This window comes from Pristiophorus japonicus, chromosome 19 (assembly GCF_044704955.1).
Source record: "Pristiophorus japonicus isolate sPriJap1 chromosome 19, sPriJap1.hap1, whole genome shotgun sequence".
Taxonomy (NCBI): Eukaryota; Metazoa; Chordata; class Chondrichthyes; family Pristiophoridae; genus Pristiophorus; species Pristiophorus japonicus.
This window is the reverse complement of record NC_091995.1, coordinates 74,217,964-74,279,866: the sequence shown is the minus strand read 5'-3', so window position 1 is coordinate 74,279,866 and position 61,903 is coordinate 74,217,964. Positions and strand designations below refer to the sequence as shown.

Sequence of the window (61,903 nt, the reverse complement as noted above, 5' to 3'; positions counted from 1 at the left end):
TTCTCTCTCTCTCCATCCTCTATTTTCTCATTTTCTCCATTCTCTCCTCTCTCTTTCTCCTTTCTCGCTATTCTTTCTCTTTCTCTCCTTTCTCTCTTTCTCCCCTTTTGCTCTCTCTGCTTTCTCTCTCTCGCTCCTTTCTTTCTCTCTCTCTCTCTTCTTTCTCCCACTCTCCCTCTCTCCTTTCTCTCTATTGCTCCTTTCTCTCTATCTCTCCTTTCTCTCCTTTTCTCTCCTTTCTAACTCTCTCTTACCTTTCTCTCTCTCCTTTCTCGCTCTCTTCCCTCTCTCCTTTCTCTATCTCTCCTTTATCAGTCTCTCCTTTCTCTCTCTCTCTTCTTTCTATCTCTCCTTTCTCTTTTCTCTCTTTCTTCTCCTTTCTCTCTCTCCTTCTCTTCTCTCTCTCTTTCGCACGCTCTCCTTTCTCGCTCTCTCCTTTTTCTCCATTATCTCCCCTTTCTCTCTCGTTCTACTTTCCCTTACCTCTATTTTCTCTCCTTTCTCTCTCTCTCTTTATTCTATCACTTTCTACTTTCTCTTTCTCTCCTTTCTCTATCCCACTCTCCCTTTTCTCATTCTCTCTCTCCTTTCTCTCTCTCTTGTTTCTCTTTCTCGCTCTCTCCTTTTTGTCTCTCACACTCTCTCTCCTTTCATTCCTTTCTTGCTCTCTTCCCTCTCTCCTTTCTCTGTCTCTCTTTTCTCTCTCCTTTTCTCTCCTTTCCCTTTTCTATATTTTCTCTTATTTCTCTCTCTTCTTTCTATCTCTCTTCTTTCTATCTTTCTCCATTCTCTCTCCTTTCCCTATCTTCCTCTTTTTTCTCATTTTCTCCGTTCTTTCCTCTCTTTCCCTCTCTCCTCTCTCTCTATTGCTCCTTTCTCTCTATCTCTCCCCTTCTCTCCTTTTTCTCTCCTTTCTATCTCTCTCTCTCCTTTCTCCCTCTCACTCTCTTTCTCTTGTTTGTCTTTCACACTCCTTCCTCTTGCTCTCTCTCCCATTCTCTCTCTCCGTTCTCTCTCCCTCCCTTTCTCCCTCCTTTTTCTCTCTTTCTTTCTCGCTCTCTTTTCTCATTCTCTCCTTTCTCTCTCTCTCTCTCTTCCTTTCTCTCTCCCTCCATCCTCTATTTTCTCATTTTCTCCTTTCTTTCCTCTCTCTTTATTGTTTCTCTCTCTCTCCTTTTTCTCTCTCTCTCCTTTCTCTCTCTCTCTTCTTTTGCTGTCTCTGCTTTCTCTCTCTCTACCTCCTTTCTCTTTCTCTCCCTCTTTCCTTTCTCTTTCCTTTCACTCTCTCCATTCTCACTCTCCTTTCTCTCTCCCATCTATCCTTTCTCTCCCTCACCTCTCTTTCTCCATTCATTCTCTTGCTCTCTCTCCTTTCCCTCTCCTTTCTCTCTCTCCTTTCTCTCTTTCTCTCCTTTCTCTATCTCTCCTTTATCTGTTTCTCCTTTCTCTCTCTCCTTTCTCTCTCTCACTCTCTTCTTTCTATCTCCTGTTTCTCTTCTCTCTCTCCTTTCTCTCTCTTCTTTCTCATGCTCTCCTTCCTTGCTCTCTCCTTTCTCTCCATTATCTCCCCTTTCTCTCTCGCTCTCCTTTCCCTTACCTCTATTTTCTCTCCTTTCTCTCTCTCTTTATTCTATCACTTTCTACTTTCTATTTCTCTCCTTTCTCTATCTCACTCTTGCTTTTCTCTTTCTCTCTCTCCTTTCTCTCTGTCTCTTGCTTCTCTTTCTCGCGCTCTCCTTTTGGTCTCTCACGCTCTCTCTCTCCTTCCTTTCACTCCTTTCTTGCTCTCTTCCCTCTCTCCTTTCTCTGTCTCTCTTTTCTCTCTCCTTTTCTCTCCTTTCCCTTATCTGTATTTTTTCTTATTTCTCTCTTCTTTCTATCTCTCTTCTTTCTATCTTTCTCCATTCTCTCTCCTTTCCCTATCTTCCTCTTTTTTCTCATTTTCTCCGTTCTTTCCTCTCTTTCCCTCTCTCCTCTCTCTCTATTGCTCCTTTCTCTCTATCTCTCCCTTCTCTTCTTTTTCTCTCCTTTCTATCTATCTCTCTCCTTTCTCCCTCTCACTCTCTTTCTCTTGTTTGTCTTTCACATTCCTTCCTCTTGTTCTCTCTCCCGTTCTCTCTCTCCGTTCTCTCTCCCTCCTATCTCCCTCCTTTTTCTCACTTTTCTTTCTCGCTCTCTTTTCTCATTCTCTCCTTTCTCTCTCTCTCTCTCTCCTTTCTCTCTTTCTCTCCTTTTGCTCTGTCTCCTTTCTCTCGTTTCTCTCTCTCTCTCCTCTCTCTCTCTCTCCATTCTGTCCTTTCTCTCCCTCATATCTGTCTCTCTCCTTTCTCTATCTCACTCTTTCTCTCCTTTTCCCTTATCTGTGTTTTCTCTTATTTCTCTTTCTCCTTTCTCTCTCACTCTCTCTCCTTTCTCTTTCCATTTTCTCTCTCTCTCACCTGTCTCTTTCTCCTTTATCTGTCTCCTTTCTCCCTCTCCTTTCTCTCTCTCTATTCTCCGTCACTTTTCTCTCTATCTCCTTTCTTTCCTTCCTTTCTCTCTCTTCTTTTTCTCACTTTCTCTGCATTCTTTCCATTCTCTCCCTCATATCTGTCTCTCTCCATTCTCTATATCACTTTTTCTCTCCTTTTTCCTTTCCCTGTCTCTCCTTTTTCTCTCTCTCCTTTCCCTTATCTGTATTTTCTCTTATTTCTCTTTCTCCTTTCTCCCGCACTCTCTCTCCTTTCTCTTTCCCTTTTCTCTCTCTCCTTTCTCTTTCTCCTTTCTCTCTCTCCTCTCTCTCTCTATTCTCTATCACTTTTCTCTCTATCTCCTTTCTTTCCTTTCTCTCTCTCTTCTTTTTCTCTCTTTCTCAGCAATCTTTACTTTCTCTCCCTCCTAACTGTCTCTCGCCTTTCTCTATCTCACTCCGTTCTCTTTCTCTCGTTGTTCTGTCCCTCCTCTCGTTCCTTCCTCCTCTCTCTCTCTCTATTATCTCTTTTCTCTTTTCACTCTCTCTCTCTCCTTTCACTCTCTCCTTTCTCTCTCTCTCTTGCTTCTCTTTCTCGCTCCTAAATCTTGCTCGCGCTCTCTTTTTTCTATCTCGCTCTCTCCGTTCACTCTCTCTCCTTTCTCTCTCTCATTTTTTACCTCTCATTTCTCTCTATACTTTCTCTCCGTTCTCTCCTTTCTCTCCTTTCAATCTCTCCATCCTCTCAACTTTCTCTCCTGCCCTTCTCTCTCTCTCTCTCCTTCCTTTCTCTCTCTCTTTTCTCTCCTTTGTCGCTCTCATCCCTCTCTCCTTTCCCCATCTCTCCTTTCTCACTCATTTTTCTCTCTCTCTATTTCCCTTATATATATTTTCTCTTATTTCTCTCTCCATCTCTCTTCTTTCTATCTTTCTCCTTTCTCTCTCCCTCCAACCTCTATTTTCTCATTTTCTCCATTCTCTCCTCTCTCTTTATCCTTTCTCTCTCTCTCTCCTTTCTCTCTCTCTCTCCTTTTGCTCTCTCTGCTTTCTCTCTCTCTACCTCCTTTCTCTCTCTCTCCCTCTCTCCTTTCTCTTTCCTTTCAGTCTCTCCATTCTCACTCTCCTTTCTCTCTCCCTTCTATCCTTTCTCTCTCGATCTCTCTCTCCTTTCATCTCTTCTTGCTCTCTCTCCTTTCCCTCTCTTTTCTCTCTCTCCTTTCTCTCTTTCTCTTCTTTCTCTATCTCTCCTTTATCTGTTTCTCCTTTATCTCTCTCCTTTCTCTCTCTCTTTCTAACTCTCCTTTCTCTTTTTTCTCTCTCTCCTTTCTCTCTCTCCTTTCTCTCTCTCCGTTCTCTCTCTCCTTTCTCATGCTCTCCTTTCTTGCTCTCACCTTTCTCTCCATTATCTCCCCTTTCTCTCTCTCTCTCCTTTCCCATACCTCTATTTTCTCTCCTTTCTCTCTCTCTTTATTCTATCACTTTCTACTTTCTCTTTCTCTCCTTTCTCTATCTCACTCTCGCTTTTCTTGTTCTCTCTCTCCTTTCTCTCTCTCTCTCTCTTGTTTCTCTTCCTCACGCTCTTCTTTTGGTCTCTCTCGCTCTCTCCTTTCTTTCACTCCTTTCTTGCTCTCTTCCCTCTCTCCTTTCTCTGTCTCTCCTTTCTCTCTCCTTTCCCTTATCTGTATTTTCTCTTATTTCTCTTTCTTCTTTCTATCTCTCTTCTTTCTATCTTTCTCCATTCTCTCTCCTTTCCCTATCTTTCTCTTTTTTCTCATTTGCTCCATTCTTTCCTCTCTCTCACTCTCTCCTTTCTATCTCTCTCTCCCTCGCTCCTTTCTCTCTATTGCGCCTTTCTCTCTATCTCTCCCTTCTCTCCTTTTTCTTTCCTTTCTATCTCTCTCTCTCCTTTCCCTCTCTCTCTCTCACTCTCTTTCTCTTGTTTGTCTTTCACGCTCCTTCCTCTTGCTCTCTCCCATTCTAATCGCTCCGTTCTCTCTCCCTCCTTTCTCCCTCCTTTTTCTCTCTTTACTATCTCTCTCTCTTTTCTCAATTTCTCCTTTCTCTCTCTCTCCTTTCTCTCTTTCTCTCCTTTTGCTCTGTCTCCTTTCTCTCGTTTCTATCTCTCTCCTCTCTCTCTCCATTCTGTCCTTTCTCTCCCTCATATCTGTCTTTCTCCTTTCTCTATCTCACTCTTTCTCTCCATTTTCCTTTCCTTGTCTCTCCTTTTTCCCTCTCTCCTTTCCCTTATCTGTATATTCTCTTATTTCTCTTTCTCCTTTCTCTCTCATTCTCTCTCCTTTCTTTTTCCCTTTTCTCTCTTTCCTTTCTCTTTCTCCTTTCTATCTCTCCTTTCTCTCTCTCTCCTCTCTCTCTCTCTCTATTCTCTATCACTTTTCTCTCTATCTCCTTTCTTTCCTTTCTCTCTCTCTTCTTTTTCTCTCTTTCTCAGCAATCTTTACTTTCTCTCCCTCCTAACTGTCTCTCGCCTTACTCTATCTTACTCCGTTCTCTTTCTCTCATTGTTCTGTCCCTCCTCTCGTTCCTTCCTCCTTTCTCTCTCTCTATTATCTCTTTTCTCTTTTCACTCTCTCTCTCTCTCCTTTCACTCTCTCCTTTCTCCCTCTCTTGCTTCTCTTTCTCGCTCCTAGATTTTGCTCGCTCTCTCCTTTTTCTATCTCGTTCTCTCCGTTCACTCTCTCTCCTTTCTCTCTCTCCTTTTCTACCTCTCATTTCTCTCTCTCCTTTCTCTCCTTTCTCTCCTTTCAATCTCTCCATCCTCTCAACTTTCTCTCCCACCTTTCTCTCTCTCTCCCTCCTTTCTCTCTCTCCTTTCTCTCCTTTCTAGCTCTCGTCCCTCTCTCCTTTTTCCGTCTCTCATTTCTCACTCATTTTTCTCTCTCTCTTCTTTCCCTTATATTTATTTTCTCTTATTTCTCTCTCCATCTCTCTTCTTTCTATCTTTCTCCTTTCTCTCTCCCTCCATTCTCTATTTTCTCATTTTCTCCATTCTCTCCTCTCTATATCCTTTCTCTCTCTCCTTTCTCTCACTCTACTTTCACTCTCTCCTTTTGCTCTCTCTGCTTTCTGTCTCTCTACCTCCTTTTTCTCTCTCTCCCTCTCTCCTTTCTTTTTCCTTTCACTCTCTCCATTCTCACTCTCCTTTCTCTCTCCCTTCTATTCTTTCTCTCTCTCTCTCTCTCTCTCTCCTTTCATTCTCTTTTTGCTATCTCTCTCCTTTCCCTCTCTTTTCTCTCTCTCCTTTCTCTCTTTCTCTCCTTTCTCTATCTTTGCTTTATCTGTTTCTCCTTTCTCTCTCTCCTTTCGCTCTCTCTCTTCTTTCTATCTCTCCTTTCTCTCCTTTCTCTCTCTCCTTTCTCTCTCTCCTTTCTCACGCTCTCCTTTCTTGCTTTCTCCTTTCTCTCCATTATCTCCCCTTTCTCTCTCGCTCTCCTTTCCCTTACCTCTATTTTCTCTCCTTTTTCTCTCTCTTTATTCTATCACTTTCTACTTTCTCTTTCTCTCCTTTCTCTATCTCACTCTCGCTTTTCTCATTCTCTCTCTCCTTTCTCTCTCTCTCTCTTGTTTCTCTTTCTCACGCTCTCCTTTTGGTCTCTCTCGCTCACTATCTCCTTTCTTTCACTCCTTTCTTGCTCTCTTCCCTCTCTCCTTTATTTCACTCCTTTCTTGCTCTCTTCCCTCTCTCCTTTCTGTGTCTCTCTTTTCTCTCTCCTTTTCTCTCATTTCCCTTATCTGTATTTTCTCTTATTTCTCTCTCTTCTTTCAACTCTTTTCTTTCTATCTTTCTCCATTCTCTCTCCTTTCCCTATCTTTCTCTTTTTTCTCATTTTCTCCATTCTCTCCTCTCTCTCTCTCTCCTTTCTCCCTCTCTCTCCCTCTCTCCTTTATCTCTTTTGCTCCTTTCTCTCCTTTTCTCTCCTTTGTATCTCTCTCTCTCCTTTCTCTCTCTCTCTCACTCTCTTTCTCTTGTTTGTCTTTCACACTTCTTCATCTTGCTCTCTCTCCTGTTCTCTCTGTACATTCTCTCTCCCTCCTTTCTCCCTCATTTTTCTCTCTTTTCTTTCTCTCTCTCTTTTGTCATTCTCTCCTTTCTCTCTCTCCCTTCTCTCCTTTCTTTCTCTCTCTCTCATGCTCTTCATCTCTCTCTCTCTTACTCTCTCTCTCCTTTCCCTTTCTCCTTTATCTCTGTCTCCTTTCTCTCTCTCCTTTCTCTCTGTCTCCTTTCTCTCGTTTCTCTCGCTCTCCTCTCTCTCTCCATTCTGTCCTTTCTCTCCCTCATATCTGTCTCTCTCCTTTCTCTATCTCACTCTTTCTCTCCTTTTTCCTTTTCCTGTCTCTCCTTTTTCTCTCTCTCCTTTCCCGTATCTGTATTTTCTCTTATTTCTCTCTCTCCTTTCTCTCTCTCTCTCCTTTCTCTCTCTCCTTTCTCTCTCTCATTTCTCTCTCTCCTTTCTCTCTCTCTCTCCTTTCTCTCTCTCCTTTCTCTCTCTCATTTCTCTCTCTCCTTTCTCTCTCTCTATTCTCTATCCTCCTCTCTTACCTCCTCTCTCCCTCTCTCTCTTTTCTCTCTTTTCTCTTTTCACTCTCTCTCTCCTTTCTCTCTCTCCTTTCTCTCTCTCTTGTTTCTCTTTCTCGCTCCTAAATCATGCTCGCTCTCTCCTTTCTCTCTCTCGCTCTCTCCGTTCACTCTCCTTTCTCTCTCTCCTTTTCTGCCTCTCAATTCTCTCTCGCCTTTCTCTCCTTTCAATCTCTCCATTCTCTCAACTTTCTCTCCCGCCTTTCTCGCTCTCTCTCCCTCCTCTCTCTCTCCTTTCTCTCCTTTCTCGCTCTCTTCCCTCTCTCCTTTCTCCGTCTCTCCTTTCTCACTCATTTTTCTCTCTCCTTTCCCTTATCTGTATTTTCTCTTATTTCTCTTTCTCCTTTCTCTCTCACTCTCTCTCCTTTCTCTTTCCCTTTTCTCTCTCTCCTTTCTCTTTCTCCTTTCTCTCTCTCCTCTCTCTCTCTATTCTCTATCACTTTTCTCTCTATCTCCTTTCTTTCCTTTCTCTCTCTCTTCTTTTTCTCTCTTTCTCAGCAATCTTTACTTTCTCTCCCTCCTAACTGTCTCTCGCCTTTCTCTATCTCACTCCGTTCTCTTTCTCTCGTTGTTCTGTCCCTCCTCTCGTTCCTTCCTCCTCTCTCTCTCTCTATTATCTCTTTTCTCTTTTCACTCTCTCTCTCTCCTTTCACTCTCTCCTTTCTCTCTCTCTCTTGCTTCTCTTTCTCGCTCCTAAATCTTGCTCGCGCTCTCTTTTTTCTATCTCGCTCTCTCCGTTCACTCTCTCTCCTTTCTCTCTCTCATTTTTTACCTCTCATTTCTCTCTATACTTTCTCTCCGTTCTCTCCTTTCTCTCCTTTCAATCTCTCCATCCTCTCAACTTTCTCTCCACCTTTCTCTCTCTCTCTCCTTCCTTTCTCTCTCTCTCTTTTCTCTCCTTTGTCGCTCTCATCCCTCTCTCCTTTCACCATCTCTCCTTTCTCACTCATTTTTCTCTCTCTCTCCTTTCCCTTATATATATTTTCTCTTATTTCTCTCTCCATCTCTCTTCTTTCTATATTTCTCCTTTCTCTCTCCCTCCAACCTCTATTTTCTCATTTTCTCCATTCTCTCCTCTCTCTTTATCCTTTCTCTCTCTCTCTCTCCTTTCTCTCTCTCTCTCCTTTTGCTCTCTCTGCTTTCTCTCTCTCTACCTCCTTTCTCTCTCTCTCCCTCTCTCCTTTCTCTTTCCTTTCAGTCTCTCCATTCTCACTCTCCTTTCTCTCTCCCTTCTATCCTTTCTCTCTCGATCTCTCTCTCCTTTCATTCTCTTCTTGCTCTCTCTCCTTTCCCTCTCTTTTCTCTCTCTCCTTTCTCTCTTTCTCTTCTTTCTCTATCTCTCCTTTATCTGTTTCTCCTTTATCTCTCTCCTTTCTCTCTCTCTCTCTAACTCTCCTTTCTCTTTTTTCTCTCTCTCCTTTCTCTCTCTCCTTTCTCTCTCTCTGTTCTCTCTCTCCTTTCTCATGCTCTCCTTTCTTGCTCTCACCTTTCTCTCCATTATCTCCCCTTTGACTCTCTCTCTCCTTTCCCATACCTCTATTTTCTCTCCTTTCTCTCTCTCTTTATTCTATCACTTTCTACTTTCTCTTTCTCTCCTTTCTCTATCTCACTCTCGCTTTTCTCGTTCTCTCTCTCCTTTCTCTCTCTCTCTCTCTCTTGTTTCTCTTCCTCACGCTCTCCTTTTGGTCTCTCTCGCTCTCTCCTTTCTTTCACTCCTTTCTTGCCTCTCTTCCCTCTCTCCTTTCTCTGTCTCTCCTTTCTCTCTCCTTTCCCTTATCTGTATTTTCTCTTATTTCTCTTTCTTCTTTCTATCTCTCTTCTTTCTATCTTTCTCCATTCTCTCTCCTTTCCCTATCTTTCTCTTTTTTCTCATTTGCTCCATTCTTTCCTCTCTCTCACTCTCTCCTTTCTCTCTCTCTCTCCCTCGCTCCTTTCTCTCTATTGCGCCTTTCTCTCTATCTCTCCCTTCTCTCCTTTTTCTCTCCTTTCTATCTCTCTCTCCTTTCCCTCTCTCTCTCTCACTCTCTTTCTCTTGTTTGTCTTTCACGCTCCTTCCTCTTGCTCTCTCCCATTCTAATCGCTCCGTTCTCTCTCCCTCCTTTCTCCCTCCTTTTTCTCTCTTTTCTTTCTCTCTCTCTTTTCTCAATGTCTCCTTTCTCTCTCTCTCCTTTCTCTCTTTCTCTCCTTTTGCTCTGTCTCCTTTCTCTCGTTTCTATCTCTCTCCTCTCTCTCTCCATTCTGTCCTTTCTCTCCCTCATATCTGTCTTTCTCCTTTCTCTATCTCACTCTTTCTCTCCATTTTCCTTTCCTTGTCTCTCCTTTTTCCCTCTCTCCTTTCCCTTATCAGTATATTCTCTTATTTCTCTTTCTCCTTTCTCTCTCATTCTCTCTCCTTTCTTTTTCCCTTTTCTCTCTTTCCTTTCTCTTTCTCCTTTCTATCTCTCCTTTCTCTCTCTCTCCTCTCTCTCTCTCTCTCTATTCTCTATCACTTTTCTCTCTATCTCCTTTCTTTCCTTTCTCTCTCTCTTCTTTTTCTCTCTTTCTCAGCAATCTTTACTTTCTCTCCCTCCTAACTGTCTCTCGCCTTACTCTATCTTACTCCATTCTCTTTCTCTCATTGTTCTGTCCCTCCTCTCGTTCCTTCCTCCTCTCTCTCTCTCTCTATTATCTCTTTTCTCTTTTCACTCTCTCTCTCTCTTCTTTCTCTCTCTCCTTTCTCACGCTCTCCTTTCTTGCTTTCTCCTTTCTCTCCATTATCTCCCCTTTCTCTCTCGCTCTCCTTTCCCTTACCTCTATTTTCTCTCCTTTTTCTCTCTCTTTATTCTATCACTTTCTCTCCTTTCTCTATCTCACTCTCGCTTTTCTCATTCTCTCTCTCCTTTCTCTCTCTCTCTCTTGTTTCTCATTCTCACGCTCTCCTTTTGGTCTCTCTCGCTCACTATTTCCTTTCTTTCACTCCTTTCTTGCTCTCTTCCCTCTCTCCTTTATTTCACTCCTATCTTGCTCTCTTCCCTCTCTCCTTTCTGTGTCTCTCTTTTCTCTCTCCTTTTCTCTCCTTTCCCTTATCTGTATTTTCTCTTATTTCTCTCTCTTCTTTCAACTCTCTTCTTTCTATCTTTCTCCATTCTCTCTCCTTTCCCTATCTTTCTCTTTTTTCTCATTTTTTCCGTTCTCTCCTCTCTCTCTCTCTCCTTTCTCCCTCTCTCTCCCTCTCTCCTTTATCTCTTTTGCTCCTTTCTCTCCTTTTCTCTCCTTTGTATCTCTCTCTCTCTCCTTTCTCTCTCTCTCTCACTCTCTTTCTCTTGTTTGTCTTTCACACTTCTTCATCTTGCTCTCTCTCCTGTTCTCTCTGTACATTCTCTCTCCCTCCTTTCTCCCTCATTTTTCTCTCTTTTCTTTCTCTCTCTCTTTTGTCATTCTCTCCTTTCTCTCTCTCCCTTCTCTCCTTTCTTTCTCTCTCTCTCATGCTCTTCATCTCTCTCTCTCTTACTCTCTCTCTCCTTTCCCTTTCTCCTTTATCTCTGTCTCCTTTCTCTCTCTCCTTTCTCTCTGTCTCCTTTCTCTCGTTTCTCTCGCTCTCCTCTCTCTCTCCATTCTGTCCTTTCTCTCCCTCATATCTGTCTCTCTCCTTTCTCTATCTCACTCTTTCTCTCCTTTTTCCTTTTCCTGTCTCTCCTTTTTCTCTCTCTCCTTTCCTGTATCTGTATTTTCTCTTATTTCTCTCTCTCCTTTCTCTCTCTCTCTCCTTTCTCTTTCTCCTTTCTCTCTCTCATTTCTCTCTCTCCTTTCTCTCTCTCTCTTCTCTATCCTCCTCTCTTTCCTCCTCTCTCCCTCTCTCTCTTTTCTCTCTTTTCTCTTTTCACTCTCTCTCTCCTTTCTCTCTCTCTTGTTTCTCTTTCTTGCTCCTAAATCATGCTCGCTCTCTCCTTTCTCTCTCTCGCTCTCTCCGTTCACTCTCTCTCCTTTCTCTCTCTCCTTTTCTACCTCTCAATTCTCTCTCGCCTTTCTCTCCTTTCAATCTCTCCATTCTCTCAACTTTCTCTCCCGCCTTTCTCGCTCTCTCTCCCTCCTCTCTCTCTCCTTTCTCTCCTTTCTCGCTCTCTTCCCTCTCTCCTTTCTCCGTCTCTCCTTTCTCACTCATTTTTCTCTCTCCTTTCCCTTATCTGTTTTTTCTCTTATTTCTCTTTCTCCTTTCTCTCTCACTCTCTCTCCTTTCTCTTTCCCTTTTCTCTCTCTCCTTTCTCTTTCTCCTTTCTCTCTCTCCTCTCTCTCTCTATTCTCTATCACTTTTCTCTCTATCTCCTTTCTTTCCTTTCTCTCTCTCTTCTTTTTTTCTCTTTCTCAGCAATCTTTACTTTCTCTCCCTCCTAACTGTCTCTCGCCTTTCTCTATCTCACTCCGTTCTCTTTCTCTCGTTGTTCTGTCCCTCCTCTCGTTCTTTCCTCCTCTCTCTCTCTCGATTATCTCTTTTCTCTTTTCACTCTCTCTCTCTCCTTTCACTCTCTCCTTTCTCTCTCTCTCTTGCTTCTCTTTCTCGCTCCTAAATCTTGCTCGCGCTCTCTTTTTTCTATCTCGCTCTCTCCGTTCACTCTCTATCCTTTCTCTCTCTCCTTTTTTACCTCTCATTTCTCTCTCTACTTTCTCTCCGTTCTCTCCTTTCTCTCCTTTCAATCTCTCCATCCTCCCAACTTTCTCTCCCGCCTTTCTCTCTCTCTCTCCTTCCTTTCTCTCTCTCTTTTCTCTCCTTTCTCGCTCTCATCCCTCTCTCCTTTCTCCATCTCTCCTTTCTCACTCATTTTTCTCTCTCTCTCCTTTCCCTTATATATATTTTCTCTTATTTCTCTCTCCATCTCTCTTCTTTCTATCTTTCTCCTTTCTCTCTCCCTCCAACCTCTATTTTCTCATTTTCTCCATTCTCTCCTCTCTCTTTATCCTTTCTCTCTCTCTCTCCTTTCTCTCTCTCTCTCCATTTGCTCTCTCTGCTTTCTCTCTCTCTACCTCCTTTCTCTCTCTCTCCCTCTCTCCTTTCTCTTTCCTTTCAGTCTCTCCATTCTCACTCTCCTTTCTCTCTCCCTTCTATCCTTTCTCTCTCGATCTCTCTCTCCTTTCATTCTCTTCTTGCTCTCTCTCCTTTCCCTCTCTTTTATCTCTCTCCTTTCTCTCTCTCTTTCTAACTCTCCTTTCTCTTTTTTCTCTCTCTCCTTTCTCTCTCTCCTTTCTCTCTCTCCATTCTCTCTCTCCTTTCTCATGCTCTCCTTTCTTGCTCTCACCTTTCTCTCCATTATCTCCCCTTTCTCTCTCTCTCTCTCCTTTCCCATACCTCTATTTTCTCTCCTTTCTCTCTCTCTTTATTCTATCACTTTCTACTTTCTCTTTCTCTCCTTTCTCTATCTCACTCTCGCTTTTCTCGTTCTCTCTCTCCTTTCTCTCTCTCTCTCTCTCTTGTTTCTCTTCCTCACGCTCTCCTTTTGGTCTCTCTCGCTCTCTCCTTTCTTTCACTCCTTTCTTGCTCTCTTCCCTCTCTCCTTTCTCTGTCTCTCCTTTCTCTCTCCTTTCCCTTATCTGTATTTTCTCTTATTTCTCTTTCTTCTTTCTATCTCTCTTCTTTCTATCTTTCTCCATTCTCTCTCCTTTCCCTATCTTTCTCTTTTTTCTCATTTTCTCCATCCTTTCCTCTCTCTCACTCTCTCCTTTCTCTCTCTCTCTCTCCCTCGCTCCTTTCTCTCTATTGCGCCTTTCTCTCTATCTCTCCCTTCTCTCCTTTTTCTCTCCTTTCTATCTCTCTCTCTCCTTTCCCTCTCTCTCTCTCACTCTCTTTCTCTTGTTTGTCTTTCACGCTCCTTCCTCTTGCTCTCTCCCATTCTAATCGCTCCGTTCTCTCTCCCTCCTTTCTCCCTCCTTTTTCTCTCTTTTCTTTCTCTCTCTCTTTTCTCAATGTCTCCTTTCTCTCTCTCTCCTTTCTCTCTTTCTCTCCTTTTGCTCTGTCTCCTTTCTCTCGTTTCTATCTCTCTCCTCTCTCTCTCCATTCTGTCCTTTCTCTCCCTCATATCTGTCTTTCTCCTTTCTCTATCTCACTCTTTCTCTCCATTTTCCTTTCCTTGTCTCTCCTTTTTCCCTCTCTCCTTTCCCTTATCTGTATATTCTCTTATTTCTCTTTCTCCTTTCTCTCTCATTCTCTCTCCTTTCTTTTTCCCTTTTCTCTCTTTCCTTTCTCTTTCTCCTTTCTATCTCTCCTTTCTCTCTCTCTCCTCTCTCTCTCTCTCTATTCTCTATCACTTTTCTCTCTATCTCCTTTCTTTCCTTTCTCTCTCTCTTCTTTTTCTCTCTTTCTCAGCAATCTTTACTTTCTCTCCCTCCTAACTGTCTCTCGCCTTACTCTATCTTACTCCGTTCTCTTTCTCTCATTGTTCTGTCCCTCCTCTCGTTCCTTCCTCCTCTCTCTCTCTCTCTATTATCTCTTTTCCCTTTTCACTCTCTCTCTCTCTCCTTTCACTCTCTCCTTTCTCCCTCTCTTGCTTCTCTTTCTCGCTCCTAGATTTTGCTCGCTCTCTCCTTTTTCTATCTCGTTCTCTCCGTTCACTCTCTCTCCTTTCTCTCTCTCCTTTTCTACCTCTCATTTCTCTCTCTCCTTTCTCTCCTTTCTCTCCTTTCAATCTCTCCATCCTCTCAACTTTCTCTCCCACCTTTCTCTCTCTCTCCCTCCTTTTTCTCTCTCCTTTCTCTCCTTTCTCGCTCTCGTCCCTCTCTCGTTTTTCCGTCTCTCATTTCTCACTCATTTTTCTCTCTCTCTTCTTTCCCTTATATTTATTTTCTCTTATTTCTCTCTCCATCTCTCTTCTTTCTATCTTTCTCCTTTCTCTCTCCCTCCATTCTCTATTTTCTCATTTTCTCCATTCTCTCCTCTCTCTATCCTTTCTCTCTCTCCTTTCTCTCACTCTACTTTCACTCTCTCCTTTTGCTCTCTCTGCTTTCTGTCTCTCTACTCCTTTCTCTCTCTCTCCCTCTCTCCTTTCTCTTTCCTTTCACTCTCTCCATTCTCACTCTCCTTTCTCTCTCCCTTCTATTCTTTCTCTCTCTCTCTCTCTCTCTCTCCTTTCATTTTCTTTTTGCTATCTCTCTCCTTTCCCTCTCTTTTCTCTCTCTCCTTTCTCTCTTTCTCTCCTTTCTCTATCTTTGCTTTATCTGTTTCTCATTTCTCTCTCTCCTTTCGCTCTCTCTCTTCTTTCTATCTCTCCTTTCTCTCCTTTCTCTCTCTCCTTTCTCTCTCTCCTTTCTCACGCTCTCCTTTCTTGCTTTCTCCTTTCTCTCCATTATCTCCCCTTTCTCTCTCGCTCTCCTTTCCCTTACCTCTATTTTCTCTCCTTTTTCTCTCTCTTTATTCTATCACTTTCTCTCCTTTCTCTATCTCACTCTCGCTTTTCTCATTCTCTCTCTCCTTTCTCTCTCTCTCTCTTGTTTCTCATTCTCACGCTCTCCTTTTGGTCTCTCTCGCTCACTATTTCCTTTCTTTCACTCCTTTCTTGCTCTCTTCCCTCTCTCCTTTATTTCACTCCTATCTTGCTCTCTTCCCTCTCTCCTTTCTGTGTCTCTCTTTTCGCTCTCCTTTTCTCTCCTTTCCCTTATCTGTATTTTCTCTTATTTCTCTCTCTTCTTTCAACTCTCTTCTTTCTATCTTTCTCCATTCTCTCTCCTTTCCCTATCTTTCTCTTTTTTCTCATTTTTTCCGTTCTCTCCTCTCTCTCTCTCTCCTTTCTCCCTCTCTCTCCCTCTCTCCTTTATCTCTTTTGCTCCTTTCTCTCCTTTTCTCTCCTTTGTATCTCTCTCTCTCTCCTTTCTCTCTCTCTCTCACTCTCTTTCTCTTGTTTGTCTTTCACACTTCTTCATCTTGCTCTCTCTCCTGTTCTCTCTGTACATTCTCTCTCCCTCCTTTCTCCCTCATTTTTCTCTCTTTTCTTTCTCTCTCTCTTTTGTCATTCTCTCCTTTCTCTCTCTCCCTTCTCTCCTTTCTTTCTCTCTCTCTCATGCTCTTCATCTCTCTCTCTCTTACTCTCTCTCTCCTTTCCCTTTCTCCTTTATCTCTGTCTCCTTTCTCTCTCTCCTTTCTCTCTGTCTCCTTTCTCTCGTTTCTCTCGCTCTCCTCTCTCTCTCCATTCTGTCCTTTCTCTCCCTCATATCTGTCTCTCTCCTTTCTCTATCTCACTCTTTCTCTCCTTTTTCCTTTTCCTGTCTCTCCTTTTTCTCTCTCTCCTTTCCCGTATCTGTATTTTCTCTTATTTCTCTCTCTCCTTTCTCTCTCTCTCTCCTTTCTCTTTCTCCTTTCTCTCTCTCATTTCTCTCTCTCCTTTCTCTCTCTCTCTTATCTATCCTCCTCTCTTTCCTCCTCTCTCCCTCTCTCTCTTTTCTCTCTTTTCTCTTTTCACTCTCTCTCTCCTTTCTCTCTCTCTTGTTTCTCTTTCTTGCTCCTAAATCATGCTCGCTCTCTCCTTTCTCTCTCTCGCTCTCTCCGTTCACTCTCTCTCCTTTCTCTCTCTCCTTTTCTACCTCTCAATTCTCTCTCGCCTTTCTCTCCTTTCAATCTCTCCATTCTCTCAACTTTCTCTCCCGCCTTTCTCGCTCTCTCTCCCTCCTCTCTCTCTCCTTTCTCTCCTTTCTCGCTCTCTTCCCTCTCTCCTTTCTCCGTCTCTCCTTTCTCACTCATTTTTCTCTCTCCTTTCCCTTATCTGTTTTTTCTCTTATTTCTCTTTCTCCTTTCTCTCTCACTCTCTCTCCTTTCTCTTTCCCTTTTCTCTCTCTCCTTTCTCTTTCTCCTTTCTCTCTCTCCTCTCTCTCTCTATTCTCTATCACTTTTCTCTCTATCTCCTTTCTTTCCTTTCTCTCTCTCTTCTTTTTTTCTCTTTCTCAGCAATCTTTACTTTCTCTCCCTCCTAACTGTCTCTCGCCTTTCTCTATCTCACTCCGTTCTCTTTCTCTCGTTGTTCTGTCCCTCCTCTCGTTCCTTCCTCCTCTCTCTCTCTCGATTATCTCTTTTCTCTTTTCACTCTCTCTCTCTCCTTTCACTCTCTCCTTTCTCTCTCTCTCTTGCTTCTCTTTCTCGCTCCTAAATCTTGCTCGCGCTCTCTTTTTTCTATCTCGCTCTCTCCGTTCACTCTCTATCCTTTCTCTCTCTCCTTTTTTACCTCTCATTTCTCACTCTACTTTCTCTCCGTTCTCTCCTTTCTCTCCTTTCAATCTCTCCATCCTCCCAACTTTCTCTCCCGCCTTTCTCTCTCTCTCTCCTTCCTTTCTCTCTCTCTTTTCTCTCCTTTCTCGCTCTCATCCCTCTCTCCTTTCTCCATCTCTCCTTTCTCACTCATTTTTCTCTCTCTCTCCTTTCCCTTATATATATTTTCTCTTATTTCTCTCTCCATCTCTCTTCTTTCTATCTTTCTCCTTTCTCTCTCCCTCCAACCTCTATTTTCTCATTTTCTCCATTCTCTCCTCTCTCTTTATCCTTTCTCTCTCTCTCCTTTCTCTCTCGCTCTCTCCATTTGCTCTCTCTGCTTTCTCTCTCTCTACCTCCTTTCTCTCTCTCTCCCTCTCTCCTTTCTCTTTCCTTTCAGTCTCTCCATTCTCACTCTCCTTTCTCTCTCCCTTCTATCCTTTCTCTCTCGATCTCTCTCTCCTTTCATTCTCTTCTTGCTCTCTCTCCTTTCCCTCTCTTTTATCTCTCTCCTTTCTCTCTCTCTTTCTAACTCTCCTTTCTCTTTTTTCTCTCTCTCCTTTCTCTCTCTCCTTTCTCTCTCTCCATTCTCTCTCTCCTTTCTCATGCTCTCCTTTCTTGCTCTCACCTTTCTCTCCATTATCTCCCCTTTCTCTCTCTCTCTCTCCTTTCCCATACCTCTATTTTCTCTCCTTTCTCTCTCTCTTTATTCTATCACTTTCTACTTTCTCTTTCTCTCCTTTCTCTATCTCACTCTCGCTTTTCTCGTTCTCTCTCTCCTTTCTCTCTCTCTCTCTCTCTTGTTTCTCTTCCTCACGCTCTCCTTTTGGTCTCTCTCGCTCTCTCCTTTCTTTCACTCCTTTCTTGCTCTCTTCCCTCTCTCCTTTCTCTGTCTCTCCTTTCTCTCTCCTTTCCCTTATCTGTATTTTCTCTTATTTCTCTTTCTTCTTTCTATCTCTCTTCTTTCTATCTTTCTCCATTCTCTCTCCTTTCCCTATCTTTCTCTTTTTTCTCATTTTCTCCATCCTTTCCTCTCTCTCACTCTCTCCTTTCTCTCTCTCTCTCTCCCTCGCTCCTTTCTCTCTATTGCGCCTTTCTCTCTATCTCTCCCTTCTCTCCTTTTTCTCTCCTTTCTATCTCTCTCTCTCCTTTCCCTCTCTCTCTCTCACTCTCTTTCTCTTGTTTGTCTTTCACGCTCCTTCCTCTTGCTCTCTCCCATTCTAATCGCTCCGTTCTCTCTCCCTCCTTTCTCCCTCCTTTTTCTCTCTTTTCTTTCTCTCTCTCTTTTCTCAATGTCTCCTTTCTCTCTCTCTCCTTTCTCTCTTTCTCTCCTTTTGCTCTGTCTCCTTTCTCTCGTTTCTATCTCTCTCCTCTCTCTCTCCATTCTGTCCTTTCGCTCTCTCTCCATTCCGTCCTTTCGCTCCCTCATATCTGTCTTTCTCCTTTCTCTATCTCACTCTTTCTCTCCATTTTCCTTTCCTTGCCTCTCCTTTTTCCCTCTCTCCTTTCCCTTATCTGTATATTCTCTTATTTCTCTTTCTCCTTTCTCTCTCATTCTCTCTCCTTTCTTTTTCCCTTTTCTCTCTTTCCTTTCTCTTTCTCCTTTCTATCTCTCCTTTCTCTCTCTCTCCTCTCTCTCTCTCTCTCTATTCTCTATCACTTTTCTCTCTATCTCCTTTCTTTCCTTTCTCTCTCTCTTCTTTTTCTCTCTTTCTCAGCAATCTTTACTTTCTCTCCCTCCTAACTGTCTCTCGCCTTACTCTATCTTACTCCGTTCTCTTTCTCTCATTGTTCTGTCCCTCCTCTCGTTCCTTCCTCCTCTCTCTCTCTCTATTATCTCTTTTCTCTTTTCACTCTCTCTCTCTCCTTTCACTCTCTCCTTTCTCCCTCTCTTGCTTCTCTTTCTCGCTCCTAGATTTTGCTCGCTCTCTCCTTTTTCTATCTCGTTCTCTCCGTTCACTCTCTCTCCTTTCTCTCTCTCCTTTTCTACCTCTCATTTCTCACTCTCCTTTCTCTCCTTTCTCTCCTTTCAATCTCTCCATCCTCTCAACTTTCTCTCCCACCTTTCTCTCTCTCTCCCTCCTTTCTCTCTCTCCTTTCTCTCCTTTCTCGCTCTCGTCCCTCTCTCCTTTTTCCGTCTCTCATTTCTCACTCATTTTTCTCTCTCTCTTCTTTCCCTTATATTTATTTTCTCTTATTTCTCACTCCATCTCTCTTCTTTCTATCTTTCTCCTTTCTCTCTCCCTCCATTCTTTATTTTCTCATTTTCTCCATTCTCTCCTCTCTCTATCCTTTCTCTCTCTCCTTTCTCTCACTCTACTTTCACTCTCTCCTTTTGCTCTCTCTGCTTTCTGTCTCTCTACCTCCTTTCTCTCTCTCTCCCTCTCTCCTTTCTCTTTCCTTTCACTCTCTCCATTCTCACTCTCCTTTCTCACTCCCTTCTATTCTCTCTCTCTCTTTCTCTCTCCTTTCATTCTCTTTTTGCTATCTCTCTCCTTTCCCTCTCTTTTCTCTCTCTCCTTTCTCTCTTTCTCTCCTTTCTCTATCTTTGCTTTATCTGTTTCTCCTTTCTCTCTCTCCTTTCGCTCTCTCTCTTCTTTCTATCTCTCCTTTCTCTCTCTCCTTTCTCACGCTCTCCTTTCTTGCTTTCTCCTTTCTCTCCATTATCTCCCCTTTCTCTCTCGCTCTCCTTTCCCTTACCTCTATTTTCTCTCCTTTTTCTCTCTCTTTATTCTATCACTTTCTACTTTCTCTTTCTCTCCTTTCTCTATCTCACTCTCGCTTTTCTCATTCTCTCTCTCCTTTCTCTCTCTCTCTCTTGTTTCTCTTTCTCACGCTCTCCTTTTGGTCTCTCTCGCTCACTATCTCCTTTCTTTCACTCCTTTCTTGCTCTCTTCCCTCTCTCCTTTATTTCACTCCTTTCTTGCTCTCTTCCCTCTCTCCTTTCTGTGTCTCTCTTTTCTCTCTCCTTTTCTCACCTTTCCCTTATCTGTATTTTCTCTTATTTCTCTCTCTTCTTTCAACTCTCCTCTTTCTATCTTTCTCCATTCTCTCTCCTTTCCCTATCTTTCTCTTTTTTCTCATTTTCTCCATTCTCTCCTCTCTCTCTCTCTCTCCTTTCTCCCTCTCTCTCCCTCTCTCCTTTATCTCTTTTGCTCCTTTCTCTCCTTTTCTCTCCTTTGTATCTCTCTCTCTCTCCTTTCTCTCTCTCTCTCACTCTCTTTCTCTTGTTTGTCTTTCACACTTCTTCATCTTGCTCTCTCTCCTGTTCTCTCTGTACATTCTCTCTCCCTCCTTTCTCCCTCATTTTTCTCTCTTTTCTTTCTCTCTCTCTTTTGTCATTCTCTCCTTTCTCTCTCTCCCTTCTCTCCTTTCTTTCTCTCTCTCTCATGCTCTTCATCTCTCTCTCTCTCTTACTCTATCTCTCCTTTCCCTTTCTCCTTTATCTCTGTCTCCTTTCTCTCTCTCCTTTCTCTCTGTCTCCTTTTTCTCGTTTCTCTCGCTCTCCTCTCTCTCTCCATTCTGTCCTTTCTCTCCCTCATATCTGTCTCTCTCCTTTCTCTATCTCACTCTTTCTCTCCTTTTTCCTTTTCCTGTCTCTCCTTTTTCTCTCTCTCCGTTCCCGTATCTGTATTTTCTCTTATTTCTCTCTCTCCTTTCTCTCTCTCTCTCTCCTTTCTCTCTCTCCTTTCTCTCTCTCATTTCTCTCTCTCCTTTCTCTCTTTCTATTCTCTATCCTCCTCTCTTTCCTCTTCTCTCCCTCTCTCTCTTTTCTCTCTTTTCTCTTTTCACTCTCTCTCTCCTTTCTCTCTCTCTTGTTTCTCTTTCTTGCTCCTAAATCATGCTCGCTCTCTCCTTTCTCTCTCTCGCTCTCTCCGTTCACTTTCTCTCCTTTCTCTCTCTCCTTTTCTACCTCTCAATTCTCTCTCGCCTTTCTCTCCTTTCAATCTCTCCATTCTCTCAACTTTCTCTCCCGCCTTTCTCGCTCTCTCTCCCTCCTCTCTCTCTCCTTTCTCTCTCTCCTTTTTTACCTCTCATTTCTCTCTCTACTTTCTCTCCGTTCTCTCCTTTCTCTCCTTTCAATCTCTCCATCCTCTCAACTTTCTCTCCTGCCTTTCTCTCTCTCTCTCCTTCCTTTCTCTCTCTCTTTTCTCTCCTTTCTCGCTCTCATCCCTCTCTCCTTTCTCCATCTCTCCTTTCTCACTCATTTTTCTCTCTCTCTCCTTTCCCTTATATATATTTTCTCTTATTTCTCTCTCCATCTCTCTTCTTTCTATCTTTCTCCTTTCTCTCCCCCTCCAACCTCTATTTTCTCATTTTCTCCATTCTCTCCTCTCTCTTTATCCTTTCTCTCTCTCTCTCCTTTCTCTCTCTCTCTCATTTTGCTCTCTCTGCTTTCTCTCTCTCTACCTCTTTTCTCTCTCTCTCCCTCTCTGCTTTCTCTTTCCTTTCAGTCTCTCCATTCTCACTCTCCTTTCTCTCTCCCTTCTATCCTTTCTCTCTCGATCTCTCTCTCCTTTCATTCTCTTCTTGCTCTCTCTCCTTTCCCTCTCTTTTCTCTCTCTCCTTTCTCTCTTTCTCTTCTTTCTCTATCTCTCCTTTATCTGTTTCTCCTTTATCTCTCTCCTTTCTCTCTCTCTTTCTAACTCTCCGTTCTCTTTTTTTCTCTCTCTCCTTTCTCTCTCTCCTTTCTCTCTCTCCGTTCTCTCTCTCCTTTCTCTCTCTCTGTTCTCTCTCTCCTTTCTCATGCTCTCCTTTCTTGCTCTCACCTTTCTCTCCATTATCTCCCCTTTCTCTCTCTCTCTCCTTTCCCATACCTCTATTTTCTCTCCTTTCTCTCTCTCTTTATTCTATCACTTTCTACTTTCTCTTTCTCTCCTTTCTCTATCTCACTCTCGCTTTTCTCATTCTCTCTCTCCTTTCTCTCTCTCTCTCTTGTTTCTCTTTCTCACGCTCTCCTTTTGGTCTCTCTCGCTCACTATCTCCTTTCTTTCACTCCTTTCTTGCTCTCTTCCCTCTCTCCTTTATTTCACTCCTTTCTTGCTCTCTTCCCTCTCTCCTTTCTGTGTCTCTCTTTTCTCTCTCCTTTTCTCTCCTTTTCCTTATCTGTATTTTCTCTTATTTCTCTCTCTTCTTTCAACTCTCTTCTTTCTATCTTTCTCCATTCTCTCTCCTTTCCCTATCTTTCTCTTTTTTCTCATTTTCTCCGTTCTCTCCTCTCTCTCTCTCTCTCTCCTTTCTCCCTCTCTCTCCCTCTCTCCTTTATCTCTTTTGCTCCTTTCTCTCCTTTTCTCTCCTTTGTATCTCTCTCACTCTCCTTTCTCTCTCTTTCTCACTCTCTTTCTCTTGTTTGTCTTTCACACTTCTTCATCTTGCTCTCTCTCCTGTTCTCTCTGTACATTCTCTCTCCCTCCTTTCTCCCTCATTTTTCTTTCTTTTCTTTCTCTCTCTCTTTTGTCATTCTCTCCTTTCTCTCTCCCCCTTCTCTCCTTTCTTTCTCTCTCTCTCATGCTCTTCTCTCTCTCTCTTACTCTCTCTCTCCTTTCCCTTTCTCCTTTATCTCTGTCTCCTTTCTCTCTCTCCTTTCTCTCTGTCTCCTTTCTCTCGTTTCTCTCGCTCTCGTCTCTCTCTCCATTCTGTCCTTTCTCTCCCTCATATCTGTCTCTCTCCTTTCTCTATCTCACTCTTTCTCTCCTTTTTCCTTTTCCTGTCTCTCCTTTTTCTCTCTCTCCTTTCCCGTATCTGTATTTTCTCTTATTTCTCTCTATCCTTTCTCTCTCTCTCTCCTTTCTCTCTCTCCTTTCTCTCTCTCATTTCTCTCTCTCCTTTCTCTCTCTCTATTCTCTATCCTCCTCTCTTTCCTCCTCTCTCCCTCTCTCTCTTTTCTCTCTTTTCTCTTTTCACTCTCTCTCTCCTTTCTCTCTCTCCTTTCTCTCTCTCTTGTTTCTCTTTCTCGCTTCTAAATCATGCTCGCTCTCTCCTTTCTCTCTCCGTTCACTCTCTCTCCTTTCTCTCTCTCCTTTTCTACCTACTCAATTCTCTCTCGCCTTTCTCTCCTTTCAATCTCTCCATTCTCTCAACTTTCTCTCCCGCCTTTCTCGCTCTCTCTCCCTCCTCTCTCTCTCCTTTCTCTCCTTTCTCGCTCTCTTCCCTCTCTCCTTTCTCTGTCTCTCCTTTCTCACTCATTTTTCTCTCATTTCACTTATATGTATTTTCTCTTTTTTCTCTCTCTATCTCTCTTCTATCTATCTTTCTTCTTTCTCTCTCTCTCTCCATCCTCTATTTTCTCATTTTCTCCATTCTCTCCTCTCTCTTTATCCTTTCTCTTTATGCTTTCTCTCTCTCTCCTTTCTCTCTCTCTCTCTCCTTTCTCGCTTTCTCTCCTTTTGCTCTCTGTGCTTTCTCTCTCTCTCTATCTCCTTTCTCTCCCTCTGTCCTTTCTCTTTCCTTTCACTCTCTCCATTCTCACTCTCCTTTTTCTCACCCTTCTCTCCTTTTTCTCTCACTCTCTCTCTCCTTTCCCTCTCCTTTCTCTCTCTCCTTTCTCTCTTTCTGTCCTTTCTCTATCTCTCCTTTATCTCTCTCCTTTCTCTCTATCCTTTCTCTCTATCATTCCTTTCTCTCTTTCTCTCCTTTTCTTCTCACTCCTTTCTATCTAATTTCTCTCCTTTCTCTCTTTTCTCTCTATCCTTTCTCTCTGTCTCTCTCTTGTTTGCCTTTCTCGCTCCTTCCTCTCTCCTTTCTCTCTCTCCTTTCTTTCACTCTTCTTTCTATCTCTCTACTCTCTCTCTCCTTTATCTCCACCATCACTCTCTCTCCTTTTTCTGTCTCTCTTCATTCTATCACTTTCACCTTTCTCTTTCTCTCCTTAATCTATCTCACTCTCTTTTCTCATTCTCTCATTTCTCTCTCTTGTTTCTCTTTCTCGCTCATAACTCTTGCTCACTCTCTCCTTTTCTCTCTCTCTCTCTCTCTCTCTCCGTTCACTCTCCCTCCTTTCTTTCTCTCTCATTTTGCTCTCTCTCCTTTCTCTACTTTCACTCGCTCTCAACTTTCTCTCCTTTCTCTCTCTCATGTCTTTCTCTCATTTCTCACTCTCTTCCCTCTCTGCTTTCTCCTTTCTCGGTCTCTCCTTTATATCTCCCTTCTTTCCCTTATCTGTATTTTCTCTTATTTCTCCCTTTCTATCTTTCTCCTTTCTCTCTCTCCATTTTCTCACTTTTTTCTCTCTCTCCGTTTTCTCTCTCCTTTCTCTCTCTCCTTTCTCTCTATCTCTATTCTCTCTATCTCCTTTCTCTCCTTTCTCTCTCCGTTCTCTATCTCACTCTCTCTCTCCTTTCTCTTTCATTTTTCTCTCCCTTCTCTCCTTTCCCTTTCTCTCGCTCCTTTCTTTTCTCGTTCTCTATTCTCTCTTTTCTCTTTTCACTCTCTCTCTCCTTTCACGCTCTCCTTTCACTCCCTCCTTTCTCTCTCTCCTTTCTCTCTCTCTTATTTCTCTTTCTCGCTCCTAACTCTTGTTCACTCTCTCCTTTTTTTCTCTGTTCACTTTCCCTCCTTTCCTTTTCTATCTCATTCCCCTCTCTCGCTCTCCTTTCTCTCTCTCCTTTCACTCCTTTCTCGCTCTCTTCCTTCACTCCTTTCTGCTTTCCTCTCTCCTTTCTCACTCCTTTTTATCTCAATCCTTTCCCTTACCTGTGTTTTCTCTTTCTCTCTCTCTTCTTTCTATCTCTCTTCTTTTTATCTCTCTTCTTTCTATCTCTCTTCTTTCTATCTTTCTCCTTTCGCTATCTCTCCTTTCTCTATCTCTCTCTTTTTTCTCATTTTCTCCGTTCTCTCCTCTCTCATTCTCCTTTCTCTATTTCTCCTTCTCCATTAACCTTTCTCTCTATCTTGCTCTCTCTCTCTTTCTTGCCTTTTGCTCGCTCTCTCTTTATCTCCTTTCTCTCTCTCTATCTCCTTTCTCTCTCTCTCCTTTCTCTCTCTCTATCCATTCTCTCTCTCCTTTCTATCTCTCTCTCCTTTCTCTCTCCCTCCTTTTTCTCTCTCTTTAGTCTCCTTTCTCTATTTTCTTACGCTCTCTACCTGCTCTCTTTTCTCTTGCTCTCTATCCGTTCTCTCTCTCCGTTCTTTCTCTCTCACTCCTTTCTCTCCTTTCTCTCTCCTCTTCTCTTTCCCTCTCTCTCTCCTCTCTCTCTCTCTCCCTCACTCTCATTTCTCTCCCTCTCCCTTTTCTCTCCATTCTCTCCTTCCTCTTGCTCTCTCTCTTTTCTCTCGCTCTCCTTTCCCTATCTCACTCTCTCTTCTTTCTCTCTGTCCTATCTCTCCTTTCTCTCTCTCCATTCTCTCTCTCCCCTTTCTCTCTCCCTCCCTTTTTTCGCTCTCATCTTTCTCTCTCTTTTTCACTCTCTCTCCTTTCTCTCTCTCAATCTCACTCTCTCTCTCTCTCTCTCTCTCTCTCTGTTATAGAGATATAACAGACTATAGATATACTCTCTGTGTAGTCACTGTATAGTTGCATAAGATGGAGACTTGTTACCTGATGTACTGTCAATAAGGTTTATACTGTGTATATACTATGCTGGCACCACTAGAGGGTGCAGCTGGTGGAGAACGGGGTTTCCTGCCCCTGTGGCAGAGGCTGTCTTCCAGAGGTCACCACGGTGGGAGACCTGAGGGTCACCTGCATAGGTGTGCAGGGCCCAGTATAAAAGACTGCCCACCATGCTTGTGCCTCACTCTGGAGTTACGGATAAAGGACCAAGGTCACTACAGTTTGAGTACAACACATTGCCTCATGGAGTCATTTCTAAGTACATTACAGACATAATACTCTCCTCTCTCTCCTTTCTCGCTCTCCTTTCTCTCTCTCTCACTCTCCTTTCTCTCTCCCTCCTATCTCGCGTTCTCCTTTTCCTCTCTCTCTCCTTTCTCTGCCTCTTATTTCTCTCTCTTTCCCTTCTTTCTTTTGTCTCTATCTCCTTTCTTTCTCTGTCCATTTCCTTTCTCGCTCTCTCCATTCGCTCCCTTTCTCCTTTCTCTCTTACCTGTCTCTCTCTCTTTTCTCTCTCTCCTTTCTCTCTCTCCTTTAACTCTGCTTTCTCTCTCCGTCCTCCCTACTTTCTTTCTCTCTCTCTCCTATCGCTCCTTTCTCTCTCTCTCCATTCTCTCCCCTTTCTCTCTCACTCTCATTTCCCTTCCTCTCCTTTTTCTCTCCATTCTCTCCTTCCTCTTGCTCTCTCTCACTCTATCCATTCTCTCTCTCATTCTCTCTCTCCCCTTTCTCTGTCTCTCTCGCTCTCTCTCCCTGTTCTCTCTCTCTCCTTTCTCTCTCTCTCCTTTCACTCTCCTTTCACTCTCTCTCCATTCTACTTTCTCTATTTTCTCTTTCTCTCTCCTTTCTCTTTCTCCTTTCTCGCTCTCCTTTCTCTCACTCTCCTTTCTCTCTCCCTCCTATCTCGCGCTCTCCTTTTCCCCTCTCTCTCTCCTTTCTCTCTCTACTCTCTCCTTTCTCTTTCCGTTCTCTCCTTGCTTGCTCTCTCTCTCCTTTCTCTTTCCTTTCTCTCCTTGCTTGCTCTCTCTCTCCCTTCATTCTTTAGTCTCTATCTTCTTTCTTTCTCTCCCTCTCTCTCACCTTTCTCTCCCATTTCTCTGTTTACCTGTTCTCTTTTCTCTTACTTTCTCTTTGTTCTCTCTCTGTTCTACCTCTCCTTTCTCGCTCTCCTTTCTCTCCTTTCTCTCTCCCCTTCTCTTTCTCTCTCTCACTCTCATTTCCCTCCCTCTCCTTTTTCTCTCCATTCTCTCCTTCCTCTTGCTCTCTCTCACTCTCTCTCTTTCACACACTCTCCTTTCTCTCTCCTATCTCGCTCTTTCCTTTTCCTCTTATTTCTCTCCTTTCTCTCTCACTCCTCTCTCTCTCTCTACCTCGCCCTCATTTCTCTTTCTCCTTTCTTTCTCTCTCCGTTAATTCCTTTCTCTATCCGTCTTTCTTTTCTCTGTCTCTCCTTTCTTTCTCTCTCCCTCTCTCACTCATTTCTCTCTTTCTCCTTTCTCTCTGTCCGTTCACGCTCTCTCCTTTCTCTCTCTCCTTTCTCTCTCTCTCCTTTCTCTCTCTCTCTGTTCTGTCTCTCACTCTCTCCTTCTTGTTCTCACTCTCTCATTTCTCTCCCCTCTTTCTCGCTCTGTCTCCTTTCTCTTTCTACTTTCTTTCTCCTTTCTCCTTGCTCGCTCTCCCTCTTCTCTCTCTCTCCCTTCTTTCCTGTCTCTCTCTCCTTTTTTTCTCTATCTCTCTCATTTCTCACACTCTCCATTTGCTCTTTCTCTCTATCCTTTCTTTCCTTTCTCTGTTGTTTCTATCTCCTTTAATTCATTTGTCTGTCTCTCCTTTCTTTCTCTCGCTCCTGTCTATCTCTGTTACTTTCTCTCTCTCACTTCTTTCTCTCTCTCTCTCTCCTTTCTCTCTTTCTCCTTTCTCTGTGTCCGTTATCTCTCTTCTTTCTATCTCCTCTTTCACTCTCTCTCCATTCCCTCTCTCTTTCCTTTCGCGCTCTCTTATTTCTCCCTCCTTTCTCTCTATCACTCTCTCCTTTCTCTCTCTCCGATCTGTCTCTCACTCTCTCCTTCCGCTTGCTCTCTCTCGTTTCTCTTCTTTCTCTCCCTTTCTTTCTCGCTCTGTCCCCTTGCTCTCTTTTTACTTTCTCTTTCCTTTCTCTCTCTCTCTTTGCTCTCTCTCCTTTCTCTCTCCTTTCTTTCCTTCTTCGCTCTCTCCTTTCTCTGTCTTTTCTTTCTCTTTCTCTCCCGTCTTTCCTTCCTCTGTCTCTCTCCTTTATCGCGCTCTCCGTTTCCTCTCCTTTCTCTCTCCCTTTTTCTCTCTCTCCTTTCTCTCTCCTTTCTCTCCACCTTCTTTATCATTGTCGCTCCTTTCTCTCTCACCCTCTCCTTTCTCTTTCTCTCCATTTTTTCTCTCACTCTCTCCTTACTCTTGCTCTCTCTCTCTCCTGTTTCTCTTGTTTCTCTTTCTCCTTTCTGTCTCTCTTTCTCGCTCTGTCTCCTTTCTCTTTTTCTCCATTCTCTCTCTCTCCTCGCTCGTTCTCTCTCTCTCCTTTCACTGTCTCTTCTTTCTCTCTCTTTCACTTCTTTTGTTTCTCTGCCTCTCCTCCTTACTCTCTCTCCGTTCTCTATCTTTCTCTCTCTCTCTCTCCTGTCTCTCCCTCTCTGCTCGCTCTCTCTCTCTACTTTCTCTCTTTCACTCTATCCTTTCTCTCTCTCTCCGTTCGCTATCTCTCCCTCTCTCTCCTTTCCCTCTCTTCTTTCTCTTTCCATTCTTTCTCTCTCTCCTTTCTCCCTGCTTTCTCTCACTCATTTGCTCTCTCCTTTAACTCTCTCGCTCTCTATCCTTTCTCTCTCCTTTCTCTCTCCTTTCTCTCACTCTTTCCTTTTTCCCTCTCTCTCTCACTCTCTTTCTCTCCATTCTTTCCCTCGCTCTCTCCTGTCTCTCTCGTGTCTCTTTCACCTTTCTCTCCCTCTCATTATTGCTCAGTCTCCTTTCTCTCCTTCTCCATTCTCTCTCTCCCTCCTTTCTCTCTCTCCTTTCTCGCTCTCTCTTTCTCTTTTCTGTCTCTCCTTTCTTTCTCACACTCTCTCCGTTTTCTCTCTCTCTCTCCTTTCTCTCCATTCTCTCTACTTTCTTTCTCACGCTCTCTCCTTTCTCTCACTCTCTCTCATGTCGCTATCTCCTTCCTCCCTCTCCTTTCTCACTCATTTTCCTCTCTCTCCTTTCTCACTCTCTCCTTTCACTGTCCTTTCTATCTCTCTCCGTTCTCTCTGTCTCATTCCCTCTCTCTTTTCTATCTCTCCTTTCTCCTTTCACTCCTTTCTCTTTTTATTCTTTCTCTCCTTTAACTCTCTCTTTCCTTTCTCTTTCTCTCCTTTTTCACTCATTCTCTCTCACTCTGCTTTCTCTTTCTCCTTTCTCACTCTCCATTCTCTCCTTTCTTTCTCTCTCCTTTTTCCTTCTCTCCTTTCTCTCTCTTCTTTCACTCCTTCCTCTCTCTCTTTTCTCTCTTTTCTCTCTCTCTCTTTTCTCTCTTTCTCCATTATTTCTCTCCCTCTCTCCTTTCTCTTACCATCTCTCTCCTTTCTCCCTCTATCCTTTTCATTCTCTCTCTCCTTTTCTCTCCTTTCGCTCTTTCTCTTTTCCATCTCTCCTTTCTCTCTCTCCTCGCTCTCTCTCTCGTTTCTCTTCTTTCTCTTTCTCTCTCCTTTCTCTCCCTTCTTTTTCTCTCTCACTCTCTCTCTCGTTTCTCGTTCTCCTTTCTCTTTCTCACTCAGTCTCCTTTCTCTCCTTTCTCTCTCTCCATTCTCTCTCTCCCCTTTCTTTCTCTCTCTCATTTGTCTCCTTCCACTCTCTCTTGCTCCTTTCTTTCTCCCTTTTCTTTCCTTTTTCTCTCTCTCATTTTTCTCTATCCTTTCTCTTCCTCCTCTCTGCTTTCTCTCCTTTCTTTCTTTCCTTTTTCTCTTTCCTTTCTCTTTCTCTCTCCATTCTCTCTCTCCTTTCTCTTTCTCACTTCTCTCTCACCGTTCTCTCTCTCCTTTCTCTCCCCTTTATCTCCTTTCCATTACTCCCCATTCTTTCTCTCCCCCTCTCTTTCCTCTTTTCCTCTCCTTTCTCCCTCTCCTTTCTCTCTCTCCTTTCACTTTGTCTCTCTTTTCTCTCCTTTCTCTCCCTTTTTTCTATCCCTTCTCTCTCTCTCTCTCTCTCGCTCTCTCACTCTCTCCTTTCCCTCTTTCTCTCCTTTGTCTATCTCTCATTTATCTGTCTCTCCTTTCGCTCTCTCCTTTCGCTCTCCCTTTTTCTCTCTCTCCTTTCTCTCTCCTTTCTCTCCATCTTCTTTATCACTGTCTCTCCTTTCTCTCTCACCCTCTCCTTTCTCTTTCTCTCCATTTTTTTTCTCACTCTCTCCTTACTCTTGCTCCCTCTCTCTCCTGTTTCTCTCGTTTCTCTTTTTCCTTTCTGTCTCCCTTTCTCGCTCTGTCTCCCTTCTTTCTTTCTCCATTCTCTCTCTGTCTCCTCGCTCGTTCTCTCTCTCTCCTTTCACTGTCTCTTCTTTCTCTCTCTTTCACGTCTTTCCTTTCTCTGCTACTCCCTCCTTACTCTCTCTCCATTCTCTATCTTTCTCTCTCTCTCTCTCCTGTCTCTCCCTCTTCGCTTGCTCTCTCTTTCTACTTTCTCTCTCTTTCACTCTCTCCTTTCTCTCTTTCTCTGTTCGCAATCTCTCCCTCTCTCTCCTTTCTCTCCTTTCTCTTTCCATTCTTTCTCTCTCTCCTTTCTCCCTGCTTTCTCTCACTCATTTGCTCTCTCATTATCACGCTCTCTCCTTTAACTTTCTCTCGCTCTCTATCCTTTCTCTCTCCTTTCTCTCACTCTTTCCTTTTTCCCTCTCTCTCTCACTCTCTATCTCTCCATTCTTTCCCTCATTCTCTTCTGTCTCTCTCGTGTCTCTTTCTCCTTTCTCTCCCTCTCATTCTTGCTCAGTCTCCTTTCTCTCCTCTCCATTCTCTCTCTCCCTCCTTTCTCTCTCTCCTTTCTCGCTCTCTCCTCTCTCTTTTCTCTGTCTCTCCTTTCTTTCTCACACTCTCTCCATTTTCTCTCTCTCTCCTTTCTCTCCATTCTCTCTACTTTCTCTCTCTCTCTCTCCTTTCTCTCTCTCTCTCTCTCCTGTCACTATCTCCTTCCTCTCTCCTTTCTTTCTCTCCCCTTTCTCTCACTCCATTCTCTTGCTCCCCTTTCTCTCTCTCTCCATTCGCTCTCTCCTTTCTATCCTTTCTCCCTCCTTCCTCTTGCTCTGTCCTTTCTCTCTCCATCCTTTCCCTCTCCTTTCTCACTCATTTTCCTCTCTCTCCTTTCTCACTCTCTCCTTTCACTGTCCTTTCTATCTCTCTCCATTCTCTCTGTCTCATTCACTCTTTCTTTTCTGTCTCCCCTTTCCCCTTTCACTCCTTTCTCTTTCTATTCTTTCTCTCCTTTAACTCTCTCTCTCCTTTATTTTCTCTCCTTTCTCACTCATTCTCTATCACTCTGATTTCTCTTTCTCCTTTCTCACTCTCTGTTCTCTCCCTTCATTCTCTCTCCCTTTTCCTTCTCTCCTTTCTCTCTCCCCTTTCACTCCTTCCTCTCTCGTTCCTTTCTCTCTTTTCTCTCCTTTCTCCTTTCTCCCAACCTTTTTCTCTCTCTCTTTCACTCTCGCACTCTCTCTCTTTTCTCTTTCTCCATTATTTCTCTCCCTCTCTCCTTCCTCTTACCATCTCTCTCCTTTTTCTCTCCCTCCTTCCTTTCATTCTCTCTCTCCTTTTATCTCCTTTTGCTCTTTTTCCTTTCTATCGCTCCTTTCTCTCCTTGCTCTCTCTCCTACCTTTTGCTCTTTCTCCTTTCTCTTTCTCTCACCTTTCTCTCCCTCCATTTTCTCTCTCACTCTCTCTCGTTTCTCTTTGTCCTTTCTCTTTCTCGCTCGGTCTCCTTTCTCTCCTTTCTCTCTCTCCATTCTCTCTCTCCCCTTTCATTCTCTCTCTCATTTGTCTCCTTCCACTCTCTCTTGCTCCTTTCTTTCTCCCTTTTCTTTCCTTTTTCTCTCTCCTTTCTCTTCCTCTTCTCTGCTTTCTCTCCTTTCTTTTTCTCCTTTTTCTCTTTCCTTTCCTTTCTCTCTCCATTCTCTCTCTCCTTTCTCTTTCCCATTTCTCTCTCTCCATTCTCTCTCTCCTTTCTCTCCCCTTTATCTCTTTCCATTTCTCTCCATTCTTTTTCTCCCCCTCTCCTTCTCTCTCCTTTCTCTTTTCCTTTCCTTTCTCCCTCCACATTCTCGCACTTTGTCGCTCTCCTTTCTCTCTCTCCTTTCACTTTGTCTCTCTTTTCTCTCCCTTCTCTCCCTTCTTTCCATCCTTTCTCTCTCTCTCTCTCGCTCTCTCACTCTCTCCTTTCCCTCGTTCTCTCCTTTCTCAATAGAAACATAGAAACATCGAAAATAGGTACAGGAGTAGGCCATTCGGCCCTTCGAGCCTGCACCGCCATTCAATAAGCTCATGGCTGAACATGCAACTTCAGTACCCCATTCCTGCTTTCTTGCCATACCCCTTGATCCCCCTAGTAGTAAGGACTACATCTAACTCCTTTTTGAATATATTTAGTGCATTGGCCTCAGCAACTTTCTGTGGTAGAGAATTCCACAGGTTCACCACTCTCTGGGTGAAGAAGTTTCTCCTCATCTCGGTCCTAAATGGCTTACCCCTTATCCTTAGACTGTGACCCCTGGTTCTGGACTTCCCCAACATTGGGAACATTCTTCCTGCATCTAACCTGTCTAAACCCATCAGAATTTTAAACGTTTCTATAAGATCCCCTCTCATTCTTCTGAACTCAAGTGAATACAAGCCCAGTTGATCCAGTCTTTCTTGATATGTCAGTCCCGCCATCCCGGGAATTAGTCTGGTGAACCTTTGCTGCACTCCCTCAATAGCAAGAACGTCCTTCCTCAAGTTAGGAGACCAAAACTGTACACAATACTCCAGGTGTGGCCTCACCAAGGCCCTGTACAACTGTAGTAACACCTCCCTGCCCCTGTACTCAAATCCCCTCGCTATGAAGGCCAACATGCCATTTGCTTTCTTAACCGCCTGCTGTACCTGCATGCCAACCTTATATGACTAATGTACCATGACACCCAGATCTCGTTACACTTCCCCTTTTCCTAATCTGTCACCATTCAGATGATAGTCTGTCTCTCTGTTTTTACCAACAAAGTGGATAACCTCACATTTATCCACATTATACTTCATCTGCCATGCATTTGCCCACTCACCTAACCTATCCAAGTCACTCTGCAGCCTCATAACATCCTCCTCGCAGCTCACACTTCCACCCAACTTAGTGTCATCAGCAAATTTGGAGATAATACTTTTAATCCCCTCGTCTAAATCATTAATGTACAATGTAACCAGCTGGGGCCCCAGCACAGAACCTTGCGGTACCCCACTAGTCATTGCCTGCCATTCTGAAAAGTACCCATTTACTCCTACTCTTTGCTTCCTGTCTGACAACCAGTTCTCAATCCACGTCAGCACACTACCCCCAATCCCATGTGCTTTAACTTTGCACATTAATCTCTTGTGTGGGACCTTGTCGAAAGCCTTCTGAAAGTCCAATTACACCACATCAACTGGTTCTCCCTTGTCCACTCTACTGGAAACATCCTCAAAAAATTCCAGAAGATTTGTCAAGCATGATTTCCCTTTCACAAATCCATGCTGACTTGGACCTATCATGCCACCTCTTACCAAATGCGCTGCTATGAAATCCTTATTGTTGGAGCGGAATTTTAGACATATACTTGATTGTATACGGGACCAAACATTTGTTTTATTTTCCCCTTTAATGAATTTTGTAAGGGGCAATACTGATGCATTATCCTTTACTTCAAGGTATGCTGGCCTTGAGTTATGGAGATAGGAAAGTGAGATAATGTACACTGGAGAGTTAAGTGCTGGGTATGTTTGTTTATACCGGTGCCAAAAGCCTGCACTTGTTTATACTGCCCTGTCACAATGCAGGATGGTTAATATCAAAAGCTTAGCCTTCGATAGTAAAAGCTTCATAGTGCTAAAGCATGTGTTGTAAAGTGACGTAATTTGTAAGATAAAAGAACTTCACTGCAGATACCAATTTGAGAAGATGGTTCAAAGACAGGGGTCTTCAACACTTCTCCCAAAGCTTTGTCTCCGATTTAATAAACCTCTCTTTATATATTATACAGTCTCAGATATATTTTTCCACAACAAAATGGCGTCACGAACAGGATACTGTCCGATCAGACGTGATCACTTAAGACAGTATCTGGAATCTGGTGTTAGAGACTGAAAAGAGAGGTGTACGGGCACGACGAGATAGTGTATAAGATACGAGTAAACAGATAGCGGGAAGAGGCTGACTAACCAGTTTGAGTTGTCCCTTTAGTAAATAAGGTCGGTACGGAAGGGAACTGATCGATCCAACCTAGAGCCGAAAACTCCGGTGGTAAGGAATGACGCTAGCTTTGTTGTGAAGACAAAGGGTCTCCACAGAGTAGTCGTGGCTGTGAGTATTACAGAAACAAAGGGAAACGTCCGAGACTGACGAACATGGAAGGTAAGGAAGGGAATGTAAAACACGGGCTGCCCGGGTCATTAATTAATTCCTATCATTAAATTGTAACTTGCGTAATTACGTAATGCCATAAAAAAAGCTATAGTGACTATCTTAAGTGACATATGGATCCAGACATAAGCTTTGTTGAATGAAGAGAGACTTTTGTGAGTGTCTATTTTGAATGAAGAGAGTACTCAAGTGATTTTGACTGTAGAATGAATGAAAGCCTGTTTTAAGAAGGTGTGGAGTTGCCTGCCTGTTTTAGCTCCACCCACTCTTTCTAAACAGAGTGAAATGTTTTTTTTTAACCCTTCATAGTGTTGTCCTGTATGTGAGAAGTTTAAGAAACTGTGAACCTTATGGTATTACATTTTAAGTTAGAAATGAAGGTGTGGATATATTCAGATGATAAGTTACGGAGCTAGGAAATGCACAAAGGATAGGTTTGTTGAGTAAAAGATAAAAATACATGGTCCCGGTAGTAAAAAAAAAAGGAATTTGACACGCTCACTTACTTGTCGAAAGAAAACATGCAATTGGGTTGAAAGACATAAATTTAGTCCAGGAATGAGATAAAGAATGCCTTTTAAAACGCTCCCATTTTCCTTTGTGTAAAACCTTGACACGAAAGCTTCTAGCTCAGCAAAAAAAAAGAGTTTTAAATTTAGAAATACCTTCAGGGATTAGGTCAAACTCCTGGACGAGTGGTGAGCTATCTGTGAAGGTGTAAAAGGGACTTTTGAAAAAGGCTAAAACAGTAAGCTTCAGCAGTTTAGAAAAGAAAAAGATAAAGCAGGAAAAGGTCTCTGCCATGGGAACAGGAGGAGGGCAGAAAAGGGGGACTTGCCATAATTGTGGAAAATGGGGCCATTTTGCCAGGGAATGCAAAGGGAAAGGCAGTGAAAAGCAATGTACGTATTGTGGTAAGAAAGGGCACCTGGAAGCGACATGCTATGGTAAAAATGGCTATCCCGATAAGGCAAGGACCCTGTCAGAACAGGAATACCAGAAGTGGCAGGCATACAAAGCCACTCTGTGATGTCCGGCGGCCCCTGTACAAAGTAAAAAGGAGAGAAGAATATATGTGTCTGCACTAGTAGGGGGCCGACTAGTAGACACGGGAGCCTCAATATCCATATGCCCCTTCCCGTCACCGACAAGAAGGCTCTGATAAACGGAATAGATGGACGGCCCACACTGGCCTACCTGAGCACCACCCAATTGGTGGAAATTGATAACTTATATATACCCATGAGATTTTACGTATGCAAGAATCGTGTGGGAACAATATTGGGGAATGATGTAATGAGGGAATTTAAGGCCCTGATTGATTGCGGCAAGGGGAAACTGACATGGCCAAAGGCGGATGGCAGTAAGGGAGATTTAGGACAGATAGCCCACTATGTGGACAGTATAGGTGTAGCTACAGCCACAAAAACTGACTGGCTTATCGGGACTGGAGGGTATGGAGGCATATGTGCCTCTGTGCCCGGGGTCTGGGCACAGACAAAATATGACAGCATGCGGGAGAAGGGGTGTTTGCGATGGATAAAGACATAACTTACTAAATACCAGTTGATATCAGCTGTGAAAAAGATATTGGTTTAATTGAAAAAAAAATTTGAAGAGGTAAAAAAAACACTCTCCATTGATAATGATTTTAAATTATTAAAATTAAGTCAGTGCCGCTGGGGCCCGAGACGAACAGATAAGTATTGAGAAACTACACCAGGACACTTCTGAGGAGGAAATAGGTATGTGGACAAAGCAGGGTGCAACGCAAGGGAAGGATAATGTTTGGAGACGAAACGACAAGATAATGGCGCCTGAATGCATACAGAAAACCTTATTGGAGTTGCATCATGGCCTGTCTCATTCAGGACGAGAGGCCATGGCCGGGAGTCTTGGGAGAGATTGGTGGTGGAAAGGGATGGGGAGAGTTATTGCCAAATATTGCCATCGATGCGTTACGTGCGCACAATATAATCCAGGCAGGCCCATTAAAATTAAAATGGGACACCAGCCCCGTCCACGGAGGCCATGGGAACACGTACAAATTGATTTCACAGGTCCTTTGCCCCCATCCCATGGAAAAAGATATTGCCGAGTGATTATCTATCAATTTACCCGGTGGGTGGAAGCTTTCCCCACACGTGATTGCACTGCCTCAACAGTGGCAAGGATATTGACCGAGCAGGTGATTCCCCGATGGGGAGTGCCTCTTCAAATAGATTCCGACCAAGGCACCCACGTCACCGGAAAAATTGTAAAAACAATATGCCAGCTGATGGGCATAAAACAAAAATTCCACATCCCCTACCACCCGCAGAGTTCTGGAATGGTAGAGCGCATGAACCATACCCTTAAGAACGCCCTGGCAAAGGCCATGCAAACGTCAGGAAAAACGTGGACAAAAGTATTACCCATTATATTGATGAAGTTAAGAGCCACGACAAACCAGACAACCGGATTAACCCCTTATGAACTAATGACAGGAAGGGCGATGCAATTACCAGAGAACATCATAACAGGGGGGGCCGATGTAGGCCCATTAAAAGACAAAATAAAACGGTATGTTTTGGAACTAAGTACTCAATTAAAAGGGATGCGTAAATTAGTTAGGGACAATCAGGAAGAAAGAGACGCGGAAGCAGAGCTTACAAAGCTCCCTGAAGTCCCGTTGGCGGGAAGTCGCGTTATGGTAAGGGTCCTCCCGGGAAAACCGGGGTTTGCCCAAAAAATGGATAGGACCGTATGAGATTATAATCAGCAGGGACACTTGTGCCTGCATCGATGTTAAAGGGAACGGACAATGGAAGCATCGGACCCAGCTTAAGGTTTTAGCACACGTATTAGTTGTTGTTGTTTGTCTATTTACAGATTGACAGCGAGAGATTCTTCAAGCAAGCCATACGGCCATTTTGCCTTTGACTATTTGTTAATTATAGAGTAATAAGATGAAACTATATATTGCGATCGGTGCGATTATCATAGTTCGTGTTAGGTCCGGTCTGCTAGCTAGACCGAAACGAGAGTTACATGTGAATACCTTTTTGTACATGTCTTATGTTTATGCGCAAAATGAGAACTTTTCTAGTTGTTGGATATGTTCGCACATCCCCATACATAGCAAAGGAGGCATCCCTTTGAGGTCAATCTCCCTTAACATCTCGGAAGTAGCAGTGTGGGTAATGCGACAAAACGGTACAGGGGAAGTAAATGATACTTGGAACCAGAGTGGGGATAAAGAAACGTGGATATCGGAGAGGATACCTTTTGGATGCATTGACGGATGGTACCAGCCGGAATACAACAGGTCGGTACGACCCCCGTTCCTGGTTTTGACCAACACCTCAGGAGTTGGAAGGCCCACCGCTGACATTTGTTTCACTAGAAACCTGACTGGTGAGGAAACAGGTTTTGTAGCAGGATACTTTAACCTCACCAGGTGGAACATAATAGCCAGCGAAACAACAAACCAGGGGTTCTTTGAAATAGAGGGTTTGAAGAATCAGACAAGTAGCCAGGACTGGGACCCTAAGATTAGGTGGCGACAGGGGCTGAGAGAGAGATTGGGATCGAATCTAACAGCATACAATGGCACTTATTTTGTGTGCGGGCATAAGGCCTATCCCTGGTTGCCTCAGAACTGGAGGGGGTCCTGTTATTTGGGATATGTGGTCCCCTTTTGTCAGACGGGTACGTACTTTAGCAGAAGTACAGACACCAGGTCGACTAAGACGAGATCTTACCCCGGTAGAGAGGCCATGATGCTCCCATTTGGGATAGGACGCACCATGGATGAATTACGTAACCTAGAGAGGGTACTGGAGCAGATAGTTAACGGCACTGCTGAAGCAATGGAGGGCATAACGGCTGAAATGGTAGCCATACGCACAATGGGCCTTAATTGCAGCTGAATGTTGCACTTCTCCCGATAATTCAGAAAACATAACCAACCTCACTGATCACATAAGAAGGGAGGTAAAGAAGTTATCCACGACAGCAGGAGGATCTGGCTGGTTTGACTGGCTGTTAGGGGGATCCTGGGGGTCCTATCTTATGCATGGAGTAATTATTCTGGTTGTAATAATAATTACTTGCTGTCTGATTATCGGGTGTTTTAATATCTGCTGTAAAGTTATGATGGCCCGACTGATGCCAGTAGCCAGTGTAATCGCTGAAGAAGAAGCACACCTGATGGAAATACCTGAAGACACCATGGATGAAGAAACAGACGACGAAGACACCGACCACTATCTTTGAAGGGTAGCCTAGAGCTACAGGCAAGGTGGACATACGGAACATCAAGGAAGTAACATACCCCAAAGGACGAATATATGACAATATGATACTATCATTGTGGTCATCTGGATTTCGTGAACATCATCCAGGACCAAAAGGGGGAATATTGTTGGAGCGGATTTTTGGACATATACTTGATTGTATACGGGACCAAACATTTGTTTTATTTTCCCCTTTAATGAATTTTGTAAGGGGCAATACTGATGCATTATGCTTTACTTCAAGGTATGCTGGCCTTGAGTTATGGAGATAGGAAAGTGAGATAATGAACACTGGAGAGTTAAGTGCTGGGTATGTTTGTTTATACCGGTGCCAAAAGCCTGCACTTGTTTATACTGCCCTGTCACAATGCAGGATGGTTAATATCAAAAGCTTAGCCTTCGATAGTAAAAGCTTCGTAGTGCTAAAGCATGTGTTGTAAAGTGACGTAATTTGTAAGATAAAAGAACTTCACTGCAGATACCAATTTGAGAAGATGGTTCAAAGACAGGGGTCTTTAACACTTCTCCCAAAGCTTTGTCTCCGATTTAATAAACCTCTCTTTATATATTATACAGTCTTGGAAATATTTTTCCACAACACTTATGATTCCATTATTTTACCCACTAGCGATGTCAGGCTGGCCGGTCTATAATTCCCTGTTTTCTCTCTCCCTCTTTTCTTAAAAAGTGGGGTTACATTGGCTACCCTCCACTCCATAAGAACTGATCCAGAGTCTATGGAATGTTGATAAATGACTGTCAATGCATCCGCTATTTCCAAGGCCACCTCCTTAAGTACTCTGGGATGTAGTCCATCAGGCCCTGGGGATTTATCGGCCTTCAATCCCATCAATTTCCCCAACACAATTTCTCTACTAATAAGGATTTCCCTCAGTTCCTCCTTCTTACTAGACCTCTGATCCCTTTGATATCCGGAAGGTTGTTTGTGTCCTCCTTAGTGAATACCGAACCAAAGTACTTGTTCAATTGGTTTGCCATTTCTTTGTTCCCCGTTATGACTTCCCCTGATTCTGACTGCAGGGGCCATATGTTTGTCTTTACTAACCTTTTTCTCTTTACATATCTATAGAAGCTTTTGCAGTCCGTTTTAATGTTCCCTGCAAGCTTCCTCTCGTACTCTATTTTCCCTGCCCTAATCAAACCCTTTGTCTTCCTCTGCTGAGTTCTAAATTTCTCCCAGTCCCTGGGTTCACTGCTATTTCTGGCCAATTTGCATGCCACTTCCTTGGCTTTAATACTATCCCTGATTTCCCTAGATAGCCACGGTTGAGCCACCTTCCCTTTTTTATTTTTACGCCAGACAGGAATGTACAATTGTTGTAGTTCATCCATGCGGTCTCTAAATGTCTGCCATTGCCCATCCACTGTCAACCCCTTAAGTATCATTCGCCAATCTATCCTAGCCAATTCACGCCTCATACCTTCAAAGTTAGCCTTCTTTAAGTTCTGGACCATGGTCTCTGAATTAACTGTTTCATTCTCCATCCTAATGTAGAATTCCACCATATTATGGTCACTCTTCCCCAAGGGGCCTCGCACAACGGGATTGCTAATTAATCCTCTCTCATTACACAACACCCAGTCTAAGATGGCCTCCCCCCTAGTTGGTTCCTCGACATATTGGTCTAGAAAACCATCCCTTATGCACTCCAGGAAATCCTCCTCCACCTTATTGCTTCCAGTTTGGTTAGCCCAATCTATATGCATATTAAAGTCACCCATGATAACTGCAGCACCTTTATTGCATGCACCCCTAATTTCCTGTTTGATGCCCTCCCCAACATCACTACTACTGTTTGGAGGTCTGTACACAACTCCCTCTAATGTTTTTTGCCCTTTGGTGTTCTGCAGCTCTACCCATATAGATTCCACATCATCCAAGCTAATGTCCTTCCTAATTATTGCCTTAATCTCCTCTTTAACCAGCAATGCTACCCCACCTCCTTTTCCTTTTATTCTATCCTTCCTGACTGTTGAATATCCTTGGATGTTGAGTTCCCAACCCTGATCATCCTGGAGCCACGTCTCTGTAACCCCAATCATATCATATCTGTTAACATCTATTTGCACAGTTAATTCATCCACCTTATTACGGATACTCCTTAAGACACAAAGCCTTCAAGCTTGTTTTTTTAACACCCTTTGTCCTTTTAGAATTATGATGTCGTTTGGCCCTTTTTGTTTCTTGCCTTTGTTTACTCAGCCTTCCACTATTGCTTTTTACCTTTCTCTATCTCTCCTTTATCTGTCTCTCCTTTCTGTCTCTCCTTTCGCTCTCCCTTTTTCTCTCTCTCCTTTCTCTCTCCTTTCTCTCCATCTTCTTTATCAGTGTCTCTCCTTTCTCTCACCCTCTCCTTTCTCTTTCTCTCCATTTTTCTCTCACTCTCTCCTTACTCTTGCTCTCTCTCTCATGTTTCTCTTGTTTCTCTTTCTCCTTTCTGTCTCTCTGTCTCCTTTCTCTCTTTCTCCATTCTATCTCTCTCTCCTCACTCGTTCTCTCTCTCTCCTTTCACTGTCTCTTCTTTCTCTCTCTTTCACTTCTTTCCTTTCTCTGCCTCTCGCTCCTTACTCTCTCTCCATTCTCTATCTTTCTCTCTCTCCTGTCTCTCTCTCTCTGCTCACTCTCTCTCTCTACTGTCTCTCTCTTTCACTCTCTCCTTTCTCTCTCTCTCCGTTCGCTATCTTTTGCTCTCTCTCCTTTCTCTCTCTCCTTTCTCTTTCCATTTTTTCTCTCTCTCCTTTCTCCCTGCTTTCTCTCACTTATTTGCTCTCTCCTTTAACTCTCTCTCTCGCTATATATATCCTTTCTTTCTCCTTTCTCTCTCCATTCTCACTCTTTCATTTTTCCCTCTCTCTCTCACTCTCTTTCTCTCCATTCTTTCCCTCACTCTCTCCTGTCTCTCTCGTGTCTCTTTCGTCTTTCTCTCCCTCTCATTCTTGCTCAATCTCCTTTCTCTCTTTCCCCATTCTCTCTCTCCCTCCTTTCTCTCTCTCCTTTCTCGCTCTCTCTCTTTTCTCTGTCTCTATTTTCTTTCTCACACTCTCTCCATTTTCTCTCTTTCTCCTTTCTCTCCATTCTCTCTACTTTCTTTCTCACTCTCTCTCCTTTCTTTCTCTCTCTCTCTCCTGTCGCTATCTCCTTCCTCTCTCTCCTTTCTCTCCCTTCATTCTCTCTCCCTTTTCATTCTCCCCTTTCTCTCTCTCCTTTCACTCCATCCTCTCTCTCTCCTTTCTCTCTTTTCTTTCCTTTCTCCTTTCTCCCCTTTCTCTCTCTCCATTCTCTTGCTCCCCTTTCTCTCTCTCTCCATTCTCTCTCTCCTTTCTCACCTTTCTCCCTCCTTCCTCTTGCTCTGTCTTTTCTCTCTCCTTTCTTTCCCTCTCCTTTCTCACTACTTTCTCTCTCTCTCTCATTTCTCACTCTCTCCTTTCTCTCTTCTTTCTATCTCTCTCCTTTCTTTCTGTCTCATTCCCTCTCACTTTTCTATCTCTCCTTTTGTAAAGTCCTGTCCCCTCAGTACAGATTCACACGAGGCATGTAGTGAAGTCAAGGTCACTCTGGACCTGCACCTTTATTTCACAGCTCTGGAATGCTGCACTTGCCTGAGACCTGTCCTTATATACCTGTCTCTTGCAAGTGCACCCCTGGTGGTAAGGTATGCTTGTGGTTACAGGTCATTTCTTATTACAGTCATGTATAGCATGTTAGGATACAGTTACATATAATAATGTAAGATACATGACATCACCTTCCCCCAAGGTCTTATTGTCTTTATAGGTTCAGTCTCTCAGGTGGTCTACGCTCTCGCGTGGAGCGTCTGAGTTGTGGTTCAGTTGTTTGCCTTGGTGTCTGTTTTTCTTTGGGTGTGGTTGCTGCTATCTCGCCTGGGCTGTCTGTTTCGATTGGCGTGATTGTTGTTGAGTCGCCTGGGCTGTCTGTTGGGATTGCCCTTTCCTCAGGTTGTTCCCTCTGTCTGTCCACCAGGTGTGGTGCAAGTTCCACATTGTAGTCTGCCTCTGGTTCCGCAGTGTTGTTGGTAAATCTGCTTTTGACTTGGTCTACATGCCTCCAGCAGGTTTTGCCATTGTCCATTTGTACTACCAGTAGCCTGTTTCCTTCCTTGCCCGTTACTGTCCCTGCAAGCCATTTGGGACCCCTGCCACAGTTTAATACAAACATATTGTCCCCTATCTCATTCCATCTCCCCCTCGAATTTCTGTCATGGTACTCAGTCAGCTTACGGCGCTTTGCCTCAACGATTTTGTGCATGTCTGGGAGGATTAATGTGAGCCTTGTCTTTAAAGTCCTTTTCATCAACAGTTGCGCGGGGGGGGATCCCAGTCAATGAGTGCGGACGAGATCTATGCCAGCAGCAGTCGCGACAGCCGACCCTGCAGCGTGGGACCTTGGATTTTAAGCATGCCTTGTTTAATGATTTGCACTGCTTTCTCCGCCTGGGCATTGGAGGCCGGCTTGAACGGTGCCGTCTTGACGTGATTTATGCCGTGGTCAATTATAAAGTCTTGGAATTCTGCCCTGGTGAAGCATGGACCATTGTCACTGACCAATATGTCAGGGATTCCATGCGTTGCAAACATGGTTGCGAGGCTCTCCACAATGGTGGAGGTTGTGCTCGAGTTTAAAATTGTGCATTCGATCCACTTTGAAAATGCATCTACAACTACGAGAAACATTTTGCTCATGAATGGGTCCGCATAGTCTACGTGCACCCGCGACCATGGTTTGGTAGGCCAGGGCCAGGGGCTCAGGGGAGCCTCCCTGGGGGCATTGCTGAGTTGGGCACAAATGGTGCACCTTTGGATGCAGAGCTCCAAGTCCGCGTCAATATCAGGCCACCAGACGTGGGATCTGGCTATGGCCTTCATGAGAACGATCCCCGGGTGCTCGCGGTGGAGCTCCCGGACAAATGCCTCTCTGCCTCGCAGAGGCATGACTACTCGGCTGCCCCACATCAGGCAGTCTGCTTGTAGTGATAGCTCATGCATGCGCCTGTGAAAGGGTTTTAATTCCTCGGGGCAGGCATCACGAGCCTCTGCCCAGTCACCGGTTAGGACACATCTTTTTACTAAGGATAACTTGGGGTCGCTGGCCGTCCAGGCTCTGATTTGGCGAGCCGTCATGGTCGAACCTGTGGACTCAAAGGCATTGATTGCCATGACTATCTCACAGTCCTGTTCGTCAGACCCTTCCGTGGTCGCCAGGAGTAGCCTGCTGAGTGCGTCATCACAGTTGTCTGTGCCTGGTCTGTGCCTTATGGTATAGTCGGAGGACGCCAGCATGAGTGCCCACCGTTGAATTCGCGCCGAGGCGTTGGCGTTTATTGCCTTGCTCTCAGATAGGAGGGACGTGAGGGGCTTGTGGTCGGTTTCTAACGTGAACTTGGCCCCGAAAAGGTACTGGTGCATCTTTTTGACACCGTACACGCACGCAAGCGCCTCCTTCTCTACCATACCGTACCCGCGCTCCGCCCACGAAAGTGACCTGGAGGCATAAGCTGTGGGTTGTAATTTGCCCGCACTATTGACATGTTGCAAAACACACCCGACCCCATACACTGATGCATCGCATGTGAGATCTAGCTTTTTACCTGGATCAAAGAAAGTCAAAACACTGTTGGAACACAGAAGGTTGCGTGCCTTATTGAAGGCGCGTTCCTGGGCGTTCCTCCAAAACAAATCGCACCCCTTCCTGAGTAGCACGTGGAGAGGCTCCAGCAGCGTCCTTAAATTCTGCATAAAGTTCCCAAAGTAATTGAGTAGTCCGAGAAAGGCGCACAGCTCTGAGACATTCCGGGGCCTGGGTGCCAGGCGAATTGCTTCTGTTTTGGACTCTGTTGGGCGGATTCCATCAGCGGCAATCCTTCTGCCCAAAAATTCAACCTCGGGTATGAGAAACATGCACTTGGATTTCTTGACTCATAGGCCTACCCGATCCAACCGCTTTAGTACTTCCTCCAAATTACGGAGATGGGAGTCGGTGTCCTTGCCCGTGATAAGTATCAAACGAGCGTACTATGCTTAAACAAAGGGGACTACAGTGGGATGAGGGTAGAGTTGGCTAAAGTAGACTGGAAACACAGACTAAATTGAGGAACAGTGGAGGACTTTTAAGGAGCTCTTTCATTGTGCTCAACAAAAATATCCAGTGATAAAGAAGTGCGGTAAGAGAAGGGATAACCAGCCGTGGATAACCAAGGAAATAAAGGAGAGTATCAAATTAAAAACCAATGCGTATAAGGTGGCCAAGGTGAGTGGGAAAATAGAAGATTGGGAAAATTTTAAACGACAGCAAAGAATGACTAAGAAAGCAATAAAGAAAGGAAAGATAGATTACGAAGGTAAACTTGCGCAAAACATAAAAACAGATAGTAAAAGCTTTTACAGATATATAAAACGGAAAAGAGTGACCAAAGTAAATGTTGGTCCCTTAGAAGATGAGAAGGGGGATTTAATAATGGGAAATGTGGAAATGGTTAAGACCTTAAACAATTATTTTGCTTCGGTCTTCACAGTGGAAGTCACAAAAACCATGCCAAAAATTGCTGGTCACAGGAATGTGGGAAGGGAGGACCTTGAGACAATCACTATCACTAGGGGGATAGTGCTGGACAGGCTAATGGGACTCAAGGTAGACAAGTCCCCTGGGTCCAGATGAAATGCATCCCAGAGTATTAAAAGAGATGGCGGAATTTATAGCAGATGCATTCGTTATAATCTACCAAAATTCTCTGGACTCTGGGGAGGTACCAGCGGATTGGAAAGCAGCTAATGTAACGCCTCTGTTTAAAAAAGGGGGCAGACAAAAGGCAGGTAACTATAGGCCGATTAGTTTAACATCTGTAGTGGGGAAAATGCTTGAAACTATCATTAAGGAAGAAATAGCAGGACATCTAGATAGGAATAGTGCAATCAAGCAGACGCAGCATGGATTCATGAAGGGGAAATCATGTTTAACTAATTTACTGGAATTCTTTGAGGATATAACAATCATGGTAGATAGAGGTGTACCGATGGATGTGGTGTATTTAGATTTTCAAAAGGCATTCGATAAGGTGCCACACAAAAGGTTATTGCAGAAGATAAAGATACGCGGAGTTAGAGGAAATGTATTAGCATGGATAGAGAATTGGCTGGCGAACAGAAAGCAGACAGTCGGGATAAATGGGTCCTTTTCGGGTTGGAAATCGGTGGTTAGTGATATGCCACAGGGATCGGTGCTGGGACCACAACTGTTTACAATATACATAGATGACCTGGAAGAGGGGACAGAGTGTAGTGTAACAAAATTTGCAGATGACACAAAGATTAGTGGGAAAGCGGGTTGTGTAGATTACACAGAAAGGCTGCAAAGAGATTTAGATAGGTTAAGCGAATGGGCTAAGGTTTGGCAGATGGAATACAATGTCGGAAAGTGTGAGATCATCCAACTTGGGGAAAAAACAGTAAAAGGGAATATTATTTGAATGGGGAGAAATTACAACATGCTGCGGTGCAGAGGGACCTGGGGGTCCTTGTGCATGAATCCCAAAAAGTTAGCTTGCAGGTGCAGCAGGTAATCAGGAAGTCGAATGGAATGTTGGCCTTCATTGCGAGAGGGATGGAGTACAAAAGCAGGGAGGTCCTGCTTACAACTGTATAGGGTATTGGTGAGACCGCACCTGGAGTACTGCATGCAGTTTTGGTCACCTTACTTAAGGAAGGATATACTAGCTTTGGAGGGGGTACAGAGACGATTCACGAGTCTGATTCCGGAGATGAGGGGGTTACCTTATGATGATAGATTGAGTAGACTGGGTCTTTACTCGTTGGAGTTCAGAAGGATGAGGGGTGATCTTATAGAAACATTTAAAATAATGAAAGGGATAGACAAGATAGAGGCAGAGAGGTTGTTTCCACTGGTAGGGAGACTAGAACTAGGGGGCACAGCCTCAAAATACGGAGGAGCCAATTTAAAACTGAGTTGAGAAGGAATTTCTTCTCCCAGAGGGTTGTGAATCTGTGGAATTCTCTGCCAAAGGAAGCAGTTGAGGCTAGCTCATTGAATGTATTCAAGTCACAGAGAGATAGATTTTTAACCAATAAGGGAATTAAGGGTTACGGGGAGCGGGCGGGTAAGTGGAGCTGAGTCCACGGCCAGATCAGCCATGATCTTGTTGAATGGCGGAGCAGGCTCGAGGGGCTAGATGGCCTACTCCTGTTCCAAATTCATATGTTCATATGTCTGTCGTCTTGAAATACAACCGTCCCCGGGATGGACTTAAGCAGACTCTCCATGTTGCGCTGGAATATGGCAGCTGCCGACCTGATGCCAAATGGGCATCGATTGTACATGAAAAGGCCTCGATGTGTGTTGATGGTGGTGAGTAGCTTGGATTCCTCGGTCAATTCTTGCGTCATATACGCAGATGTGAGGTCTAGTTTTGAGAAAAGTTTACCTCCAGCCAATGTGGCAAATAAGTCCTCCACTCTAGGCAGCTGGTACTGGTCCTGTAGGGAGACACTGTTGATGGTAGATTTGTAGTCCCCACAGATTCGTACGGATCCATCAGGCTTCATGACTGGGACGATGGGACTTGCCCAGTCGCTAAATTCCACAGGTGATATAATGCCTTCCCGCAGAAGCCTGTCTAGTTCGTGTTCAATCTTTTCCCTCATCACATAGGGTACAGCTCTGGCCTTGTGATGGACCAGTTTAGCATCCTGTGTGATGTAGATTTTGACTTTGGCCCCTTTGAAAGTGCCCACACCTGGCTGAAAGAGATGTTCAAATTGCTTTATAACTGTTGAGCAGGAGGTCCATTCCTCTAATGACATGGCATGGACATCATCCCATTTCCAGTTTAGTTTTGCCAGTCAGCTTCTCCCCAGCAGTGCTGGGGGGTCTCCGGGGACAATCCACAGGGGAAGTCGGTTCACTGTCCCTTTGTGTGTGACAGAGAGCATGGCGATGCCGAGGACTGGTACGATTTCTTTGCTATAGGTCCTTAGTTTGGTGTCGACCCTTGTGAGTTTTGGTCTGTCTCTTTTATGCGGCCACAGTTGTTCAAATTGTTGAGCGCCCATGAGAGATTGACTTGCTCCCAAATCCAGCTCCATGTTGACAGGTATCCCGTTGAGTAGGACCCTCATCATTATAAGAGGCGTCCTGTTGTAGGAGCAGCGGCCATTGATCGTGTTGACCCGCTGTACATCGGTGTCCCAGGTACTGTCCCCACCGTCTTCTGGTCCGCTTTCCGACCCATCCGATTCATATACCAGACAAGCTGCCGTTTTTTTGCACATGCAGGCCAAATGCCCTGTATTTTCACAGTTCCTGCAAACAGCCTGCTGAAATCGACATCCCCTTGACGAGTGCCCACCCCCACACCTCTTGCACAGACAGCTTGCAAAGAATGAGCTGCGTCTGGCTGATCTCTCTTGAGCTTCTCTCAGTTTGTAGTTGATTGCTCGCATTGTGGGTTGATGAGGTGTGAACGGCCGTTCCTGTGGCCCTTGATGGCTTCTGGCGCCACTGCCTGCTGTCGAGAGCCTGTTCTCCCGGTTTTGTCTGTGTGTGGGGGTAGCAGCTTATTTAATGCTGTGAACTTCTTGTTCCAATATTTCAGTAGTTGTCGTACTTCCATTGTAAATCAACCTCGTTTCTTCTTCCCCTACCAAGAATGTCTGTGCAACTAGTGCTGCTGCCTCTAAGGTCAGGTTCTTGGTCTCTATGAGCTTCGGAATATGCCTGCGTGGCCTATTCCTTCAATGAAAAAATCTCTCAGCATTTCTCTCCTCAGTTCATCGGAGAACTCACATAAACTAGCCAACCTCCGAAGTTCCGCCACGAAGTCGGGTATGCTCTGGCCCACACAGTGTCTGTAGTTGTGGAACCTGTGTCTGGCCATGTGTAGGGTGCTTGCTGGCTTCAGGTGACCTCTTACCAGTGTGCTCAATTCTTCAAACGACTTGCTTGCTGGTTTTTCGGGTGCCAACAGATCCTTCATTAAAGTGTATGTTTTCGAGCCACAGCTGGTCAAGAGATGGGCTCTTCTCTTGTCTGCTTTGTCGTCTCCTAACCAGTCTTTGGTTACAAAGCTTTGCTGGAGCCTTTCTATAAAGTCCTCCCAATTGTCTCCAGCATTGTACTTTCCATCTGATCCGTTGTTCGCCATTCTGTGGATTCTGTAATCCTGTGACTCGTCGCCACTGTAAAGTCCTGTCCCCTCAGTACAGATTCACATGAGGCATGTAGTGAAGTCAAGGTCACTCTGGACCTGCACCTTTTATTTCACAGCTCTGGAATGCTGCACTTGCCTGAGACCTGTCCTTATATACCTGTCTCTTGCAAGTGCACCCCTGGTGGTAAGGTATGCTGGTGGTTACAGGTCATATCTTATTACAGTCATGTATCGCATGTTAGGATACAGTTATATATAATAAGAGAGCAAATGAGTGAGAGAACGCAGGGAGAAAAGAGAGAGAGAAATAATGGAAAGAGAAAGGAGAGAGAGAAAAGAGAGCGAGAGATAGCGAACAGAGAGAGAGAGAGAAAGGAGAGAGTGATAGAGAGAGAGAAAGTAGAGAGAGAGAGCGAGCGGAGAGGGAGAGACAGGAGAGAGAGAGAGAGAGAGAAAGATAAAGAATGGAGAGAGAGTATGGAGAGAGAGGCAGAGAAAGGAAAGATGTGAAAGAGGCTGCAGGAGGGGTAAAAACTAAAAATCATGGTTTAAAAACTAGGATGAAAACACTCTACCTAAATGCACGCAGCATTAGAAATAAAGTAAATGAGTTGACGGCACAAATCATTACAAATGGGTATGATTTGGTGGCCATTACAGAGACATGGTTGCAAGGTGGCCAGGACTGGGAATTAAACGTACAGGGGTATCTGACAATTCGTAAAGATAGGCAGGAAGGGAAGGGAGGTGGGGTAGCTCTGTTAATAAGGGATGATATCAGGGCAGTTGTGAGGGATGATATTGGCTCCAAAACAAAATGTTGAATCATTGTGGGTGGAAATTAGAGATAGTAAGGGGAAAAAGTCACTGGTCGACGTAGTTTATAGGCCCCCAAATAATAACTTCATGGTGGGTCGGGCAATAATCAAGGGAATAATGGAGGCATGTGAAAAAGGAACGGCAGTAGTTATGGGGGATTTTAACCTACATATCGATTGGTCAAATCAAATCGCAGGGGGTAGCCTGGAGGAGGAATTCATAGAATGCATACGGGATTGTTTCTTAGAACAGTATGTAACAGAGCCTACAAGGGAGCAAGCCATTTTGGATCTGGTCCTGTGTAACGAGACAGGAAAAATAAACGATCTCCTCGTAAAAGATCTCTCGGAATGAGTGATCATAATATGGTTGAATTTGTAATACAGATTGAGGATGAGGAAGTTGTGTCAGAAACGAGCGTACTATGCTTAAACAAAGGGGACTACAGTGGGATGAGGGCAGAGTTGGCTAAAGTAGACTGGAAACAAGGACTAAACGGTGGCACAATTGAGGAACAGTGGAGGACTTTTAAGGAGCTCTTTCATAATGCGCAACAAAAATATATTCCAGTGAAAAAGAAGGACGGCAAGAGAAGAGATAACCAGCCGTGGATAACCAAGGAAATAAAGGAAAGTATCAAATCAAAGACCAATGCGTATAAGGTGGCCAAGGTTAGTGGGAAACTAAGAGGATTGGGAAGATTTTAAGCAACAGCAAAGAATGACTAAAAAAGCAATAAAGAAAGGGAAGATAGATTACGAAGGTAAACTTGCGCAAAACATAAAAACGGATAGTAAAAGCTTTTACAGATATATAAAATGGAAAAGAGTGACTAAAGTAAATGTTGGTCCCTTAGAAGATGAAAAGGGGGATTTAATAATGGGAAATGTGGAAATGGCTGAGACCTTAAACAATTATTTTGCTTCCGTCTTCACAGTGGAAGACACAAAAACTATGCCAAAGATTTCTGGTCATAGGAATGTGGGAAGGGAGGAGCTTGAGATGATCACTATCACTAGGGAGGTAGTGCTAGACAGACTAATGGGACTGAATGTAGACAAGTCCCCTGGTCCTGATGAAATGCATCCCAGGGTATTAAAAGAGATGGCGGAAGTTATAGCAGATGCATTTGTTATAATCTACCAAAATTCTCTGGACTCTGGGGAGGTACCAGCGGATTGGAGAGCAGCTAATGTAACGCCTCTGTTTAAAAAAGGGGGCAGGCAAAAGGCAGGTAACTATAGGCCAGTTAGTTTAACATCTGTAGTGGGGAAAATGCTTGAAACTATCATTAAGGAAGAAATAGCGGGACATCTGGATAGGAATAGTGCAATCAAGCAGACGCAGCATCGATTCATGAAGGGGAAATCATGTTTAACTAACTTACTGGAATTCTTTGAGGATTTAACGAGCATGGTGGATAGAGGAGTACCGATGGATGTGGTGTATTTAGATTTCCAAAAGGCATTCGATAAGGTGCCACACAAAAGGTTACTGCAGAAGATAGAGGGACGCGGAGTCAGTGGAAATGTATTAGCATGGATAGAGAATTGGCTGGTGAACAGAAAGCAGAGAGTCTGAATAAATGGGTCCTTTTCCGGTTGGAAATCAGTGGTTAGTGGTGTGCCACAGGGATCAGTGCTGGGACTACAACTGTTTACAATATACATAGATGACCTGGAGGAGGGGACAGAGTGTAGTGCAACAAAATTTGCAGATGACACTAAGATTAGTGGGAAAGTGGGTTGTGTGGAGGACTCGGGCTACAAGGAGATTTAGATAGGTTAAGCGAATGGGCTAAGGTTTGGCAGATGGAATACAATGTCGGAAAGTGTGAGGTCATCCACCTTGGGAAAAAAAACAGTAAAAGGGAATATTATTTGAATGGGGAGAAATTACAACATGCTGAGGTGCAGAGGGACCTGGGGGTCCTTGTACATGAATCCCAAAAGGTTAGTTTGCAGGTGCAGCAGGTAATCAGGAAGGCAAATGGAATGTTGGCCTTCATTGCGAGAGGGATGGAGTACAAAAGCAGGGAGGTCTTGCTGCAACTGTATAAGGTATTGGTAAGGCCGCACCTGGAGTACTGCGTGCAGTTTTGGTCACCTTACTTAAGGAAGGATATACTAGCTTTGGAAGGGGTACAGAGACGATTCACTAGGCTGATTCCAGAAATGAGGGGGTTACCTTATGATGATAGATTGAGTAGACTGGGTCTTTACTCCTTGGAGTTCAGAAGGATGAGGGGTGATCTTATAGAAACATTTAAAATCATGAAAGGAATAGACAAGATAGAGGCAGAGAGGTTGTTTCCATTGGTGGGGGAGACTAGAACTGGGGGCACAGCCTCAAAATACGGAGGAGCCAATTTAAAACCGAGTTGAGAAAGAATTTCTTCTCCCAGAGGGTTGTGAATCTGTGGAATTCTCTGCCCAAGGAAGCAGTTGAGGCTAGCTCATTGAATGTTTTCAAGTCAAAGATAGATAGATTTTTAAGCAATAAGGGAATTAAGGGTTACGGGGAAAGGGCGGGTTAGTGGAGCTGAGTCCACGACCAGATCAGCCATGATCTTATTGAATGGCGGAGCGGGCTCGAGGGGCTAGATGGCCTACTCCTGTTCCTAATTCTTATGTTCTTATGTTCTTATGTAATAATGTAAGATACATGACACCTTTCTCCTTTCACTCCTTTCTCTTTCTATTTTTTCTTTCCTTTAACTCTCTCTCTCATTTCCCTTTCTCTCCTTTCTCACTCTCTCTCTCTCACTCTGCTTTCTCTTTCTCCTTTCTCACTCTCCGTTCTCTCCCTTCCTTCTCGCTCCTTTTTCCTTCTCTCCTTTCTCTCTCTCCTTTCATTACTTCCGCTCTCTCCTTTCTCTCTTTTCTCTCCTTTCTCCTTATTTTCCTTCTCTCTCTCCTTTTCTCTCCATTCGCTCTTTCTCCTTTCTATCTCTCCTTTCTCTCTCTCCTCGCTCTCACTCTCCTTTCTCTTCTTTCTCTTTCTCTCTCCTTTCTCTCCCCCTATTTTCTCTCTCACTCTCTCGTTTCTCTTTCTCCTTTCTCTTTCTCGCTCGGTCTCCTTTCTCTCCTTTCTCTCTCTCTATTCTCTCTCTCCCCTTTCTTTCTCTCTCTCATTTGTCTCCTTCCACTCTCTCTTGCTCCTTTTTTTCTCTCTGTTCTTTCCTTTTTCTCTCTCCTTTCTCTTCCTCCTCTCTGCTTTCTCTCCTTTCTTTCTCTCCTTTGTCTTTTTTCTTTCTCTTTCTCTCTCCATTCTCTCTCTCCTTTCTCTTTCTCATTTTTCTGACTCCGTTCTCTCTCTCCTTTCTCTCCCCTTTATCTCCTTTCCATTTCTCCCCATTCATTCTCTCCCCCTCTCCTTTCTCTTTTTCTCTCCTTTCTCTCTCTCCATTCTCGCACTTTTTTTGCTCTCCTTTCTCTCTCTCCTTTCACTTTGTCTCTCTTTTCTTTCCTTTCTCTCCCTTCTTACTATCCCTTCTCTCTATCTGTCGCACTCTCACTCTCTCCTTTCCCTCTTTCTCCCCTTTCTCTATCTCTCATTTATCTGCATTTCCTTTCTGTCTCTCCTTTCACTCTCTCTCCTTTCGCTCTCTCCTTTCGCTCACCCTTTTTCTCTCTCTCATTTCTCTCTCCTTTCTCTCCATCTTCTTTATCACTGTCTCTCCTTTCACTCTCACCCTCTCCTTTCCCTTCTCTCCATTTTTTCTCTCACTCTCTCCTTACTCTTGCTCTCTCTCTCTCCTGTTTCTCTCGTTTCTCTTTCTCCTTTCTGTCTCTCTTTCTCGCTCTGTCTCCTTTCTCTCTTTCTCCATTCTCTCTCTCTCTCTCCTCGCTCGTTCTCTCTCTCGCCTTTCACTGTCTCTTCTTTCTCTCTCTTTCACGTCTTTCCTTTCTCTGCCTCTCCCTCCATACTCTCTCTCTGTTCTTTATCTTTCTCTCTCTCTCTCCTGTCTCTCCCTCTCCGCTCGCTCTCTCTCTCTACTTTCTCTCTCTCTATCACTCTCTCCTTTCTCTCTCTCTCTCTGTTCGCTATCTCTCGCTCTCTTTTCTCTCTCTCCTTTCTCTTTCCATTCTTTCTCTCTCTCTTTTCTCCCTGCTTTCTATCACTCATTTGCTCTCTCATTATCACGCTGTCTCCTTTAACTCTCTCTCTCTATCCTTTCACTCTCCTTTCTCTCACTCTTTCCTTTTTTCCTCTCTCTCACACTCTCTTTCTCTCCATTCTTTCCCTCACTCTCTCCTGTCTCTCTCGTGTCTCTTTCACCTTTCTCTCCCTTTCATTCTTGCTCAGTCTCCTTTCTCTCCTTCTCCATTCTCTCTCTCCCTTCTGTCTTTCTCTCCTTTCTCACTCTCTCTCTCTTTTCTCTGTCTCTCCTTTCTTTCTCACACTCTCTCCGTATTCTCTCTCTCTCCTTTCTCTCCATTCTCTCTACTTTCTCTCTCACTCTCTCTCCTTTCTCTCTCTCTCTCTCTCCTGTCACTATCTCCTTCCTCTCTCTCCTTTCTCTCTCTCCCCTTTCTCTCTCTCCATTCTCTTGCTCCCCTTTTTCTCTCTCTCCATTTTCTCTCTCCTTTCTCTCCTTTCTCCCTCCTTCCTCTTGCTCTGTCCTTTCTCTCTCCTTCCTTTCCCTCTCCTTTCTCACTCCTTTCCCTCTCTCTCCTTTCTCACTCTCTCCTTTCACTGTCCTTTGTAAGGGGTTTTCACAGGGTTGTTGTGCCTTGGGTGTCTCTCTCTGGGCTTCTGCCCTCACAGCTTATGCCTGGCCTGTGAGGTACCCTGAGTGCTGCAAGAGCACCCCTGGAGAGACTGTGTCCACAGCTTATGAAGGGGGTTTTGAGACTCGTGCGTCCCCACAGCTTATGCCTAGCCTGTGAGGCACCTGTGAGTGTCAAACACTCCTAACCCCTTCTTCCCTAGCCTGTGACACACAGTTGAGCGTTTTCGAGGTGCTCCTAGCTTCCCTTACACGGTTCTGACATAAGACTCACGATCAGGAGATGTAATACAATAGAACTGAGACAAGGTGATTCCAAGAGGAACTTTAGGCTTCCAATTTATTTGACAAGGTGTAACTCAACAAACAGCAATACACCAACAAAACAATCCTCCTAAATCCCACTAAAACGGACCCAATGAAAATCTTTACACCAGTTTAGCAGTGCAATGCCCAACCTCCCACCTTTCCTGGCCTAACTGAGTTGGGAGTTCTGGGGACCAGAGGTTATACTCACTACTGTGCCTTCTGCATCTGGTGGTTTGTTTCTTCTATCTTCGGTGTCTTCGGACACTGGTTTTCCTTCAGTGTCGAGAGGCTTGCTGGTTGTGGTTGTTGGATGACGAGGGCAGGGAAAAATCATCACTTCTTTTTCACTACGTCAGAAACCCCTTTTTTTATAGCCAGATTATCCAGTCCGCCTCTCCTGCTGAAGTCGATTCTTCTCATTGGTGGACTTTTTAATTTTGAAATGCAGCAGTTTTAGATTGGGGTTTTTTTTTCCACTGATGTTAACCTACTCAAGGTTTGAGTGGGTGTTGATTGCATTGGCCTCCTGTAGCCATTGTGCTAGTCTGGCCTGAGCCAGATATTTCTATGCCTGATGAAAAAGGTGTTGGAATATGTATGTGGCATTGTTTAAATGCTAATGTTTTCAAGGGGCAAGTTTCGAGGGTATACAGTTCCCAGACAATTTGATTAGTTCCAATGTCCAAACTGGCCCTTTTGATATTGACCCCACCCCTTTTCTTGCAGACCCAACATACACCTTAAAAAAATCCCAAATTCGAATAAAGTTCGTAGTTTCTTCCATGTGCACTTTAGGATTTCAAACTTTCTGGTCGATAATTCCAAATTAAATTCCCTTTCCTATGAGTCCAAACACTGGGGAGGGGGGTCTCCATGAATGCACCCCCTTTTATCCCCCGCAGGCCTCGTCTGCCCTTTTAAAATTCATTTGTGTCCCAAAGTTTTCCTTCCATCGGTTTCAATTCACAGCACAGACTGATCCCACAGCCCTTTTCCTTCTGGGTAAAATGAGGGGGTTTTCGTCCTCCCCTACATAATCCCCCATCTGACACAGTCAGACACCACTCGAGTGTGTCAAAGTTCAGGGTGCTGAGAAAACCCTAGGTCTCCCAAATTGCCCAACTTTCCCCATTTTAACTCTAAACTGATCCCGTCGATATATATCGTAATTCCTTTTAACGCGGTACTAAACACAGAAATCCAACAGGTTACAATACACGAGAGCAACATACATATATGTACTTAAGGTTACAGCAGCAATTGTACATTGAGTCTCCTTTCAGTCTCAAACGTAAAACAAAGAAACCTGCCCTGCAAACTCCCCAGGAGCCATGTATGAAAAACGCAGTCATCCCTGGAAATAAGCGCCTAAGTGTCGCGGTCAAGCTTTGTTTACACACCTTGAGTGTTTAGCAACGGTTCTCCTGGCTGTGTAGTAGCCTGAGGAACTGCGTTCTTTTTCTTTTTCTCCTGAGCTTACAGCTTGTAACTAGCAGATAAGCTACAATCAGGAGTTGGCTGATTACTAAGGCATGCGATCCCACCCGGATCCATGCAGGTATGTCTGCCCGTATTCCCAAATCCCACCATGCTGGGGGTTTAATCTGGGCAATCTCCCCTGCTAGAATTTCAGTTTTCTGCTCCATGGTGTAAAAATGTTTTTGAGACAAATTCACTGCCTGGAGGAAGGCTGTAAGTTTCTCAGGTAGTGGGGCAATGGGATAGCCAAACTGGGCAACATATTGTTATAGATGGCTGAGGTTGTTTTGTACCGTGAGGTGAATCGTGGAAGGTTCAGGGATGGGTGTGATTCTGGTGTGTGCCACTTGAACCTCTGCCCTGGGTTTAAAGCAAAAGCTGCTGTCCGGTATTGGACACCACCTTCCCGGTCCGTGTTCATACCGTTGGGCACTTGTGGTGACACAATATGTCCCACCGCCTACATATGCTACCTGTGGAGGCATGTGGTTAGGGGCCATTACCTCCATTGTGCAATTGATAGGCTCTGCCCCAGCAGTGCTGAACCCGCATTGTGGCCTTGCAAAAGTGTTCAAGTGCTGGGGGCACAGGATTACCTGTGCTCCCCTGCTCCGACAACCCGAGAGGTCTGTACCTGTCACAGTGTGCTCCCACATTGTGACATAAGGTGGGACCTCTTGGAATCGAACATGCACCCCTCCACGAATTACTTCCACATTCTCCACTCGGTACAGGGGTGCTGGTCGTGGGGACGCCCCCATCACGGGCATCCTGACCACCACACCCATGATGGTATGATTTGACTTTCCACAGTCCACCGGTACCGGGTAGGCTTCTGACGCTACACGAAGTTGGCAAGGACTCAAAACATTATCATAAGGGTGCAGTGCTGCTAAGTGCTGGTTGCTGATCCAGGAGGGGACCTGTCCCTGTCTCAGATCCTCGAGGTTACTCCGTCCCTCTCCCAGCAACCAGGCCCCATAGAGCACGCACACCTCATTTTGGGCGGCTTGATCGGAGGCGTTTCTATCCTCCCGAATCAAGGCGTTTACAGCCCTGGCCTGCGCCTCCAATTGAGAGATAATCTCCTTTAAGTGAACTGTCATTGCCACCTCTTCGTGGAGCGCGGATCCCACTACGGTATTCTTGTCCCCCAGGACTTTGCGCAGCTGATTCTTTAACCCATTTATCTGGAGGGCCAGCTGCATGTTATCCAAACTGTTTATGGCGGACGCCCCGGTGTTAAACCCCGTAAGAATGTCATTTAAAGTGCCACGCCTCTGCCTGCCCGGTTCGGCCCTATCCCACTGTTTATACAAGTCTGTCACTTTGACATCCCCGAAGTCCAGTTCATAGAACTTCCAGAACATCTCCCTCAGCAGAGCCTGGTATAACAGCTCGGTTTCCTGGGGACACCACGTAGGTAGGCGGACTTCTGTCAGATTTAGCACCACTGATGCCACTGCGTAGTGTACCCTCTGATAAAGTAGTTTCTCGGTAGGGACCAACACTAAACCATTCCCCGGCCCCCTGGTTGTTGTCGGGCACTCGTGTGGGATGGTGGGCTTGGCCGTGGGTGGGGGTTTTCCTTCCTGAACTACAAGTTCGGTGGCATTTACTGGTACCCGGGGATTGGGGATCACACACGCCTCCCCATTGTGATCCCATACCACCCCATCCCCAACATCCTGCCACCACCTATAGAAAGCAATGGAGACCCCCTCTGAACACACGCGAGTGGATCCCCACATACACAAATAAATTCCTTGGTCGTACGCCCACCATTTCTCCCAGCACACCGTTACCCCGCCAGATGACCCCATGATGGTTCGGTAGGTATCATTATCCAGACGTTCCCAGTCCGAGTGTCGGTCTCCCATATCCCTCTTGAGCTTTCTGAGCCACCACCACCGTCCCAGAGGTATGTCCCCTTGGCAAGTTAGGCATACCTTCCTGCCTTCTGTCACTCTCACTCTGGAAGTGGCCACAGTGATCTCCGGGCAGGGGATGGAGGCCTCTCCGTAGGTAAAGTCCTTATGGTTGGAGTACTTGGTGGAGTTCGATCCCAACCACCCAGGCCATTTCCCCTCGTGGGAGTAGGTGACCCGGCCATCCGCCGCCGGAGTCCCTTCTCCTGTGGTCACTGTCGGCGCTCTGCCCCCGGAGCATCCGAAAACCAGGGAGTCCTCGGTGTCCCTTCGGTGCCCGGTGCAGATCCTTAGCGATACCAGCATCACTATCATCCAGTCGGGAGGTGTTGACATCTGAAAGGCAAGAAGAACATGGCCTTGCCTTGAGAGACCTCTCCAGGTTCGGCCCACTTAACATGTTCCAAACACAAAAATGCTGTACCCAACCGTCACTGCCTTACCTAAACACATATACTCACAACACAAAGTAACAAAACAGGAAGGGAAAATATACACACCGCCACCCGTCCCTGGGTGGCCAGGCTATATCCTGTCACTGTACAGGCGTCGTCGACCACTTGGCTGACCGTACCCTGGGGACCAGGATGTCCTCCGCTGAGGGGCTCGTATGGTCCCCCTTAATGAGTCTTGTGCTGCCCTCCAAGGCCCTCCCGAGCCCCGGATAATCGGTGGGAGACCCTTGCTAGCGCAACAGAGCACCCTCCCTGTTGTCTTTCGCCTTACCGGTCTGGGGCGGGAGGCTAAGTAAACAGGGGACCACGGCGCCCTGGGCTGTGGCACTCTGTGACTCCTCCTTACTGTCGGTGCAGAGTCCCACGTTATGGGCTGCAATGCCATCTCCTCTATCTCTTGGGCTAGCCCCAGCTGATCCACCATGGGAGGTTCAGCTTCCCCTTGAACCTTGCTAACGGTAGAGCCTTTCTCCCTACTTCTGTTAGTGGGCTGGGAACCTCTACCCAGTGGTGGGATAGCCTTACAGGAGCAGTGAACCAGCCCTGGCTGTAGAGCTTCGGGGCCCGCTGCCTCCTCCGGAGCCTCCAAATCCACCGGGGCCTGTTCTTCCCCCAGTGCCTGATTCCCTTCCCTTGCTCGTCCCCTCTGGTTTTTACCTCTTTTGGGGTCAAACAATTTATACTGATTAATGTGATACCACTTCACCCGGCGAGGCAGTCGAACCGCATGGACCATAGGGCTAGCTTTGTCAACTATGCTGTATGGTTCCATATATAATGCTTCAAAAACCCCGACCCGAGCATAGTTCCTCACCATGACCTGGTCCCCTATCTCCTATTCGTGGTGTTTGCTGGGTTCTAGCAGCAATCGGTTACTCTGATGCTGTTTGCCCATGTTACTAGCAGCCTGTCAGTGAATCTGTTTGAGGTGTTCAAACAGGTTCCTGACAAAACGGTCCCGGTTCACCTCTCGGAGCTGCCCTTCGGTGAGAACCGGCGCCAACACATGCACTGGGGTTCTCATGATCCGGCCAGTCATCAGCTCATGGGGTGAGTACCCTGTGCTCTTTGACTGACTGGCCCGGATTCCCATGAGGACCAACGGTAAGACCTCCACCCACTTGTTCGGTGAGTCTCCCGTCTCCTTGCGCAGCCTTTCCTTTAGGGTCCGGTTCAGGCGTTCTACGGGGCCTGAGGACTGAGGGTTGTAGGCGACATGCCATTTGGCTCTTATCCCCAGCACCTTTAGGGTGGCCTGCATCACCTGGCCGGTGAAGTGGCTTCCCCGGTCGGACTCCACGATTTGAGGTAGACCCCACCGAGAGAACACCTCCCTCACCAGGATTTTTACAGTCCCCACCGCGGTAGCTGTTCGGCAAGGGAAGGCTTCCACCACTTGGAAAACACATCCACCACGATGAGGCAGTATTTATAACCTTCCTGGGTGGCCGGTAGGGGTCCGATGTAGTCGATCTGGATCGACTGCCATGGTCCCTCTACCCGCCTGACGTGTCCCATAGACACCTTCCTTTTCTGAGGGTCTGGATTGTTTGCAGCGCAAACCAGACAGCCCGCACAGAAGTTGCGGACGTCTTCCCGGAGGTCTGGCCACCACCCTGCCTTTTCTACCCGTTGCCAGGTAGATTTCGGCCCAGGGTGTCCCGCACCTGGACCCTCATGGGCCAGCTGAAGGAATTCCCTCCAGTGTTGTGGCGGCACTACCCATTTGTCCCCTTTAAACAACATGCCTTCCCGCACAGCAATATCTACAGCACTGTATGGGCCCTCCGCCTTTTCCCCCCTTTTGATAGCAGCCAAGGCAGCCTTCAGGATCGGATCCTGCATCTGGACTACTTTAAGGTCCGGGGCCGCAGCCGCCCCTACGCTCCCTTGTGTCCCTGGCTTGCTTCTTGCTGCTGCTATCCTGCCTGCCTCGTATGGGTCCCATGGGCGACCTGTGCGAGCACCTTCCCTTGCCAGCAGGTCTGCCTGCTGGTTACCTTCACCCCGTGGCTCAGTTTTGGAGTGGGCCTTTACCTTTTGGATATATACATCCCCGGTTTCTCCCACTGCAAGCATGATCTTTTCTAGCAGGGGTTTGGTCACAAGGGGCTTCCCATCCGCAGAGGTGTACCCCCGGCGTGACCAAATCGCCAGATACTCTGTACATGAATTGCAAGTGAACATGCTGTCCGAGCAAATCGTGTATGGGGTAGGGAATTCCTCGGGGTGTGTGACCACATACATCACCGCCGAGAGTTCCGCCTGCTGGGCGCTCAGGATGCATGAGAGTTTAAGAGCCAAGGCAATTCCTGCCTTGGGATCCCAAACTCCGCAGCCCGTGAGTCTTGTACCCGCGGACACTGAACTGGAGCCATCAACGTAGATCTCGCGGCCTGTGGGGTGTATCCCTGCCCGAAATCCAAAGTTAATGTCCCATACTCCCTCCACAGAGCATCGATGCGGCTGCCCTGGATAGATTAAATTTGCTGCGAGCCTGGGCTCGCAGAGGCCCTTGACCTTTAAAGTCATTTGGGAGAGGAGGAGGGTCCAGCGAGTGATTCTAGCACTGCTCACTGTCCCGTCCTTAATCCTCCCGTCCAACAGCATCTGCGTCGGGGTATGATGGGTGAGGAGTGTAATGGGGGATATTCCGGTAAAGATCTGAGCTCTCTTTACTGCCCAGTGGGTGGCAAGCAAGTGCCTCTCACAATTGGAGTATCCCTTTTCTACCTCCGTGAGGACCCTGGAGGAGTACACCACTGGTCCCAGCTGGCCGTTTCACTCCTGGAGCAACACTGCACTTAAGCTGTCACCACTGGCTGCCACCTCCAGGAAGAATTCCCTCCCCCCCATCAATTGCCCCATGGGCTGGTGCTACCTGCAGGTCTCTCTTAAGACAGACAAATGCTGCCTCACAGCCCTCATCCCATTCCCACTCGACCCCCTTATGTAGGAGTCTGAGCAGAGGGGCGGCAGTGGCTGCATAGTCCTCGATGAAATCCCTACAGTAGTCAGTGATTCCCAGGAAAGACCTTACCCCCGACACATCCCTAGGGACAGGGAGTTCCTGCACTGCCTTTCTTCTAGCCTCATCAATGGCCCTTTCTCCTGCCCTTATCGTCAGGCCCAGGAATTTTACTTCTCCTAGACCTATCTGGGCTTTCTTGGGGTTAACTTTAAAACCCCCTTCCTTCAGTAAGACCAGCAGTTCGGCCAGCAGTGGACCGTGTTCCTCACTGCTGTCTGTGAACAACAACAGGTCGTCCACATACTGGACCAGCTGGTGTGGTTGGCTGAAGCCTTTTAAGCAGTTCGCCATGCATTGGTGAAAGATGCTGGGACTATTATGAAAGCCCTGTGGGAGGCAGCTCCATGTATACTGCTGTTCCCGGAAGGTGAAGGCAAACTTGTACTGGTCTTCCCTCCGTACAGGGATAGACCAGAACCCGTTGGATATGTCCAACACTGTGAACGTGGTTGCGGATGCAGGGATTTCCCCTATCAGATCCGCAACTGCCGCTACTGTGGGGGCACAAGCTGGGATGTTTTTATTGAGCACCCTATAATCCATCGTAGCCCTCCAAGAATTATCCGGTTTCCTAACCGGCCAATGCGGGGAGTTGACATGGGTGGCTATGGGTCTCAAAACACCCTGCTCGACAAGCGAGCTTAAAGCTGTCTCCAAGTCTGCTTCTGCCTCTCGGGGAAAGCCATACTGTTTTTGCGGGTGGGACATGGGATCCCCATCTATTCTAACCTCCACTCCTGTGACTCTCCCACAGTCGTGTTTATGGGTGGCAAATGCTGCAAGATTTGCTTGCACATAGGCCCAGTACTCGGCCGGGGTGTTACCGACCAGAACCTCCAGGTCGTAACCCCCTTTTGGCTTCATTGTACACAGAGTCCCTTTTCCCTGTTTCTTATCAATAACCATGACTTCTCCCTCTGCTCCTGTGCCCACTGTGCCCCATAGACAGTGATTCCTCAAGTCTACTAGGATCTGGCGAGCGATGATAAAATCAGCCCCCAAAATCCCTTTTCCCACCTGCTCCCAGTTCATCAGGACGCACTTACATTGTATTTGGAGTGCTCCTAAATGAACTGCGAGCAGGACTGAGAAAAACCCAGCCTTCTCATTACCTGTGAACCCAACGAGTTGATACGGCACCCCGTTTGATAGAGGTGAGGTTGCAGGGTCCTCCGAATGGACTATCGTGCTGGAAGCACCAGTGTCCAAAAGGTAGGTACCCAATACACCCTCAACCTCCATCTTGACCCAGG

The 61,903-nt window shown here is 45.2% G+C and overlaps 1 protein-coding gene and 1 pseudogene across 1 annotated transcript; both read right to left on the bottom strand.

Annotated features, from left to right (window-relative positions):
- Positions 1-3,960: 3,960 nt before the first annotated feature.
- LOC139230268 (uncharacterized) lies at positions 3,961-16,882 on the bottom strand. The gene is given in 4 exon segments (XM_070862096.1): positions 3,961-4,128; positions 14,027-14,095; positions 15,094-15,195; positions 16,871-16,882. Coding segments are annotated over 4 exon segments (351 nt in total).
- Positions 16,883-23,917: 7,035 nt separating this feature from the next.
- LOC139230267 (uncharacterized) lies at positions 23,918-28,255 on the bottom strand (annotated as a pseudogene).
- Between the last annotated feature and the right edge of the window lie 33,648 nt (positions 28,256-61,903).